Below are 72,089 nucleotides of genomic sequence, written 5' to 3'. Positions count from 1 at the left end.
CTCTTATTTGCTTGTTCAGGCTAAGGGGAGGTTGCTTCCAATTGGGCACCTGTTCCTTCTTGGACCTGGACAGCATCTTTTTTCCTTTTGTTATATAGTTTATTTATTGCAGATATCTACTAGACAGGTTTACTCTTCCTTGTGGATGATGATTTTGTCCTGTTAGGTATTCCTGATACCATGCATCCATATAAATGCTCGTATAGTACTTTGGTGTAGATTTGGACATTGGTGCTAGTTCCTACCGTGGGGGGGGGGGTGAAACTGTTTATACCATCCCTCAAGAAGTTGTAATCAGCTTTGGAAAAGTTTTTTTGTTTGACCCTAGCTAGAGGGGGGACAGGGGAGATGGTAACTTTGAAAGTGACTGCTTTGTGGTCAGATCTTACCAGGGAGGATGATGATAGCGTAGGGGTGCTGCAGTAGTTATTCATGTTGGTTAATACCAAGTCCAAGATATTATCACCTCTTGTGGGGGTATCGACTAGCTGTTCCAAGATATTTGCATTGATAAAATCGATGAACCTCTGGGCATTTGTGTTATGGCATGAGTATTTTTTCCAATCTATGGCTGGGTAATTAAAGTCACCCAGGATCAGGGTAAAGAGTTGAATCTTGATTTGAAGAGGTCCAGATAGGTGGAGTGGGAAACTTGAGTCAAATTTGGGGGACTGTAGCTAGCTATAATTTGAATAGGAGTCTTGTCAATGGTTAACTGCACCTGGAGTGTCTCCTGAGTGTCATATTATTTGACCAGCCTGGAGGTGTGTGTTTCTTTAATATATATTGAAACTCCACCTCCTTTGGCTTTGCTGGCCACATTTTGGGGTATGAATGTATGATAGGATGAGTAGCCAGGTAAGGTTGGGATGCTCTCCACAGCTTTGAACGAGGTTTCTGTGACTGCACAAATGTCAGCATCTTCCAGAGTTAAGAATGCTTGCAATGAGTGCAGTTTCATGTTAAGACTCCAAGTATTTCACAGCATGACCTTTAATTTGTGTTTTGTTAAGATTTTTATGTTGGTAGTATCGACCTCATGACTTTTCCTAAAAAAGGCACTATGGGAGAGGCAAGGATCTTTGCCAAAAGCCTGAAGCTCAAGTGAAACTGATGCAGCAAAGCATAGTGGTCTGTTAGTCATATCTTCCCAGGCTGTCAGGCACTGGATCCCCCTGGAATGACACCAGAAACTAAGCCAATTGTTAAAGTCAATCATTTTCTCTTTGTAATGAGGCATCATTCTGGGTGACAGTAGAATGCTACTTAAGGCTAGGGACATACCCACCTGGGTCACATATTCAGAGAACTCAATTGTGTCTCTCTTCATATAGTCCAGGGAGGTACATCTCAAGTCGTTCACACCAACATGGACTATGACAGAGTCATAACAGTACATATTGTTGAGAGACTTGAGCGCAAGTATGATATGGTGGATTCTGGCACCTGGCAAACAACTAATCGTGACTTTGTCCTTATCCAGCCTGGTGAGAGGCACATCTGTGTGTCTCACAATGGAGTCTCCTATCACTAATATGTTGGGTTTATGGTTAGGCATCAGTTAGCTAATGATATTCTCAGAGTAAGAGATCAGCATTCTACTTTGTGTATGTTTTGTTAGATATGTCAGTGACATTCAACACTGTAATCCTTAGCATCACTATTGAACATTTGCACTCATATCACTGCCTGTCATCTACACTCATTGATTGTTTTTTCTTTGTACAAGTCAGGATATATCCAAAGGATAGCCTATGGTATTAAACTGTCCTGCACACTGGATTGTGGAGTTCTTTAAGTTTTGACCTCAGTTTCATGATCTCCCTAACAGATATTATCCATGGGAGAGTTTTATTGTATTGCAATCATGTTGACAACATAAAACTCTACCTCCCCTTCTTCAGGAACATATCCATATATCCAGTCTTTCAAGCTGAATCCTTCTCCTACAGTGATGCCGGGAGCAGCTGTTACCATCCATGGATTTTATTAGACAAGTAGGGAACACTGCATGCATGTTTATAAACAATTTAGATTTGTTAATCCAACAACATACCTTTCAACTGTACAGATGTCTACAGAATTTCCAGCTTTTGGACTCATATTTAAGTCTGTTTTTCATAACATTTTGTGATTTTCTGGAAAATTAGTGGTAAATCATTAAAGACTGGAGTTAGAAAATAATGACTGGCATTTGAGTTTCAGACTTCATATCCTTCATAAAAATTCATGCTAAAGCAAAACCTATTATTCTATCAACTTTCTAAGTTTGTATTTTGTAAGTGCAAAATTTAAAATGTGTCCCTATTTTTGTGCCCTTGTCCCACTTTTATTTATGGCTTTGTCCAGATTCCATGCTCTAAGACGTTCATAGATATGTCCAGCTACCATATGTCTTTTAGATATGGTTGGATACTAATGAACTCAGATAGGAGATGCATACTCCACACAAAATGCACCCCAGCCAATAATCAAACCAGAGAACCTCTTGCTGTAAGGATACAATGCTACTCATTGTGGTATTGTGCCCCTCTAGGAACATAAGTCACACATTGATTCCTTAGCAGATTACCTGCAAGCTATCTCTTACTATTTTTCTTTCTAATCACTTGAAATTCATCATGTCCAAAAAGAGGGCTTGTCTGTATGTGCGACTAGTCCCCTGCTTTATTGCCTACATTATTTGTTATTGGTGATGTCATTAAGTAGGAGTTTGTGTCTGAGTTATGTAAGCTTTTTTTTTTTTTTTTTTAATAGTTTTTAAAATTTTGGTATTATTTTTCTTATCCCTCCGTTATTTAGGCCCTGCTTACATAAAGGAGTTAAATTTCCCCATGCTGCCACCCTTGAGTCTTGCACTCTGCCAGAATACGACTGCTAACAATTCTTAGGGCATAGCTTGAAATGCCCTGTGCTCTGTTCTGTGTATATAAGTCCATAAACCTTTAAAACAAAAAAAAACTCAATGGACTAAAGAGTTTTCAACTCAACAGCATTTAAAATATCTCTTAGAGCCTTTCTTTATGGCCTAGATGTCAATCCTGACACAATGACTTACTTGTCACTGTTGTATAAAATGTTTATTGTCTGATTTATTATTGTTATTGTAGTCTCATATTTTATTGATTTGCTCATTCATTGTTAAATGACTTGCTTAATCTAGTATAGGGTTACAGGCAACCTGGGGTCGCTTCTGGCACACAGTGGGCCCAAAGCATAAAAGCTAATACTGATTAGGTTGTCAAATCACAAAAAATGCACACAGTCAATTATTCACTCACTCCTGATCTGCACACCTGCAAGGAATTTACAGGATTGCCAGAGCACTTACAGCATATACTTGGGATGTGGTCAGAAAATGGATCACCCAGGAAAAAAATGCCATGAACACAGAGAGGATATACAGTCATTAGAAAGACGGTACCCTAACTGAGAAACAGATTGAACAATTAAGGGCTGTGAGCAGCAGCATAAACTGCTGCATCGCTCTGCTGCCCCTTGCTTTAATTCAATGTTCAGTGCCAATGCTTAATTTATAGGCGCTATATTAAAATTGAGGATGTGTTGGAGCTGATTCATTTGTACAGAAAAAGGTATAGGCTAGTTCTCCACCTCCAGCATAAATTATTTTCAGGAGAACAAGTATTCCTGCTATGTATTTCTCTAGGACAAATGTTGGCTCTGCCTACCTCAGTTTGTAACCTCCCAGCTGAAATGCAATAGTATTTATATAGAGTGACCATTCCCCTACATTCTGTATAAACCATGGGTAAGGATATAAAAGGCTATTCTACCCCATCTGCCCAGCATTTTTATGAATGTGAACATGTTACATCTTTTGATGGCTTGTTCTTATGCTCCCTTTTAGGTCACATTTGTAGAGCATCTACTTGTTTACTTTTAAACAGTAAATGAGTCAATTCTATTGTATTTTTTTTCCACTGTATGTTGGTGGGTCAGTCAGCAGTGAAACAAGTCCAAAATTATAGGTGGATATTATAATTATACTTGTAACTTTGAATGATATAGTGTTATCTTTGCACTGTTACTAAATTGTGACAGTAATTTGTGAATCTGATGAGCTGAAAAATGACTCTGTCCTGATTGTTTGAATTCAATGGACAGTTAGGTGCCTGAAGCATGGTAAACACCCACTGTCAGGTTTGGGACATACATTTGAAAAGAGAAAGTACATTGTTAGAAGATTCTTTGGTGGCCTTATGGTGAGGATACTATAACTGGCTTCAGTTATGAGTGGACAAAAGCAAATACACTGAGGATTCCGTTCACAAAAAAAAAACCTGCCAAAAAATACCTTTTTAAAGCTCTCATATTTTATTCCATGCACCAGACCACAGAAAAATTATTACACTTAAAGCAAAATGCAATTTCCTCACAGCAGAGTTATATTTTAGACACCTGATGGTTGGGGGAGGAAGTGGCTAACCGTTAGCAAACACTGCAATTTGTCTTACACTCTAATTTATTTTTTACATAATAAAAACAAATTAATCCCTGCTTATACTAGCTACCAGGATGATATTACAATTCTGACACAAGAAATATTTACATCAGGTTAATATAAAAGTAAATAGACATTGTAGAAAAAAAAAACATTTAATCATAGCTTTTCTAAGCAAAATAATATATTCTAGGATGTAGATTACTGGGGAATATCGAAACTTCCAAAACTAATGAGGATCCACTTGTGGCAATAGCTGCTCCATAGGGTCATAGGTTTGTACTAGGATAATAACTACAAGTAGCCACGCAACCCATATGTGTTCCACAAGTTATTGTAGCTTGGATTTCATACATAGGAGGTATATTAGTTGGGTCATGATCTAATGACTGCCTCTATCCATTAGAGACACAGGCACCAGACCAGGACTTACAATTTCCCATCCAATGGTCCAAGTTCCACTTAAATAGGGTTAGGGAAGGATTCTGCTTCACATAAATGGGGTGACTATTCTAGAGAGTTGGAATTCTCCAACATACATATCTGTCTCACCAACATCTCCTATTTATGTCTCAAGCAAAGTTTAGGTCCTTAGATCTAGTAGTTCTGGTGCTGTTCATTTTGCAGATATGCAAAACGTCCATCAGAGTAAGATCCAAGGGCACCTCGTATGCCTGACATAGATCGCCCATCAGTAATCTTTAAGAAACAGATTATAGAGATAAGGCTTTAAGGCAATCCACATAGTACTTTGTGTTTAGGCCCTGTATTTCTTTGTAAGAAATTTCTGTGGACATTCCAGTTGTTGCACAGATCTGTTTAGGTACATACCGAAGGGAGCATTTTGCTCTATTATGATGTTGTTGCCCTGGGTGGCAACATTTCCAAAAGGTACAAATTACATATTTCTTGGGATTGAATTTTAAACCATGGACTTGACACTAGTCATTTGTCTGTGTTAGACCCTCTTCTAAGATGTAAGTGTCTTTGGGGAATTCTTTAACTGCCTGCAATTGAAATCTTCTCTGAACTTGGTTAGACAGAGGCTTTTCCCATTTAACTTTGACTTCTGGGAAGTAGATGGCAAAGAGGACTGGGCTGAGTATGGAGCCCTGTGGGACGTCACTGGTGACCAACCTCTTTGTGAAGGTGGTGTCACCAATCCCAACTTCCTGGATCTTATCTGTGAGCCACCTCTATATCGAGCATGTTATATAGGGGTTTATGTCTAATTTCATGCATCTGTTAATAATGCCCTTGTGGGGTATTGTATTAAATGTCTTAGTCAGATCAAGGTAGGTGGCATGCACCTTGTTACCTTCATGCATTTTCTTGGTGACCTTTTCAAAGAAGTCCATCAGGTTTAGTAGTTGTGATGAGCCCTTGATGAAACTAAATTGGGTTGAATCTAGGGTCTGAAGGTTCCCTATGTCTTTGTTGATTATCTCCATGATAATGTTTTACATAGCTTTGCATATACAACTAGTCAAACTAATGAGCCTGTAGTTTCAGGGATCAGATGATGGTCCACCCTTATATAGAGGGATGATTGCTGCAGTCCTCCATCCCATGTTAAATAGTAATTCCAGTGGCCCAGGTTGGTCATAGTTCAGGCTACTCAGGAAACATCTCAGGATATTATCGGGGCTCATTGAGGTGTTTTTCTTGGCCTTAGAGAGTACAGCCAAGACCTCTTCCCTATTTAAAGTTGGTGGGGTTATGACTGATGGAATTTCTTGGAGGGAGCTGGTTGAGTGTGAAGACAAGAGGGTAAAGTCAGAGCTGAATTTGTCAATCAGCAGATTTGCTGCAGCACATGGCTCTGTGAATCATCATCATCATCATCATCATCATTATCAGCCCCCTTTTTCCCATTTTTCTACATGGGGGTCGGGGTATCATGTTAACTGTCACCAACTCTCTCGATTCTGTGCCACACTCCTGCCTTCTTCAACACTCATGCCTGACTGTCACAGATCTTCTTTCACACAATCAGTCTACCTCTTTGCTGAATGTCCTTGTTTCTACCTTCTTCCAGTCTGCCACGAATCTTCCTCACCAGATTGTCTTCTGCTTTTCTACACATGTGCCCAAACCATCATAATCTGTTCTCTTTAATCTTTTCTGGAATTGGAGCTACTTTGGCTACTGCTCTTATGTCCTGATTTCTTCACCTGTCCCATTGTGTGCATCCTATGAACTTTCTCAGGCACTACATTTTCATCACCTCTAGCTTCTTCAACTGTTCTGCCTTTACTGCCCAGGTTTCTGTACCATACAGTAGTACTGGTCACACCACTGTCTTGTACACCTTACTTTTCAGCTTCTTTGGCATTCTTCTGTCTTAGACTACATCTGATACTCTATGCCAGTTGGCTGCAGTCCCTCAGATTCTAGCTTTGACGTCTTCATTCAGACTACCCTTCTCCTCAACTACCTCTCCCAGATACCTGAAACTGTTTACCTGTTCCACTATCTTCTCTTCTATCTCTGTTCTCAGCTTCTTCTGTTTTCCCCAATTTGCTGCCATTACCACTGTCTTATCTGTGCTTAGTTTCATCCCATGTGCCTTCAGATTTGCATTCCATTCTCCTAACCTTTTCTGAAGTTCTAGCTCAGAGTCTACCTGCACTGCCACATCATCTGCATAGACCATCTTTGTTGATATCTCCCCTCCAACCTGTTTGCTAATGTAGTCCATCACCACTATGAACAGCAGCAGGCTCAGAGCTGAACCCTGATGTACACTCACTCCCACTGGGAACCCCACTGTTCATACTTGAGTCATTGGGTCCCTGTACATAGCCTGCACTAATTCTACTAATGTTTTTGGGACTTCAAATTACTGCCCAGATCAGCTTTCTTGGGACCATATCACATGCTTTCTCCAAGTCTAGGAATGCCCATTTGGACTCTCTCCTCATCTCTAGCTTCTTCACAAGTATCTGTCTCAATGCAAACATCAGGTCAATTGTGCTGCATCCTGATCTGAATCCAAACTGCTCATCTCCCATCTTACATTCTACTGCTCTGTGTATCCATTTATCAATCACCCACTCCAGAACGTTCATGCAATGTGATAGGAGTTTGATGCCTCTGTACTGCCCACAGTTGTGGATGTCCCCTTTGTTCTTGTACACTGGCATGAGTATGCTTATTCTCCAGTTATCTGGGATACGCCTTTCTCTCCACACTGCTATTAGTACCCTCAGGAGCCATTTCTCCCCTATCTCACCCAGCATTTTTATCATATCTGCTGTAACCTCATCTGAGCCTGCTGCTTTCCCTGACTTCATCTTCCTTCGTGCTGTTCTTACTTCTTCTAGGGTGGGCTCGTCTTCGTCTCTCATCATAGGCTGTTGCTGGGGCAGTACAGCTTCTATGGGGTTTTCTTCATTCAGAAGCTGCTGGAAATACTTCTTCCATCTGTTTTGATGCCCTCTGGACTGCTAAGCAGGTTGTTGCTGCCATCCCTTATGAAGGGTGTCTGACTATCTTCTTTATCTTTCTGTCTTTGCCTTGCAACCTGATATTGTTTCTTTGTGCCCCTTACTGAGTCACTTTCCAGAAGTTGGTACAGTGCCTCTGATGCTCTATTCTTTGCTATTGCAACTTCTTTCTTAGATTCTTTGTTAGCCAACCAATATTCCTTCCTAGCCTGGTCAGTCTTTTCTATCCCCCACTTCTTCCTGCACTCCTCCTTTCTTTTGATGACTTCCTGGACTTCTGCATTCCACCACCAGCTTTCCTTATGTACCTTATTTCCATACTTGGCTCGGCCACATATCTTTTCTGTAGTTCTCACACATGCTGTTTTTAGGTGCTGCCACTCTTCTTCAACTCTACCTATTTCCTCCTCTTCTTGGGGTGCTAGAACCCTGAGTAATTCCTTGAACTGTTGTACTTTCTCTCCAGTCAAATTTCAGGTCTTCAGCCTGGTCTCTGTTGACCTTAGAGCCTTCTCTGACCACTGCTTGCAGCTGATTGTGGCAACTAGTGATTTATACTATTTGCCGACTGTTTCACTGGGGATGACTTTGAAATCATGGATTCTACCCCAGTGCCTTTTCCTTACTAGGAGGAAGTTTACCTGAGTTGCATGTTGACTACTCTTGTATGTGATCTTGTGACTGTCTCTCTTTCTGAACCATGTGTTGGCTAATATCAAGCCATTTGCCAGACAGAAGTCTAGAATTGCTTCTCCTTCTTTATTCCTGTTGCCCCATCCATGTGTTTACCTAGGCAGTCCTCATATTCTGTTTTGTCTGTCCCAATATGTGCATTCAAGTCACCCATTATCAACACCAATTAATGTTCTCCTGCTTTATCTAGTAGGTCCTGCAACTGCTGTCTGAATCCTCTGTGAATGTGGCACCATTAATTACCAGAGCTGCACACTGTTGTGTGATGCCTTTGAGGTTTCTGACACAGCTGAAGAAGGCCTTATGGTTGCCTTTAACCAGAGAGGGTATCTTGGCCTCAAAAATGTTTTTTTTCATCTGAATAGGCCTTAGTTTTCTGTTTAGTTTGATCAGAGAGTTTTTGTATTTTTTGGGAGTTACACATCCTAATTTTAGATAGGAATGTTTCCCTTTGTTATATAACCTGTTTAATTTAGGATTCTATCAGAGTGGTTTGTTTTTGGAGTCTGACATGGATTTATTTATTGAAGGAGGAGACATCTCTATGCAGCCATTGACATGACTGTATAGAGTTTCTTTGAACAATTCCGTATAGGATGCTGTGTTTTCTGGGTTTACAGGATTGTTGAACTTTGACAAGCTATCACTTATTAAATTTTTTATACATTTTTTCATCACTGGATAAAAATCTTTATACATTGTTTCATTATTGAATGAATTATGTAATACAATTTTATATTTCTGAAATGTTTTAAGGTGTGTTTAACTGTAAGTTTTATAAGAAAATGACATTTGGTTTTGTGGTAATGTGATGCTATTTATGCTGTAAATTTAGAATGGATAGTGTAGTATGTTATTTTTAATGAAGTCATTACTAATAATGTGGATGAAGGCATGAATTTTTAACTTTGATGCCACTAAAGTGACATTACTGTTGTGTTACATCAATAAAGATCTGTTGTCATGCACTGAACTATACCTTCTTCAGTGTGTTGTATTCCTTACATGGTACACATGATTCATGATTACTTGTAGAAGAACAGAAGCCTCTATGCAGCCATTCCTATGATTGTATTGAGTTTCTTTAAACAATTCTGCATAGGATGCTGTGTTTTCTGGGTTTGGAGGATTGTTGAATTTTGACAAGCTATCACTTAATACATGTTTTGTACAGTTTTTCATCATTGGACAAAAATCTTTATACATTTTTCATTATTGGATAAATTGTTGAATACGATTTTATATTGTTGGAATGTTTTATGCCTATATTTAGCTTTAAGTTTTATAAAGAAATAGTGTTTGGTTTTGTAGTAATGTATTGCTATTGACACTAAAAATTTAGAATGGATAGTATAGTATATTTTTCTGATGAAGTCATTACTAATAGTGTGGACGGAAGTTAGACTTTTTAATTTGGTGATGCTAAAGGGACATTACATCAGTAAGGATCTGCTGGTGTAGATTGAACTATACCTACTAAAGTGTGTTGTACTCCTTACAGGGTACATAGGGTTTGTGGTTACTTGTAGAAGGACCAGAAGCCTCTATGCAGCCACTGACATGGTGGTCGAGAGTTTCTTTGAACAATTTTGTTCATGATGCTGTGTTTTCTGGGTTTGGAGTATTGTTAAATTCTGACAAGCTATCACTTAATAAAATGTAGGTGCCTTGGAGTAGTTTCTAACTGTCAGCGAGTTTATTGGGGTTAGCAAATTGATTTTTATTTCAAAGGATACAGATTTGTGGTCAGACCTTATGACGAAGGTGGTGACACTGACAGGGTAGGGGGAGAGGTTAGAATTCTCCCATATTTGTGAATACCAGGTCCAATATGTTGGAACCTCTAGTGGACCTATATATTAACCAGTCAAGATGTTGGTGTTTACAAAGTCCAGAAATCTCTGCACCTGCAATTCTGTGACTATATAAGATTTGCAGTCTATAGAGGGATAATTAAAGTCCCCCATGAGTAAGGTGTTAGGGTGGATGATGAGTATCTCCAGTAGTTCTAAGTATGAGCTATGAGTTTCATGGACACATATGGTGACTTGCAGCTTGCTAGGATATGGTATGGGGTTTTGTCTATAGAGGACTGCACTTGGAGAAACTCCAGTACATCATTATGTTTAAATAACCTAGAGGTATGCTTATTGTTGATGTAGATGGATACTCTTCCAAATTTAGTCCTGGTCTATATAGCTACTGGTTTGGCATTGCTTAAAAAAGGCTCTGTGGGAAGGATAAAGTTTTATTCAATGTCTGAAACCTTGAAGAATAGGTGCAGACTATCCTTGGCAAAGCAATGTGGTCTGTTAACCATGTCGTCTAATGCTGAGAAATATTAGATTCCCCTAGAATGACACCAGAAACTCAGCCAATCGTTAAAGTCAATCATCTTCTGTTCATATTGTGGCATCATCATTGGTGAAGGTAAAATGCTGTTCAGTGCTAGACTCTTACAAGCTTGAGACACATAGTCCAAAAGACCTATAATGTCTCTCGTAACGTAATCTAGAAAGGTGCATCTCAGGTCATTTACAACTACATGGACTATTATTGAACCATACTGGTAGCTTTGGTGCAATGACTTGAGTGAGTGCATAACTTGGTGGACCTTAGTTCCAGGTAGGCAACTAACCATAATATTCTCCTTGATCAGCCTAGTTAGAGAAATATCAGTATGTTGTACAATGACTAGAGTCTTGGGAAGTGTGTTTGCTTTGCTTATGGATTTGTATTTGGGGCACCATTGAGTAAGGCTGTATGTGAGATGTTAGGTGTTGCTGTTATTGAGTGTTTTTGGGTTCACTGAGGACAGTCTTTGCAGTTGGAAAGTCTAGGAGGTCTTTAGGTTTAAGAAGAGTGCATTTAAGTGCCTCAGCATACATTGGTCTATGTGTATGTTGTGTACAATGTGTGATGGGTGTAGTGTGTGTAGTAATGACAGCTTGTGTTATTTTATGTGTTTATGCTAGAGTTTAGTTTTTAGTGATATTGTGTATATACACCTCTCACATACTGAATCTGTTACTTTAGGGATTAGGTAGTTGCCAGTAAACATGAGACAATTGCTACATTATCTCAAGATACTCTTATCCACAATGTTAGCTGCAAAGAAGTTAACAAACTGCATACCCATGTAGTCTGATCCTTTAATTGGTGAGCTACAAGTGTGTGGCATATGGGAGTAAAAAGGCCACTTCTTCTTTTGGCTTTTTCCTGGTTAGGGGTTGCCACAGCGGATCACCTGTCCGCTCATGATTGGCAGTGGAGTTTTACGGTGTCGAGTTGCCAGCCCGGCACCCAATCTTCCACAGAAGGCGCACACACACACACACACACACACACACACACACACACACACACACACACACACACACACTCACACCTAGGGCCAATTTAGAGTGTCCAATCCACCTACAGCATGTCTTTGGGATGTGGGAGGAAACCAGATCACCCGGAGGAAACCCACGCAACCACAGGGAGGGCATGCAGACTCCACACAGAAGGGACCCCAGCTAAGGATCAAACCGGAGAACCTCTTGCTGTGAGGTGACAACGCTAACCGCTGCACCACCGTGGCCACCCAGGAGTAAAAAGGCTACAAAGAGTGATTATTTTGGGATAAAAGACTGAATTAGACTATGTGTTTATTTATTTATTTATTGGCATTTGATTAATGGGAAAGTCCAACTGGGTAGAAGCACATTTTCAGATGAGGCCCTGGGGGAAAAGCTTTAAATTATTATAAAAAAATTTAAGAACAATAATTTTATAATCTCCAAAAATAAAACAAAAACATCTACAGTCTAAATAATTACAACAGATTTGACATAATATAAAAACATTTGTTAAGAAGCAATACAAGTTATATAAAAATAATTTAATATTTAGAGACATTTTAGACAAGTTTATATGGAAAGTAAAGGTAACTTGGTCTAATACAAACAGGAATTGCAGTATTAAGTGAGGGAAAAACAGACTTATAGTATATTTAGAGAGAAGGTCAGGGAAGAGAATCTGATAGAAATAAAGAAGTAAGTGAAGAAGGGAGCGTAAGGAGGTATAAATAATTAAAAGGCACTTGTTCACATTTAAGGATATAGTTTATCCTGATTTTGAGCAAGAACAGAGCAAGATTTTAGCTAGAAAGTCTTTAAAAGTAGTTTTGAAAGATGGGAGGGAAGATATTGACCCGATGGATTGAGGTAAGAAGTTCCAGGCCTTAGCAACCTTCTATGAATACAAATCATGCTCAGCAGATTTGCTAAGTTTGTAGACAGACCAGAGTTTTGGTTACTGGATTGCAGTGACTGACTGGGAACATAGTTTTTTAGAATGTTTTTTAGTGTTGGACAGGCAGATGGATGCTTGATAATGTTATAGGTGGTAAGAAGTTGTGTGGACATCCAGCATAAACAGGTTATACAATAAGAGAAAGAAACTGCTGTCAAAAAACAAGAGGGAACAGTCACAGCAAAGGAAGAACTCCCTCCAAAGCATAAACAAGCAGCTTAGACTTGTAAAGTACTCTAAGCTAATTATGAAACTACACAATAAAGACAAATACCAGCAACTAGGCTAAACATATTATATTATTTTACCCTGGCCATGTCAGTTCGTCAGTATTATTTTATTTGTTTTAATTATGAAACTAAATTAGCATCCCTAGCTAATGTAAATCACAAAGCATTATTTAGCTACATACAAAATATAAAAAGGAAGGCCGGCTTTGTGTCAGATTAGTTGTGGATGGTACCACTTATACTGAACCTGATGACATTGCCAACCTGCTAGCAGACAGGTTTGTCGAAAACATCATCCCCCTTTCCCCACCAATCATACCCCATAACATACCTGTCACCAGTTCTCTGCCTAGTATCTCCAGAGAGCAGGTCATAGTTGCACTCTCCAAAGCCAAAAAATGCAGCCTCAATGTGACTGGGCAACATCCCAGGCTGCTTATTAAAAGATCTAAAACAGGAGTTAGAGGAACTGCTGAGCAGACGCTTCAGTCTCAGTCTAAGCACTGGCTTTTTCCCAGCTGAGTGAAAAACAGCAACCATAATTCTGTTACACAAACGGGATCCCTCAACTGACCCCATGAACTATAGACCCATAAGCCTAACCAGCCTTATCTGCAAGGCCATGGAGACAATCATCATGAATCTTATCAACAAGGATATAGGTAACCTTCAAACTCTTGACCCGACCCAGTTTGGCTTCGTTAAGGGTCACCAAGCCCCTGGATGGAGGAAAAACAGTTCATACTGCCTATCTCAACTTAGCTAAAGCATTTGACACAGTCTATCACTCAGATATCACTGAGAAACTCACCCTAGTGGGTATTGACTCTTACATAACTAGTTGGGTTGCCAACTGGCTCACAAACAGAACACACACAGTCAAAATATGGGATGCCAACTCTACTAGCAGACCAGTTACCAGTGGTGTTCCACAGGGATCTGTGCTAGGCCCCTTACTGTTTAGTACCTATTTTTCAGAAGTTCAAGCAAAAATAGATGGCCTATGGCTTATCAAGTTTGCTGATGACTGCAAACTAGGTGCAATTATTGAATCCCCCAAAGATGTCAGCATACAACAAAATGGGCTTACACAGACAAAAGATTGGTGTCAAAGCCACGGACTTAAACTAAATGCAAAAAAAATGCATTATCATTCCCTTCAGCAGAAGAGAAACCCCTGATAATTACAACATTAATAATAGCCCCCTGAGTTCAAACCCGGTGGTTAGAAGTTTAGGAACGCAAGTTGATAGCAGCCTTAATTTTGATCATCTGGTGTCCACAGTAGTAAGGAAGGCCTTCTACAATGCACACCTCATAAGCAAGGGTATAGCATCCAAAGCTAAGGAGGTCATAATTCCCCTGTACTCAGCTCTCATCAGCCCAATAATAGAGTACAATGCTCCCTTCTGTATGTACCTCACCAGACATCTTTAAACCCCCAGATCTCCTTGTGGCTGCTGTGTATCCCTGGCTTGTTATCCCACACTCCTGTAAGTGCGTATCTGTTTTTATTTATCAAGAAACTGTAGTTCTACTGTCCATACCTTAGAAATTGTATATCTATGCATCTACTGTTTCTTTTGTATCATAGCATATAGATTTTTTTTCATTTAATATGTATTTATAGTAATTGATTTTAAATTTTCTGTGTTTGTAGCGTAGCTTAAGAATTAATCCTATAGAATGTGTTCTTGCTAATTAACTTTTCCGAATCAGTCTCCAAATAGACAAATTTTTGCTTATTAGTACTGCTGTTTCAGAACGCGGTCAATTTGTATGTTTCCTTAGGAATTGGTGCCTTGCTATCCTGCAACACTTTACTGTCCTGAATATTTGTCGGTAGTTTAACAGTGAGGTTTATTGGGTAGATTATGGCTCCCATGCTATTTTAAGTTATATACCCTAATTTTCAGCTTCTGCATTAACCATTACTGTATACTTTACTTATTCTCCCAACCAGGGTTATTAAGCACCAGTAACGCGGCTCTGCTGCTACAGGGAGATAAAGCGGCTCTGCTTGCTTTATCAGGAACTGTGCTTTATAAAACTCAGTCCTGCATAGGTATTTCCCTGATGCCAACCTCCACCTCATAGAAGCTGTGTATGCAAACAGCTGTGTTGTACCCAAACAGGCTTAGCAGCTGTATAAGAGGGTAATGAGTGTAACAGTCCTCATTAGACCTGAATCCTGTATATGTTCCATGCCACTAACCTTCACCACGTTGTAGCAGAGCAAACAACTTTGTTATTCCCATTTACTCGTTCAAATACGTATCAGCCACAAAGCGGTGAACAAGAATAGCCTTCTGTTGACCTTCCTGCTTTTTGAGTATAACCACCCAAAGTTCTTACCTTTTCTAAGGTTGTGCCTACAAACACAAACTACTGCTGCTCTCCTATTTCTAAAAACAGCTCTATTTAATTAGTCTGTCTTTATCAGACAAACCATTTCTTAATACAACTGAACTGGGTAATGAAACGGAGGTGCTAGCTAGTTGTAGGTATGCACTTACGAATCTGAGCCCCTTTATTACTTTCTGATTTGGTGACTTCAGTTGTCTCTCTGCTGGGGTATGTTTTTACTCTGCTTTAACTATTAATACCAAATTCTTAAGAACTGACCGTAGCAAGCAAATGTGAATGTGATTCCTACTAAACAGACTGTATGACACAAATGTTGCTATTTGTGAATGTTAGTTTTTCTGAAGTGCCTTCCAACACTTAATTGTGAATGAGCCTACGAATAATTGATCTACTGCTGTGCTCAACTCATACAGAATTGTACTTCTAGGTCCTTTCTCTATCAGAAAAACCCATTGATAGCATAACTAAACAGGGTAAGCTGATGAAGACACCAGGTAGTTGTTTGTTTGCACACAGTGTTCGAGGCCCTTACTATTAATGGCAAGCTAAATGTCTCCCTGCCATTTGTACATCTTATTTTGCATTGCGCTAAGTAGCGACAAGAAAGTCATAGAAACGGACATTAGCCAACAAATGGGAAGGCATCCCTGTTTAACTGTTTGCCTGTACTTAAAGGTTTATTGTTTGAAAATGTTCATTTTATATTTTTAAACTGATGGAAATGGTTACATATCGTATTACTCACTAGAATTTATTGATACTACCTTAGTTCCTGCTAAACAGTCTATCTATACATAAAGGTTTAGTTTTGAAAATGTTAATTTGTATTTTTAATTTGATGGAAATGGATACATATCGTATTACTTACTAGTAATTACTGTTTTATGAAAATGGACCTTACCAGCAAATGTGAATTTAATGCACATTGGGTAGTATCTTATCTTTGAGTAATTATATACAGCCTCAACTTCACAGCAAGATAGAGTAATTAGAAACTGACACTGATACATTACTTGTGCCTAATTTCTGAAGGGTCTTGTATTTGAAGCATTTTGAGCTAACTTGTGTAATGTTGTTCTGCTGCTTAACCTGTTAATTGTATGTTACTCACACCTGCTGCTTAACCATCACACCTCTTATTTTTGTTCCTTTTTATAATCACAAAACTCTCTCTCCTTGTATTTTCTCCAGCACTCCAGCCTTCTCTACCTATTTTTGTTTTGCTCACCGGCCCTGCCTTCCTGGACATTCCAAGACAAGTCAAAAGACACCAATCTCACCTTGTTTTGCCACATTTCCTAACAGAAAAAAGGTCACAACTTCTCTCAGAAGAGATCTCAAAGGCAAAGGAATTAAAGAAAGTATGTTATATGAAGATACACCTTTCATTTTATAAGTGATACTGCTGTACTTATTTACTAGGAGCTAGTGTAGGATCCTGACCAGAATAGCCAGCAGCCATACCCTTCTTACTGAAAACCCCCTCCATACCTGCCTTATCACTGCCGCCTATTTCCCTATTTTTGAGCCTTTTTTTCTGCCCTACACCCTTCTACCTCCCTTAATCGCTCCACTCTCTACTGTTACAGGATTTGACCACTAGATGGCAGTCTTCAACCACCATTAATCTCCTTTCCCTCTCTCCTTCTCACTCACTTTTAAATAATATCTATTCCTACTGTTATTCTTTAACTGCTTGTTAACAGTTCTACCTACCTTTGACTATCACTCAAATCCTTTCCCTAATAATCACCCCCTAAGCATCCCTCTAACAACCCTGCTTACCTTCATCCATACTTTCCTTCACTATACTGATTGTTTTTTTCACTGCCCTGCTGCCTTCTTTCCTTGGGTCTACCCGCTCCATTCACCCTGCGGGCTCACTCCGCTCCCCTACCCTACCCCCAAATTCCACCTACCCCCACTAACTCTAGATTTATACCCACATAGCCACTCCTACTTCCTCTCCAACTACTAAATTCCACCCCTTCCTCTTCCTATGCCCTCCCCCATCACATCATCCATTCACCACATATCTCCCTTCCTCCTTACTCAACACCATATATTGCTTATCAAAGCCTCAACATGCTTGCAAAATATTCATCCTTCTCAATTCAACTATTACTTCTTCTGAACCTAACCTACATTTACTACCTTACCCAGCCCAACCCCATAACTCACATTCCACTCTTACACACAATCTGCTCACTCCATACATCACACTCCTACTCATGCATCTCAATATCTCCTGCACTATATCTCATCAACTACATTTTCATTACAAACTAATCTCTCCTTATAAAACCTCAACACCTACTCTACCCTCCATATTCCTCACAAATCTTTTAACATACATCACTCAAACAAAACAATCCAAACACCTCTACTACATAATGCAACTTCTAACATCCGTACTCTTATCTGGAGATATACACCTTAAACCAGGCCCAAACACCTGCTCCTCAACATCTAAATCCATCCTACTAGCATCTCTTAATGCACAAAGCTTAGCTAACAAAATTCCAAACCTACATGCCTGGCTACTCCACAACAAACCAGACATCTTAGCCATATCTGAAACCTGGTTAAAACCTCATATAAAAGATGCAAAAATAGTACCACCTAATTACTCCATCATCAGAACAGAGAGAGCCCAAAAAAGGGTGGTGAAGTAGCTCTACTCTACTCATCCTCCCTATGCATTACTCCCTATAATAAAGCCATTCCCCAGTTCGCCAAAACAGAATTAATACTAGCTCAATTTCAGTTAAACAAACACAAACATATATGCATATCCTCTATTTACATTCCCCCTGGAGACACCATCTCAGTACTTGAAGATATCCTCTCCTGGCTTTCTACCAATATCTCTAATGAAACTATTATCATGGGAGACACCAACATTAATTGGTCCTTCATTCAGTCCCCTGCGCATTCCCTTAACATCAACCTGTATAACTACTCTCAGTTCATCAACTCCATGACTAGGCCCTCTAAAGACTTCACTAGTGGCAGCATCCTAGACTGGATCCTAGTCTCTCACCCCCACTACTACCCTGATAGTGGAACTCTTCCTGACTCTCTCAGCGACCACCTTCCCATCTTCGCTAGACGTCTTCCTTCCCCCTTACAAGTTACTCATAATTACAACAGTACCCGATGCCTAAGAAACTTCAACCCAAAAGCCTTCTCTGACTCCCTAAAATCACTTAACTGGTTCCCCCTAAAACTCTACCCCTGGAAAATGCAATCACACACTTTAATGCTACTTTCCTAAATCTTCTAGATACTCTTGCTCCCTTAAAAACCAAAAGAATAAAAAACAAAACCACCCCCTGGCTAACAAAACACACACTAACTACCATGTGACTTAGAGACAAAGCCTGGGCACATTACCAAAGGAACAAATCTACCTTTACCCTCAATGAGTACAAAACTCTTCGTAACTTAGTTAAAAAGCTTATCACAGCAGACCATCAAAATTACTTCTCCTTATTTCAAAGCAACCATAAAGCCAACCCACAAAAGTTCTGGAAAGGTATAACTACCCTCTTAAAACCTGGTACAGCTGAAAACCCAATCCCTTGCCCAAATGTACAAGACATTGATCTTGCCACCCAATTCAACTCTTTTTTCATAAACTCTATTTCCAAACTAACCTCTTCCTTCTCTAATAACAATCCACCTCCTACTTCCACTTCTCCTCTCCCATCACCCCCTCCATCTTCATTCTCTCATTCCCCATCCTCTCAACCCCCTCCATTCTCCATTAAACCTATCCCTACTTCTACCATAAAAAACTCCTGCAGAAGCTAAAACCATGCACCAATGCCCCTGATAACATTCCCTCATACTTCCTCAGCATAGCTGCCGAAGCCATTGCCCTCCCAATCAGTATCCTAATCAACTGCTCTATCCAAAAAGGTCTTGTTCCACAACTCTGGAAAATGGCTTTCATCATTCCCCTGCACAAATGCACAAAGGAGGCAACAATACTAATATTACCAACGTCCGGCCCATCGCCATCCTCTCTCCCATTTCAAAAATCCTAGAGAAATGTATCCATCTTCAACTCATTCCCTATCTCTTAGACAACAACCTATTACCTCCTACCCAACATGGATTCAGACCCAATCATAGCACTATGACTGCCCTCCTATCCTTCCTTGAAACTGTGAATAAAGTTAGAGATTCTGGCTTCACTGTATCTACCATCCTACTCGATCTCTCTAAGATCTTTGACTCTATCTCTCATAACCTACTCCTTATTAAACTATCTAACCTAAACCTATCACCTTCATCTCTCAATTGGTTCACCAGCTATCTCTCCAACAGGCAACAAGCTGTCAAGTGGAAAAAAGCCACCTCCTCCTTCCTCAACACCCCCACAGGTGTCCCACTGGGTTCTATATTGGGCCTCCTCCTCTTCAATATATTCATTAATGATTTTTTCCGCTCAATCCCTTATGCTAAAATTATTCAATATGCAGATGATTCTACAATCATCTGCACTGCCTCATCCATCCCAACTCTCTTAAAGCTGACTCAAGATGCCTTCTCTACCATAGAACAGTGGATGAAAGACAACCATCTAGCACTCAATGCAGCTAAAACAAAACATATGATATTTACCCCCTCTAATACCAATACTTTTGATAGAAAATGATTCCCCATCACCAGCCAAAATAATACACCTCTTGAACTGGTATCTGAAACCAAACTACTAGGAGTCCAAATTGATGACAAGCTTAAATTCAATTCCCATGTACTACTAAACAAAAAAAAAAAACACCAAAAACCTGGCATGCTCTACCGACACAATCAATACCTCACTTCAGCTACTAAGCTCACTCTTTCTACTACATTTCTCTTACCTTCCCTTCTTTATGGTGCCCCTCTTTTAACAAACCTGCAATCATCTCTCAAAACAAAACTGTCCTCTTGTTATAATAAAATAGCCAGATTTGCCACTAGCAACAAATCTTCAACCCATCACTGTGCACCTCTCCACAAACTAAACTGGCTAGAGCTTCCCAACTACCTCTCCTATACTCAGCTCACCTATGCACACAAGCTCATTTTCCAGCCATCCCTCTGTCCCTCCCTCTCCACTACCTTTAAAATGCACCACACACAAAGACTACTCAGATCTACCAATCAATACCTAATAGAAGTTTACAGACCCCTTCGTCCCCCAGGACAAAACTTCCTGTCCTTTTCCCTAGCATGCCTATGGAACTCCCTCCCTCCATTCGTACCATCACTAGCCTCCCATCCTTTAAAAAATCACAACACTCACATCTAACATCCACATGGGAATGCTCCTGCTCCTACCCCTCATAACCTATTCCCCACTTCCTACAGTCTTCCATCTCTTAAATTCCAGATAGCAAATTCATATTTGCATCTAGTAAACAACTTCTTATTTGCATCTAGCAAATTCTAAGCCGACTGCATCTAACTACTTATTTTTAATCCTACTAGAGCAATGTTCTCCTTCTAAAAAAAAAAAAAAAAATTATTTTTGATTGTAACCTCAGTAATTTTTGTTCTGTCTTATAACCAGAAATTGTTAAAATGTAAATCACTGTAATCTTTGTGTAATCTATGTTTGGAGCTTTTCTTCCCAGGACTCCATTGAAAATGGGTTCTTTTGGCCCAGTGGACTATCCTGGTTAACCAACTGTAAATAAATAAATAAATAAAATAAAAGACATCTGCAGCAACTGAAGAGACCTCAGAGGTTTCTCACCAAGAAAATTCAGGGCCTAAAACACATGACCTACATGAACAGACTGAAGGCCCTATCACTTTACTCAGTATCGTATAGACTGCTTAGAGGTGACTTGTGCCTGGCCTTCAGAGCAGTCTCAGACCCTGCCTTGATGAAGCTGCTGCACATCTGCAAATTCAATGGGACAAGATTCACTCACTCTGGGGATCTTAAGATAGTGTGTGATATTAGCAGGACATGCTGGAGAGACAGATGTCTCCCAGAGGTTGACAGTCCTCTGGAACAAACTCCCAATTCATGAAAAACAGAGCTTCTTAATGATCCTATTTAAGCATAATCTGGACAATTGGATGGGAAAACATAATTTTGCACTGGGAGCTTCACCTATATCCCTCTTAGAAGGGGCTGCCAGTGCTGATCTTAGATTTGCCCGCAAACATACACTATATATCTGGATCCATAACGGAATAAGGGTATAACATGGCTAGGCTTGTAGAGGACTTATAGCCTATGACCACCTATGATCCTATGATGACACAGTTCTCACCAATTTAAGCTTTATACAGTGGTAGATTCTAAAAGGGGTATTTGCTGCAAATTTAGCAACTTTGTTATAGCATTATTCGAGGTTTAATTGTTGTGAAGTCTGTAGATTAGTGAGTATGGCAGCAGCATAAAGAAGAGTTAAAAGGAGATAAGTAGTGACAAGTGTAGTTTTAGTTGCATCAGTGAGAAAGTTTTTGGCTCTGTAAAACATCCGTAGTTTTTGATGAGTTTTTCTTATGCAATTCTATATATGCAGGTCAACTGTAAGATAATTGTGTGTGTGTGTGTGTGTGTGTGTGTGTGTGTGTGTGTGTGTGTGTGTGTGTGTGTGTGTGTATACACACACACACACACACACACACACACACACACACACACATATATATATATATATATATATATGTGTGTGTGTGTGTGTGTGTGTGTGTGTGTGTGTGTGTGTGTGTGTGTGTGTGTGTGTGTGTGCATATCTATATCTATATCTATATATCTATATAATTAAGTAAATGATAAATGTGAATCGATTGAAATGTGGTGATAAATTCCAAATCTATGGTCTTTGTTCTATGAATACTTTTTTACCATATCTAAAATCTATCAATCTTCTTATTAAAATGCTGTTTTATTTCTTTATGTAAGTTTGCTTTTGCTGTTTTTTGCATGCGTAATCTACTTATTTCATATTTGTTTACTCTTGCTTTTAGTAATTAGTATGTCCATTAAGTTGATAAACTATAAATATGTTGATATTTAAATATGCCTTTGACCTATGTCATAGATGAACACTGTTTTTGTATTATTCCATAATTAGGAATAAATGAATAAATAAAGAAGTAAAATACCAGATGGGCTCTACCAACTGGTATTTTCTGGCTCGTAAAGTCATTTGTCCTGCATACCCCCAACCCAATACTGGAGGACTGAAGGGTCCAGTTTAGGGAAGCAGGCCAATTGTTCACTGATTACTGCAAGTTATAAGATGGTACAAAAACCTCAGGATGTTGCACATACTGAGTGAGCGCTGAGGGTATGCCTCGCCTTACCTCAAAGTCCTAAATAAATGCCAAGGTCTGGTTTGGGCCAGACCACTTATTAGTCATGTGTGTACAAGTTACGTTGGGTGGAGTGACTAAACTCTTGACATACTTCAGAGAGGCTCAAGCCTGGACCTAATCTCTGTGTGCTGATCCTTGTGGTGATGATGCAGCTTATTCTCCTGCTCGCTTCTGTGTGGAGAGTCATCAGCCACCACCAGCATCTTTGCAACATTGACCAAAATCATTCTTGCCTTTAGCATCAAGTACCAGAATTTAACCTATGACACTTTGTGATAGTTTCCAGTATCCTAATGTCAGGATCTTTCCCAAAACAATACACTGTTGCATGCCTTGCTGGACATTTCAGGCCATGCAGACACCTATTAATCAGCTTAGGTAAATGAGTACAGCACATAACAAGTGGCAGCCAAGACTGAGATCTAAACTGTGAGAATGGAAAAAAGAACTGCTAGGATTTTGGGGCAATCTTGTTATACAACTTGCATGTTACATAAGGAATGCATTAGACAACTGCATAGACATCCTACAGTATGAGACGTTACTGAAAAAAGTATAGATTCTGTCTGCCAAAGCAAGATCTAGGAACCAAAAAAAGGAGTCTTCTATATTACATAATTCTGTTATCATCATAACACTGAGCAGTGTGTCTTCATCTCAAACTAACCTTTGTCTTTCTCTTCTTCCATTTAAAGCTTCTAAACTACATATAACAGAATTCTTGAGTATACTCCTAATGTAGATATCATTCAGAAAAATAAGTGAAATGTGATCATGAGATGGCAGGCTGATAATCTGGTCCATACACTGCCAGGGTGTAAAGTTCAAGTTATGAACTATTTCTGCTTTCAGCTCTACTTCCCCTGTAAATAAATGTTTGAAAACCCATCATCCATAGTCTTGTCCCCTAGAATGGATTTGTTTTGTTGTTTCTTGATCATCATTATTATGCCCATCATGTATTTATGTATGTCATGAAGTGTATATGTGTGTTTGTGTGTGTGTGTGTGTGTATGTGTGTGTGTGTGTGTGTGTGTGTGTGTGTGTGTGTGTGTGTGTGTGTGTGTGTGTGTGTGTGTGTGTCTGTGTGTGGTTCTCCTTTATAAATGCTGAAATTTCAAATTTTATTATCTCGAAACTATAAAGGCAAATGACTCACAATCCTGAAACCAAAAGCATGAAACACACAGTCACGAACATACATACATCATATACCACACAACACACACACCATTCTCCCCACAATACACAAAATATACAACCCTACACTGCATGCAAGCAGGGGGGCTGCACCCCCCAAACCCCCCATGCGGGGGCTGCACCCCCACACCCCCCTACTTATATATTCCAACTCTGAGATCACACACAGAAAAAAAAAACAAACTCACACCCAGACATTCTACAGTCCCTCTCACACACACACACACACACACACACACACACACACACACACACACACACACACACACACACACACACACACACACACACACACACACACACACACACACACACACACACACACACACACACACACACACACATCACATATACACAAACACCAACACATCCAACACTCACACTCATACTAACACTTCTCTACCCTAACCCACACGTACAACTTACAAAAACACTCACATACACTCACTCACGTTAAATTCCAAACATCATCCCAGCCAAACACTTCACGTAACATAGCATAAGTGCATAAGCTCAGATTCAAGATATTCAAATTTGCGCTTATGCACTTTCGCTATTTTGAAATTTTGCCTTTATGGTCTTGGGATACTGAAATTTGAGATTTCAGTATTTCGAGATTATAAAGGAGAATCGTATATATATATATATATATATATATATATATATATATGTATATATATGTATTTATGTATGTGTATATATATATATATATATATGTATATCTATATATATATATATATATATGTATATATATATATATATATATATATATGTATATGTATATATATATATATATATATATATATATATATATATATATATATATATATATATATATATATAGTTCCCTTCAAAGGATCGAATTACTGAAAGCTCGAAATTCACAACCTCAAAGCCAGAATCTCGAGTTTTCAGTAACTCAAAATTCTACAGGAGAACACAACCTAAAAACATTTTTCTTATGTTTTTGCAGGGGGAAAGCCCCCCTGCACCCCCCCACACCCACTACTTAAATATGCCAACTCCGAGATCGCACTTCAGCGAAGAAAAGGGAATTCTCCCATTCCACGCTATACGCATAAGCGCACAACAGGAGAACGTCCACTCCTCCGCTGAAGTCTGGTCACACAACTCGCATATTATACCAGAAACGATGCAGGGAGACCTAGCTCTCTACATACATTTTTTTTTTTACTTTTACAGCTTCCCTTTACAATTTTGAGTTACTGAAAACTCGAGATTCTGGGCTCGAGCTTGTGAATTTAGAGCTTTCAGTAATTCGATCTTGTAAAGGGGAGCTATCTATAAATATATATATATATATATATATATATATATATATATATATATATATATATATGGTTCTAGGTTACTACATCGACAACCCAAATAACCGACAGCAAATAAACCGACACAAGAACGCCGACAACACACTAAATCGACAACTGAAATAGACGAAAATGTTAATACCGACAACCACATCATCGACATTCGCAATACAGCGTTCAGATCACTAACACTCCCATAGTGCACGTATTACACACGTGTTGCACCATAACAACTACATTACATCACTATTACAAACAGTAGTGTAAAACATTATTCAAACAGAAATTCCCTGCATTTTGGCAGTATGTTGCAAACAAATGATACAGTAAACCACGATTAAACAGCAACAACTGCACGTTTTCAGCAGCCTTGCAACTGATCGCACAAAGTCTAAATTAGAATATTGCTCCATATTGTCAATAAGGTTCTCTAACCGCCAATAACTCCTGGACCGCTAATATCAACATTCGCTATTCCCGCATTAGTAACAACAACGTCCGCCATAGTTTCTTCGGTGCATTGCACTACGAACATTAACTACCTCGTCAATTTATAGCAGAATAGAGCAGTTACCTATGATTACGCTACCAAATTTAACTATTTCTCCTCCGGGATCTTCCACATATTGGCATGCTTGCTTACTTTCACATACTACAGACTACACGAACCGTATATACGTGTTATACTCAACTGACACTCTAACCTACTATATTATTACAAGTACTTCGACGTTCTCTGCTATCCAAATTCTTATTTGTCGATGAAGTCAGATTTCGGTATTTTTGTTCCACTCACATTTCTGTCGGTGTTTTCATCTGTCGATGTAGTAACCTAGAACCATATATATATATATATATATATATATATATATATATATATATATATATATAAATATATATATAGATATAGGCTGGGCTGCTGCATGTGCAATACTGACGTTTCACCCTCATACTGAAGAGTTCTTATGATTTTCTACAAATCAACTGAGAATAAGTTAAGCACTCCAGGTATAAAGGCTAATAGCAAATGAGGGAATACAAATTACTCTACAAAAGTAAAATATTTCCTTGTTCCCACAAACTGGTTAATGCCTAAGTCCTGAATTTTGTATCTAATGACTTATGTTTTTAAATACCAATGCTCAAAATGCGATTGAGTGCTTCAGTGCTAGAAATTCAGATATATGTGCAATAAATAACTGAACCATTCTTCACAAAGTTTGAATCAGTACAAAATGTCTCTGATGAGGACCACAGATGTTATCTGCAAAGGCTTGCTAAATTCTACAAGTATTTCAGTTTCTCTCAATAGTAGCTTAAACTGTGTCTTAAGACATTATTTTTAAACAAATACATTACTTTTTTGCAGTAAAGGACTTCAATCACTGATTTTTAATCTTCTTTCTTTCTTTCGGCTTTTCCCGGTTAGGGGTCGCCACAGCGGAACTCCGGTCCGCTAATGATTGGTAGTTGATTTTTACGTGGCGAGTTACCAACCCTGATGCACAACCTTCAATGAAGGTACGCCCATTCACACATGTCTCCACACAGAAGACGCTCTAGCTAAGAATCGAACCGGACAGCGTCTTACTGTGAGGCGACAATGCTAGAATAAAAGAATAACATTTATTCAGTTCAAATTTACATGTTGTGATATAAAGCATAAAAGAGCTGTCCTATGGTTATACTTTGTGTATAACATTAATAATATTGAGGGCATTAAACTTTAGTGTAAAAAAAATGTATAGCCTCTCAGTCATATGATATGTGACAAGTCTAAAAACTAAAATGTGGAATATGCAGAGACTAGGTTATATTACAATTACATAATATATATGACATTTTTCTCTGTTGTGCCCCCCATCTTTATTTTTTATTTATTTATATATTTTATTTACATTAGGTCTAGCATACTTGCTGTAACAAACCACCAGCATGGGAAGCTAGACTAAGCACTGGAGCTTGACCACCACAAGTGGCTGTGGCAGCACTACCACAGACTGCAGAAGCACCGAGTACTTTGGGTCACAACCTGGTAGCTTTGTTTCCACATCCCTTGCACTACCTGCTACACCTGTGTCAAGTACATCTGCCCTGAGGGCTTGTGGAGTGCTACCCACTTGGAGTAGTGTCAGTAGTGGTGGTGACTAGGTCACCTGATAAGAGCTGACAGGGCCGGTGGAGAAGATCATGGAGAGGTGCTTACATCAGCTGGATGTGAAGAATCCTGGGTCAACTAGCCAAATTACTTCCTCATCAGGCAGTGGTCCAGATGCCTGGAAAAGGAGACATTGCTGACAGTTCAGAGGGAGAGAGTTAAATTCCCACTATATTCATGCTGGATGGGGATACACCTCTCTCCAAACATGGTGTCTCCCAACTTCTTGTGTTCATCACCACCCTGCACTTCTCTTTTTAGAGATACAAGGATATGGTAAATGCAATAATATGCTACAGCATTTAGTTCAAGAAGCAGTTTAAAATATAAAAACATGGATGGAAAAATGGAATTATGTTTAGCACAGCTTTATGAATAAGATGTAGCCATAAAAAGAGAAATGTGCAGTTGCCTCACAAAAAAATATGCCTCATATATAGCTCTTCACTTTGCATATATTTGTGTATAACACACTTGATTTGGCCCAGTTGGCCAAACATAATTTTTACATTGTTGTCACACATCCTTTATGATGTGACTATCAAAGCGTCTCAACATGTTTGTACAAATACAGTCTTAGCTTGGGAAGAAGTGGATAGGTATTGTGCTCATCCACCACCATCCTGCACTTTTCTTAATGAGTCTCCCAATGCCCCACCCTCTTCTTGTTCTACATTTTCTTCACTGTCCCATCAACACTATTTCACACCTTTATTCTGGTGAAAAATGGATTCACGCACCACACATTTTACCACAAATGACCTATAAACCAAAATCTCTATTTCTAACCTGGGCTATTCCATCATGCTTGGCAGTGAGCAGCACTGATATCCATACTAATGAGTGTTTACCTTCAGCAGCATTCATATGGTACACCTTGTGCTAATGTGCTTAGCCTCACTACAATGGACCTTGCCAAGGCCTTTGATACCATCCCCTACTCTGGAATCATAGATAAACTTACTAAGCTTGGCATTAATCCCTACATCACTCGATGGGTTGCCAACTGGCTTACTGATGGAACCCACACTGTAAAAGTAGCTGACTCAAAATCCAGCTCCAGACACGTGACAAGCGGAGTACCTCAGGGTTCACTCCTGGGACTGCTCTTGTTTGGCATCTACTTCTCTGAAGTAGAGGCCAGCACTAAGGGACCCTGGCTAACAAAGTTTGCAGATGACTGCAAACTGGGAGCCATTATTGAATCCCCAAATGATGTGGATATTCTACAAAAGGGCCTTACAGAAACAGATGCTTGGTGCCAGAGCCATGGGCTCAAGTTCAATGTCAAGAAATGTATAGTTTAAACCTTTGGGAAAAACCATGTACCTATGAATTACCACATAAGTGGCAGTACACTAAACACTGAAAGTATGATAAAGGACTTAGGGACACAAGTGGACAGTGGTCTCACCTTTGATAACCACATAGCCACAACAGTCAGGAAATCTTCTATGTGGCACACCTCATCACTAAGGGCTTTTCATCCAGAAAAAAGGAGGTCATTGTCCCACTGTAATCATCCCTCATTAGACCCATTATAGAGTGCAATGCCCCATTTGGTATGTACCTCGCAAGACATCTGCAACAACTGGAAAGGCCACAAAAATACCTCACTAAAAGAATCACTGGCCTAAAGCAGATGCCCTATGCTGACTGTCTAAAAAAACTCCAGCTATACTCTGTTGCCTATCGCCTACTCAGAGGTGATCTCTGCTTAACATATAAGGCCATATCAAACCCAGTGCTGTTGGACATGCTACACTTAAAGAAATCCCAATCCCTTGGAGCAACATGCTCCAGGGAACTAAACCTGGTCATCACAATGAACAAAACATGCTGGAGGGATAGGTTCCTGACCCAAAGACTCCCCATACTCTGGAATAGACTGCCCATACATGTCAAGCTGAGCATCTCTTTGGCCCTCTTCAAAAGAAACTTTGACGATTGGATGGGAGATGGGAAATTCACCCCAGGGATCACATCAGTTACGCTGCTAGACAGAAGACCAGGGAAGTAAATATTCTGGTAAGAAATAGCCAGGTAATTGTTATGGCTAGGCTTTTATAGGCCCTAAGGTCGATAACCTAGTACAAACCTATGAACCTATGAGAACACAATACTGGTAACACTATGGGGAGACTGACTTTATTATATGCATAATATGTTCTAGGGTTTAATGTACTCCTTATGGGATGCTTCATTTATCACTAGTGTTATGAAGTCTGATCCACACATAGTCCATTCCTTCACACATTTGTCATGGTCCTTTCAACTGTAAGACTTCTGCTAGCTGAAGTGTGGCTTTCTGTGTGGTGTGCTCAGATGATGCACAGGTCTAAAGAATGTTGAATAAAATTGGCAGGTTTTCAAATCCAGCACTGTGTTACAAAGCTATAACAATTTTCTTTATTATAACATTTTACCTTTAGAAATAGTTGTTAAATATGTTAGTCTCCCCCCACCATCCTTCTTACTTAAAACTTTACCAGTATCCTACCCACTGCTTGCTTCTTATTTTTAACATTGTCCTGAAAACCTCATTTGTCAGTGTTACTCATGTCCAAAATTAGATTTACAAACCATATAAATGACCAGAAATGGCTTTGTTACAGAAATGTCTATTTCTTTACTCATTGTTTGCACAATGCTTGGCATTAAGCAAAAAAGCCCACTGCTACTTATCATCCTAAGTTGAAAAACTCAAAAATGATTACAAATGCACCAATACTTTGACATTTTTCCTGCAATTGAGCTTGGCAGTAGTGCACATTTCTGTCAGTAATTGTGAAGGACTGAACCTAATATCAGTGCCACTTATTAATTGTTTCTGGTTTATTGGCTTATTGTATTCAAGATATGAGGAATCCATTATAATGCAGTTTATATACTTTCACTGTTTTGTATGCATGACTTCTAATTCCCTTTCACACTGCACATACATCACTAAGACTTGTTAATGGCCCACATATAAGCACAAAACTTGCATAGACTGATCTGGACATAAACAATCAGGAATGCATGTGCACCTCTTCAATGTTTGACATCTGTAATGGTCACCAATCTCTTGACTAGTTCAGTACACCTTAATGTGACACACATATATGTCAGTCCCACACAACATTTTATATGAATGATGTGATTGTAATCAACAATATTTCTGTTGTCTGTCAGACCAAACTGCTCAGTCTCCCAAACATATTTCATGTAAATCACAAGTATTTGCTCTCTGATATTAAAGACTTTTCCTATAGTGTGAGCAGTTAATACATGTCACTGTAGAGAGTGTACTTAACTAGGCAGGTATTCAAATCTAGAAATATATAACTACTATGAAAGTGTCTAAATATAGTTACAGGAAGTATCAGCTTGTACAACAGATCTGATATGTACACATTGCCTTAGCGGCAACATTTGCACATTGAGTGGATTCCCTTAATTCTTGCACTTTCTTTTTGGTCAGACACATGCATTGCAACACAGTGATAAAGTCATCCTTTCAAATGTTTGCTGTCTCACACTTGTAATAAATCTTCTCTTGTGGAATGACCAGTTAGTACATAGCTCTTCCGAGACTGTACTCAGATAGGCATAAGTTCAAATGAAGCAATGTATATCTAGTATAGGTGTGTCTGAATATAGTGACAGGAAGGACTGGCTTATTACATAGATCAGCTATGTACACATCTTCTTTGTTAACATAACACAAGGAGAGGGTTCCCCTAACTCTTGCACCCCCCTAACATATACATTGCAACACAATTATGAAGTCATCCCTTCAAATATGTGCTGTCTGAAACCTACAATGAGACTTCTCTTGTGGTGTGAGTAGTTAATACAAAGCTGTAGAGAGAGTGTGCTTAGAAAGCCAGATATTTAAATCCAGAAATGTCTAACTACTGTGAGTGTGTCTGCATTTAGTAACAAGGAAGGACTGGCTTATCCAACAGATCTGGTGTGTACATTTCAACTTAGTGGCAACTTTTACACAGGGAGATGGTTCCCCAACTCTTGCACTCCTTTTTAGGTTATCCATATGCATTGCAACACAAAGCTAAAGTCATCATTTCAGATGTGTGCTGTTTACACTTGTAACAAGTCTTATCCTGTGGTATGAGTGGTTAATACATAGCTCTATAGAGAATGGATTCATGTAGGTGTTCAAATCTAGCAATGCTTAACTACTGTGTCTGTAACAGAAGAATTATGGGCAGGAATGGCTTAATGAACAGACATGATGTAAATAATTCTACCCAGGGATAACACAAGGCTACAGGAGTTTTATCCCTACAAACCCCTCTTTAGCCAGCCATATTGACTAAAATATGCTGTTGAAGTTATTCCTTTAAGTGTGTGTGTTGTTTACACTTGCAATAAGATGTCTCCTGTGGTATGAGCAATTGATACATGACTCTGTAGAGTGTGGCCTTAGAGAGGCAGGTGCTCAAATCCAGCAATGTTTACTATGGCTGTGTAACAGAAGAAGAATAGAAAGGAATGTCTTAATCAACAGATTGTATGTGGTTATTTCAAACTAGGGGTAAAACTTACAAGGCTACAGGAGATCTAGCCTTACAGCACCCTTTTTGGTGAGCCATATTGACTCAAACACACTGCTGATGTTATACCTTCAAGTGTGTTCTTTGTGACACCACTACCATGACTTCTTCTGTAGCATCAGCAGTTAATACATAATTTTGTAGAATATTGACATAGATAGGCTGTGTTTAAATCTGGCCATGTATAAATAATCAATGTGTGTAGAAAAACAATGAGAGAAAGGACTGCCTTACTCAACAAATGTGTTATGGATAACTTATATTTACATGACTGCAGGATTTTGAGCACTCAAACAACATTTTAAGGTAGCCATAACCACTCAAACATATTGTTGAAGTCATCATTTCAAGTGTACAATTTCTGACAACTTGGATATGTTTTTATCTGTGGCATCAGGTGTTAATATATAATTCTACAGAATATGGTCTCAGGTAGGCATGTGACTGAGTCTGGCAAGGTATAACTACTGAGTTCATAAGAAAATTCTAACAGGCAGGATTGGCTTCTCCAAAATATTTAATGTTTGCAGTTTCAATTAGTGGAAACATTTACAATAGGAGAGAGAAGGCCTAGTTATGTAATCCCATCTATGGAAGCCATATGCATGCGAGCACAATGATCAAGTTATCCCTTCAACTTTCTGTTTATTAACAACTATGGTATGACATTTTCTGCAGCATCAAAGGTTTATGCACTCTTCTAGAGATTGTTGACTTAGACAGGCAGGGGTTCAAATCTGGCAAAATGCTAAACAATGTGATACTGTCAGAAATTAGCGACAGGCAGGATTAGCTTATTCGACATATATGATGTGGACATTTACATGGCTACATGATTATAATCCATCATACCCCCCTTTTAGGAAAGAAGTATCCAATTAAACATGCGGTTTAAATTATCCTTTCTACTGTGTGCTTTCTGATATCTGTGATATCACTTATTCTGTGGTATCAGTGGTTAATACATCAATTTAGATTATTTGGACTTGGACAGTTGTTCACATCTGGGAATACATAAGAAAATAATAATAAACATGAATGTGTTACAGTATAAATGTGATATATGGCATTCAACTTAGGGGTAACATTACCACAGGGTAAGGATCCTCTATTTTTTCCTTTGAAAATGACTCCATAAATATTAAAACTATTTGCACAAGATAACCATTTCTGATGTTTGCTTTATAACTACTGTGCTATGAAATCTTCTGTGGTGATAACAGTTATTGCACAGCCTACAGAATTTATACTTAGGTAGCCATATTATTGAATCCTACAGAGTCTAAGTAGTATCACATATACCACCAAATGTTAGCAGGCATGACTGCTATACTCCACAGAGGTTATGTGTACAATTCACTTATTGCTGACATTTACACATGTAGAAGGCTATGATCCCCTGAGTGTTGTACTCTCTTTTGAGAGAAACCATAGGTACTTCAACTTCATATTCAAGATGACACTTCAACAATCCAGTAGTGACTGACTTTTATTATTTTGTTCAGAATAGAATAGTAACAAGCAAGAATGGCTGATGCTGGAATTCATTAGCCAATGCGTCATATCTGATATCTTATTTTTTGGATGGCTTGCTAATCTTAATCCCATGATAGCTGTACTTCCTTATGAAAATGCACAGTTAATGCTGTAGGTATTGCATTTTTGTTGCATGATAAAACCCCATAAGTTATCATGATGGGGTGTATTTATTGCTGTTTCTCATTTTGTGGCAAAAATCTGTTGAGAATTTCCCTCCAACATCATGGATCTACTGGCTCATTTTGTGGCAAAAATCTGTTGAGAATTTCCCTCCAACATCATGGATCTGCTGGCAGTCACCCATTGGAGGTTGGGGATGATGCATGGAGTACTACTGACAGTGTTTTAAGCTTCTCTAAAATTTGTAAGTCTTCTCTAGTAGTTGCCACTGACAACCTGATGTGATGTTGCAATTGTCAATGAGGTATGTTGAGTGTTATGATCCAGGTATTATGATTTGCTGTACAATGCTCAGTTTAGTAGATGTTTTCCAAAATGTTGTTAAAAATCCTTCAGATGTGTAGCTAATGTGACATATATAATAAGGAAATGTTATGGTCTTATTAGGTATATCCTCCATTGTTTCACAAGTGGAGACAGACAGGTATTATTAAAGGGTCTATATTAGAATGCTGAAACCTCACTTACGTGAATCCCGAAAGGCTGACACATACACAGTGAACCGCAAGAATACCACACATCCTTAAGTGTGAAATTCAAAATATTGAATTGTCATAGTTGGCCAACTCCACTGCTCGCTACGTACTACCTACCCAAACAAAATAAATATGAATGTATTACTATATATGCACTTACCTTAACCCGCACCCTAACCCTAAGGTCAGTAACTATTGCACATTTACGTTAGGGAGTTATACCAGATAAGGGAATCACCTACTGATGTTTTACCTCACTAAACATGTTGTGGACAACTATGGTGATTTGGTATTTTGAATTTCATGCTTAAGGACATTCGGTGTTCATGTGGTTCGCTGTTAATGTGTCGGCCTTTCAAGATTCGCATAAGTGAGGTTTTGTCATTCTATCATTCTAATATAGACCCATTATTAAATATTTATTTAATAACTACAAGACCTATTACTGAATATGGAAGAATCGCTATATTTTATGAATGTTTTCAACTGATGAAGACAGAAACCATTTAGAAAACATTTACTAGACAGATAGATGGCTGTTATGTTTTACCTTACAAAGAAAGATCAGAACACTTGTCTTTGTATTCTCTGATATATCGATTTTTTGAAGGTGATAAGATTATGACATACAAGTGTCTTAAGAATAATTTTTGGCTGCTCCTTTGGATATTAACTTTGTTGAACATGATACTGGTGTTAAGATAGATTTAAGTTTACCCATTATTAATTTAAGGTTAAAGACCTCTTTTTTTCAGAATAGGGCAGGCAGGATTTGGAATTTATTACATAGACAAGTAAATGATGCAGATTATTTACCTATATTTAAATGAGAGTTAGACAACTGAGTTTCTAAATTTCTATATTCTTCAGTGATGTCTATAAGGCAAGCTTTAAATTGGCCAACATAGGCCCTAAGTGTGTTAGTTAACTCACTGAAACATTGAAAATGTGCATTTTGTCATTACTGAGTTAACTGTACATGTATGGTAGCAGAATAATGCACATATATTACCATTCGTACATAGGTACACATGCTTTTAACTGCCATCACAAAATACATTGAAATAGTGAATGTATGCAGCAGTTATCCTTACACAATAACTAAATAATCCACGCATGTTGTGGTATAAAACGCGGTAAACGCGCGTTAGCGCGATTTAGCACGATTTAGCGCGGAGCTGCCACTGTTGCACACTAGGGCAGCGCTGGTTAGGCAGGTTTAAACTATTCGGGCTACCTAAAGTCCACTCTTCAAATTTTCCCTTAAAACTACCTTCCTCGAACTATACTACTGATCTAATCAGCGTATCCTATAACTAAAAAGATCATCTCCACTTGACTCCAAGTAGACTATTCTCTATCTGTTAAACCTAGCACTTGCTCCTACAGTACTTATTACCTTGATACGGCACTCTTGTCATAGATAGTACCCCAAAAAAGTAACCCCCCATTTCTCGGTCACCCACGTCCCCCTGAATCTTTTTTAAAGTTTTTGTCTATCCTTCTAGCATGTCGAGGGATCAGATGCTAGTATCCTCTCCTGCCCAGCTGGTGAACCTGGGAATACTGAGGCAATGTTACAATTGCCTCATGTACACAGACAACCCTCTCCTCCTCCCACAAAACACAAATACATGCGAGAGATGCAACTATACGGCCAAACTGGAGGCTGAGCTCTCTCAACACAGGACTGGCAAGACCAGTCAGGAGGAGAAGGTTACCACACACACTATAGACCCAGTCTCACATAGCACCATTACAACCTCAAATCATACACATAAACACACAAAGACATACTTGGAGACTCTGATCAAAAATCTACCAAAACAGCAGAGGCCACCAAAGCAGACACCCAAACAACCACCACCTCAGAACACAACACCTGCAACACATAGACCTCACAGTCAGAGTGTCAAACAGTCACAGCCCTTAAGGCCAAACACAATGCCAGACACACTAGTCATTGGTGACTCCATAGTCAGACACACTGATGTCCCGCTCACCAGACTGAGTAAGGAGAAGGTCACAGTAAGCTGCCTGTCGGGCGCTAGAATCTGCCACATAACGCAAGCACTCAGGTCTCTCAACAGCAAGTACAAATATGACTCAGTCATTGTCCACGCTGGTGTAAACGACCTGAGACGTACCTCCTTGGACTACATGAAAAGAGACATTGAGGAGCTCTCTGATTATGTAGCCCAGGCAGGTATGACCCTGACCTTGAGCAGTATCCTACCTTCACCAAGAGTGATGCCACAATACAGAGATAAGATGATCAGCTTTAACAATTGGCTTAAACACTGGTGTCATTCAAAGGGGATCCAGTATCTGTCTGCCTGGGATGACATGCTGGACAAGCCACGCTGCTTCGCAAGGGACGGCTTGCACCTGTCACCCTGGGATTCCGGATATTGGCAAAGGCTCTTGCCACCCCCATAGTGCCTTTTTTAGGCAAGGCTCAAATTCTAAACCTACCACCCTAGAACACAAAAAAGGAAATAAACTAAGGGTAATGCTGCTCAATGCCAGAAGTCTAAATCTCAAAATGCACGCACTTTTAGAAGCGACGCTACACCAGTCTACCTTGTGTATGTTTCTTACAGCGTCACTAGTCCAGCTAGCACATTAGCACTCGCATAGTGTTTTATTTAATTCTGTAGCTGTCCTACTAGTAGTATCTCACGTGCAGTTGGGAGGCACATAGTTCATAACTTATCTGCCTATACCTCCAACCTACCTGACTCCTCCTGCATTTTGTTTTGTTTATCACTCTACTGTTATAGTTACTGCCTACTGAACAATGTTTGTTTTTAAGGTGTGTGTTTAGATGTTCTGGTTGTTTCTTTTTTTGGCGACAATATATCTATATAAGCTGCCTCCTACACAAAGTCATACTGTGAAGTGCATGTTAAATGCTCAGGTTGTGTCCTGCATATATGTGTAGTACTTGTCTGTTTTAATCACTTTAAACAGTAGTAAGTGATTAGTGTATGTTTTATTCCGTCACTAACAGACTTCTTCCTTCCTTCCTGTCCTCCAGCTCTCTTGCCCTGAATCTCCCCCTGTGTTTTTGCCTGGGTGGATACTGGACCCAACCAAAGCTGTACTCCCTACTGCCTTAGCAATACATACCCTGGGCTGCTACAACTGCCTTTGAGGATAACGCTCCCGAGAGGCTCTCCAACAGAACTCAAGAAAGTATGTGTTACTACTAAGCCTGAAGGCCTTTGTAATCCTACTAGCCGAAGTCACTTTCTCCCTGTCTGGAGTGCCAGCAGCCTGACCCCCCCCCCACCTCTACTCCTTGCCCTCTATTCCTCACTTTTCTTCCCAGCACTGTTGGTCCCTTCTCCCCTTATCTGCTTAGCCCTACTTGTTCCCTGATGCATAGATAGCTTCTATCCATTAGGGGATATCCCTACCCCTTGATATTAGACTTTTCTGTTCTTGACTCTCTCTCTTTCTGACTCTCACTTCTCACATCTTAGTCCCTCACTCCTTCCCCTGATACTCTTAGTCCACTTCCAAACCACATCTAGGCCCTCTCCACTTACCCTTCTATTACTTACCCTTCTTGAACACTGCTCTACTGATAGTTTTTCGTTCCTCTACTGATCTACTGGGCTCAACCTGCTCCGTTCGCCCTTCGGGCTCACTCCGCTCCCCTACCCTGCCCCCAAATCCCACCCGCCCCCAGCACCTCTACCTTTATTCCTCCATAAACCACACCCTCTGCTACTCTACTCCAATCACTGGCACACAGCTAGACACACCCTCCTGTTTTCCCGCCAAAATCAGCCCTCCAATACACCTCATACAAACACTAATCATCATCTTTCCTGACCATACCACTCCTTTCTCCCACAACCACACCCCCCCATACTGACTATACTCCTCCACATACTTCCTACAACATAGGGAATCTACCTACTCCTCAATACTTACATATCCTCTATACACCAACTAGCTCTACTCACAACTATTATCTTATCTCCTTCCTATCATGTTTCCAAAACTCTGTCTCATCTCCCTTTCTCTCTTCTTCCTTTTCTCTTCATTCTACTGCAACCACCTCTCCCAACCCACTTTATTCCTACATTCCCAACACTTTCATATAACCAAATATCAGGACACACCTCTCCCACAATCGTACTCGATTATTTCCCCCTATCTGTACCCTTCTAACATTCTCTTTCTTTTCCAATACAAACCTCTCTCCTACAATACACTCCCCATCTCTATAACTACTTGCAAATCCCTCCAATACACAACAGAAGACAAACTCCTTACTTTACTATCTGCTCATACAAACAGCTTCATACAACAGTGTATTAATACTCTCATTTCTGGCGATATCCACCCAAACCCTGGTCCATCCCCTATAACAACCACAAATAAATCCCTATTATTTACTTCCTTAAATTCCCAAAGTATAGTAAATAAAGTCCCAAACCTCCACGCATGGCTCATACACAATAAACCTGATATCCTGTCTATTTCTGAAACCTGGTTAAAACCTCATATAAATGACTCTGAGATTATTCCCCCAAACTACTCCATCATCAGGAAAGACAGACCTCTCAAAAAGGGAGGTGGAGTAGCCCTCATATATTCATCCTCCCTAGCAGTCACTCCCTATAATAAACCTACTCCACACTTTAACAATGCTGAACTTCTCCTTACTCTACTACAAATCAACGATCACAAACACATTTGTTTAGCATCCCTTTATATACCCCCAGGTGATAATATCTCCACTCTTGAACTTATCCTCTCCTGGATCTCTAGTAACATTAGTAATGAAACCATAATCCTAGGAGATGTAAACATCAATTGGACCTGTATACAATCTCCAACAAACTCCATAAATATTAACCTATACAACTTCTCTCAACTAATCAATTCAGTAACTCGCCCCGCAAAAAACCTCTCCAGTGGAAGTATACTGGATTGGATCCTTGTCTCCCATCCTCACTATTTCTCCAACAGTGGCACCCTTCCAGACTCTCTTAGTGATCACCTACCCATTTTCACTAACCGACTACCCACTATCCTTCAACAAACCCACAACTATATAACTATCCGAGACCACAAAAATTCAACCCAACTATCTTCATAAATTCCTTACAAACAATTAATTGGAATTGTCTAAAAACATTACCCCTAGACATGGCAGTGTCACACTTTAATACAACATTCTTGCAATTACTCGACTCTCAAGCTCCCCTATGGACTAAGAGAATAAAAACAAAGTCAGCCCCCTGGCTATCCAAACATACTCTTGCCATTATGAGACAAAGAGATAAAGTCTGGGCACGCTACCAAAAAATTAAGACAAATCTGCTCCTTAACGAATATAAAATGCTTCGAAATAAAGTAAAGAAACTCATCACTTCTGATAGACAAAGCTATTTTTCTACACTCCAAAACCAAAATAAAAACAACCCTCAAAAATTCTGGAAAGGGATCTCTAGTCTCCTTCACCCTAGTAGTCCAGATACTCCCACCCCAGACCCGAAAGCCTCGGAACTAGACCTGGCCACCCAATTTAACTCATTTTTTATTGACTCTATTGCCAAACTGACCTCTTCTTTCTCCAACTCCACCATACCCTCAAGCATCCCATCACCCCCCCACTCACTCATTATCCTTCCCAAATTCCACTCCCCCCACTCACACTCTATCCTTCCAAAATTCCACTCCCTGCATCCCTTCCTCTAACTCCTCCACCTCTTGTGCTACCCAACCTTTACCCCAAACACCTCCACTCTCCAACTCTCCCTCTCCCAACCCCACTCCCCTCTCTTTTTCTCCCGTACCAACATCTACTATAAAGAAACTCCTTCTCAAACTGAAACCTGGTACCAACGCCCCTGATAACATACCTTCCTACTTTCTCAGTATAGCTGCTGAAACACTTGCATATCCCATTAGCATCCTAATCAACCACTCCCTAAAAGAATGCACAGTTCCCCAAATCTGGAAACAGGCTTATATTATTCCACTCCACAAAGGGGGCAACAACAACAATGTCACTAACTTTCGTCCCATAGCCATCCTGTCCCTATTTCAAAATCCTAGAAAAATGTGTTCAACTTCAACTTCTTCCTCATCTCCTAGACAACCACCTTATATCTCCCACACAACATGGCTTCAGACCCAACCACAGCACAATGACTGCCCTCCTTTCCTTCCTAGAAACAGTAAATAGAGCTCGTGATTCTGGCTTAATTGTTTCTACATTGCTGCTAGACCTCTCCAAAGCATTCGATACCATCTCACATAGCCTACTCATTACTAAGCTCTCTGAACTTAACCTTTCTTCTTCCTCCTTGAATTGGTTCTCTAGTTACCTATCTAACCGAAATCAAGCAGTAAAATGGAAAAAAAAACTACCTCCTCATTTCTTAGTACCCCCACAGGTGTTCCACAAGGCTCCATTCTCGGTCCTGTTCTCTTCAACATATTTATAAATGACTTTCACAAATCACTCCCTTTCTCAAACATCATCCAATATGCAGATGATTCAACAATCATCTGCTCAGCCACCTCCATCACTACACTTCAAAAACTAACTCAGGATGCTTTCTCCACAACAGAGCAATGGATGTTAAAAAAACATCTTGCTCTTAATGCCTCCAAGACCAAACTTATGATCTTTATTCCCTCTAAAGCTACTTCTCTCAATATGAATACATTTTCAATCATTAGCCAAAATAACTCACCCCTAGAATTGGTGTCAGACACCAAACTACTAGGGGTACAAATTGACAACCAACTTAAATTTACCTCTCACCTACAAAAAAACATCAAAAAGACCCATCAAAAACTTGGTATGCTTTATAGACAAAATGCATACCTCACCTCTGCCACTAGAACAACTCTCGCTACATCTTTCCTTATCCCCTCCCTTCTCTATGGCGCCCCACTCCTAACTAACATTAAATCCTCTCTCAAAAAACAACTTTCCTCTTGCTACAATAAAATTGCAAAATTCGCCACTAGCCACAAGTCTTCTACCCACCACTGTGTTTCCCTCCAGAAACTAAAATGGCTAGAGCTTCCTAATCAACTAACTTACACACAAGTAACTCTAGCCCACAAGCTTATCCTTAATCCCTCCCTCTGTCCTTCCCTATCTTCTGCTTTTAATATGCACCTACCCAATAGAGTATTAAGATCAAACAATCAAAACCTACTCAAAGTACATAAACCTACACATCCTCCAGGCAAAAACCTTCTATCCTTCAACCTAGCTCGCCTCTGGAACTCCCTTCCCCCACTCATCCGCACCACCTCTAATCACACTGCTTTCAAAAAATCCCTTCATACACACCTGACATCACATTGGGAATGCTCCTGCTCCCACCCTACATAACCACTCTTCACCTACTCCAGGCTCTGCTCACATCTTTAATCAACCAGACAAGTCCATATAAATAATTGACTCCATATCCCTCCTCTTCCCCCACTTCTCCAAGTCATTGTACCTCCTCTTCCTTTCTAGTAACCTGTTCTCTTAATCTACTCTGCATAAACGGATAAGCTCATGTTAAATAGTTAATTCATTTTCCTGCAATGTATTTTAAATGCACACTTGCTGTACTACTTGATATTGCTTTATCTTTAACTGTTGTACCTATTGTTAAACTTTGTATCTAAGAATGTATGTTCAAAATTACAAAGATATATTTTTTGGAGCTTTTCTCCCCAGGACTCCATTGAAAACGGGTTCATTATGGCCCAATGGACTATCCTGGTAAACCAACTACACTAAATAAATAAATAAAATAAGTATCTTTTAAAATCCCAAATAATCCATTTGAACGGCTGAATGAACGGCAACATGAAATACGGCATCAAAGTGACTGATGGAAATCACCAGACTTTGTGGCATTTATGTGCTACTATTTTTTTTTTTGGTTTGTTTTTTGTGTGACGTTTTGGTATTATGTACAAAATGTTATAGGACAATCTTAACTTAGCCACTACTTTGCCAATCTGCTGTTTTGTCCATCTTTTGAGTTTAATTCATTCCTCTAGATATGCTTTCATGTAGAGATTGTAAATGGTGAATGAAAAACACAAGATTAAGTGGTCAAATATGTATGTAGAGTAGTTTGATTATTTGCCATTTATGTGATGGCATTGAGCTTCAAAAAATAAAATGGCAGAAGATAAACGTATCATTGTAATGGGTGATTATGTGCTAATGGAAAACGATAATTATCATGGTTCATGGAATAAGCCATCACATATGCTTTTTTTTAAAAGAAGTGTAGCTATAAGGAACCAATGTTGCTTCCTTTCTTGTTGGGATATTGACGGGTATAGGGGAAATTTGGTTACAAAGGGACAACTAGCAGGCTGGCATGCAAATAAAAATGGAATAAATTATATGAGCTTTGTAGGGGTAGATGCAGAACATAAAGTAGATAATCAGGATATAAGTAAGAAAGGAGGTGCCCATTGTTTTGTTTTCCTTTGCCTAGAAGGAGATAAAGAAATTATATTTGCTAGTGCATGCATATAATACAGTATGCAAGTGGTTGCAAGCAATATGGAATGTTTCTAAAAGGGAAATAAATTTAAATTTGCCCTGTTGAAATAGTAGAGATGCTCTTACAAAAACTGAATGATGTAGTAGAAGATATGTTAAAAATTGGGATGGAATGGAACAGAAATTTGTATATATTTGTATACATGTTGGTTTATCTGGTTCATATTTCCTATCATAGCAATACATATATTGGCTAATGTATCACCAGATAAACTAGCTGACAGTAAGTGTTGAAGTATAGTGGTTGTTTTAGCTTACCATAGACACACATATTTACATTCTTAAAACAAATATAATGGTATGGACTATGAAAGAACTTTTACACATCTCAAGGGATACATGTTGATGGCAGGTTAAACTACACAGCAGAATTGTTAATATGTAGGTGCCTTGTACCAATCTTACCCACTTAAGTTCAAGCAATATGATGTCACAACTGTGTATGACATATGTCACAGAATCATTTGTAAATAAGTACAAGTAAGCTCCAACAGGAGAGCACTCACTACTAATATAACATGCAATTATATAAGAAGAATAGCTAAGCACAAAGTTTTTTTTAAAATTCCTCAACTGACCACCCAGCCTTACCCCCTTTACTGCTCTGTCAACTTACTCATTCCCAGGCAACAGCCCTATTGTCTATCTGGACCACTTGTTACTTATGGTAAGAATTGATTTAGCCTGGACTAAGAGCCATCATCTCTGCAATACAGATTGGGGATTTTTGTTTTAAGCCCTAGGATCACCTGCATATACTTGTACTGGGCTGTCATAATGAGCATACTCACCTCCACTTGTTGTTGCCAAAAGGCTCTGCTCCCCTTGTATGCAGCACCTACATGTAATCTGCATTTTCTACTTGGGGGGATGTTTCCTTTTGGTTCTTGTGCATACTTGGACATGCTACTCAAGAGGTCACATGGCACACGTGGCAAATGTTTCATGTTGGTGCTTGTGCATACTTGACAGGACTGTTTTTTTAAATTCCACTCCATTTATTTAGTTGTGATAGCAGGAAGTATTTTTAGAGATAATTAAGGAAAATGTGGTTTATTTATGGTAAATAGCAGCTCGGTATACTAATGAAGGGGTCAGTGGGGGGAATGTTTCATTTTGGTTCTTGTGCATACTTGGAAGGGCTGCTGAAGGGGTTGTCGATGGAAATGTTGCTTTCTGGTGCTTATGCGTAGTAGGACAGATTGCAGAAGGGGTCACTGGGGAGGTGTTTCATTTTTGTGCTTGTGCATATTCAGACAACATCAGATAAAGAAGTTATGTACTCACTATAATGTTCCATCTGTGTTGTCCATTTTTTTTCATCCTTCATCAACTACCTACCCTCTGAACCCCCTGATTTTTTTATTCCTGTGTGTATATATGTATATACACACCCCTGTTAAAATGCCAGGTTTTTGTGATATAAAAAAATGAGACCACAATAAATGATTTCAAATTTTTTTTTTACCTTTAATGTGACTTATAACCTGTACAATTCAACTGAGAAACACAATCTGTTAGGGGAAAATATAAAAAACAAAAAAACTTACGATAAGCTGGTTGCATAATTGTGCACAGACGTAAACTAATACTTTGTTGAAGCACCTTTTTATTTAATTACAGCATTTGGTCTTCTTGGGTAGGAGTCTATCAGCACAGCACATATTGACGACAATATTTGTCCTCTCTTCCTTGCAAAAGCGCTCCAAATCAGTCAGATTGTGAGGGCATGTCTTGTGCACAGCCCTCTTCAGGTCACCCCACAGGTTATCTATTGGATTTAGGTCTGGGCTCTGGCTGGGCCATTTCAAAACTTTAATTTTCTTCTGGTGAAGCCATTCTTTTATTGATTTGGATGTATGCTTGGGGTAATTGTCATGTTGAAAGGTGAAATTCCTCTTCATGTTCAGGTTTTTAGCAGACACCTGAAGGGTTTGGGCCAAAAGTGACTGGTATTTGGACTTCCACAATGGAGTGATGACAACTATGCATGATAAATTGGTAACATGCAGCTAGTGAGAGTGAGTGGAAAACAGCCATGACTAAGTAGGACCAGTATGGTAAGTAAAACTCTGTAGTTATATTTTATGAACACCGTGGTCACTACTTACAATACAGGAAAAGAACTGCTAGGGAACTTGTACACATGCTGCGTAATACTTCATTTTCAGATTGTAAAAGAACTATCTGTATGCTGTGCGCAGGTACAAATAACCGTTTTTAGCATGGATTTTGTTATGTAAATTATGATGTTTTTCTTAGTTTGGCAAATAACTGCGACAGGGAGCTGGTGATCATACTTAGTAAGAACAACTGTTTGAGGTGAGTGCTACCACATACTAATTTTTTCCCTCCTTTTATCAGTCATGTGTAGAATTTAGATTTCAGGAAGGGCTAAGTAATACAGAAGTGTTATAAAACTTTTACAGCACTACTCCTGGCTTTTTCTGACAGATAGTAATGACTCATTGCTCAAAAGGTTATGTGGAGCAATTATCACCTTGGTAAGAGCATGCAGAATCTTGTAGTCAAGACATGCAGGTGATTATCACATTATTTGTGCAGTTACAGTACAACACTGAGTCATTAGAACTTGTCAGGTAAAATCATCGGCAGCTCGCACTGTTATTCACATTACTAAAAGTCATTATCACATTGCAAGTACAGGTGTGGGGCACTCCGTATGTTTATGAGTGCTACAGATATTTTTCATATTGAGTTGTAAATGTCTGGAACTTATCATCTTGCTGACAGTTTTGAAGACAGTATTAGTAGTTACAGGATGGGAAAAGAACTGTGTCTGTATGCTGGACAAATGTACAGATATCACATTTTGTTTAGGACTTCGGTTATGAGAATTATGATATTGTTTCATATTTGAACGACTGTGTAAGGGAACATGTCAGCATGCTAAGTAGTAACTCATTTTAAAGACAGTATTAGTACTTAGATATAAAAAGAACTGTATCTGTATGCCATACACATATCCAGTTATCAGTTTGTTTGAGACCATGGTTATGAGAATTATGATATTTTTTCATATTTAGCTAAATAACTTTATCAGGGAATAAGTCATCAGGGTAAGTAATACTTCATTTTGAAGGCAGTATTAGTAGTTACAGGATGGAAAAAGAACAGTTTGTATGCTGGACAAATGTACAGATATTTTTTTTAGGAGTTAGGTTATGAAAATTATGATTTTTTTTCATAATTTGGTAAATAACTTTGCTAGGGAGCAAGTAATTGTGCCAAGTGATACCTCATTTTGAAGACAGTGTTAGTCTTCACAACATGATAAAAGAACTATGCCTGTATGCTGTAAACATATACAGATATCACAGTTTGTTTAGGACTTAGGTTATGAAAATTATGATTTTTTTTTCATATTTTGGTAAATAACTTTACAAGATAGCATGTCAATATCCTAAGTAATACCTCATTTTGAAGACAGTATAACTCCTTCCACCATGGTAAAAGAACTGTGTCTGCATGCTGTACACATGCACAGATATCACAGTCTGTTTAGTCTTGTAGGATTATGAAAATTATACATTTGAAATATTGTTCATTATTATGCCCATTTCTTTGCAAGGGAGTATGGTGACGACACAAATGATACATCATTTTGAAGCTGACATTGAGCCATACAACTTGTACATTGATATGTAGTCTCTGTCTGTTACAGTTGATGAGATATTATGCTTTGTTTATTTATCAATTATGAGAAATATAATATTAATCATATTTCTGTGAATATCTACGTAATGGAGCATTACACAGTAATGGTTAAGGTATAAATTTAAAGCTGATATTCATGCAAATAAATTAATTACAAATTGTATGGGTCTGCGTTGTACATTCACTAAGATATTGTGATTTGTTGCAGCACAAAGGTAAAAAATATGCACATCAGCATTCTTTGGCAAATATTTAATAATGACTTTCATATACACGATTAACATTTACACTGTTGGAAAGGTCAATGTCTGCTGAACAACGTTCACATTTACATTTTTAGTCTAGCTGTTATGGTTAAAGTGTTATGAACATTTGTTTTCTGTATGGTATTACAAATGGATTATCTGAAAATAAACTCAGGCTGCACTGTTGTTCCTATGGTGGAAGTAAGCAGGCTGCAATTTCTGAGCTGCTCCAGAGTGAATGAGGTAAGGGTTAGGGTCAGGGGTAGGTAAGGGGATAAACATAGTTTTTTTTAGTCTGTTTCTGTGCATGTTTGTGCATCTTGTTAGTGTACGTTTTTGCATCTTGTTTAATGGCAATGTTATGGGAATGTTTTTTATTAAGTTAAGGTGTGCAGTTAGGGTTACAGGAAGCAATAGGGTTTGGGTTAGCACACACCTATGACAAGTGATTCCAATGAAAGCACCAAAATTCCTAAACTGCCAAGCATACTCTTACAATTAAATCTTGGTTCCATACATACATGATGTATAATTGTAAGCAAAATAGTGATGAAAATCCACAACATAGGTGTAAAATCAAACTCCTGTACTTGACACACAGCCTCAGTTCTAAAGACATAAATACTTGATAGAACAAAGCAACATAAAATATAAAATGGTCACTATTGTAAGTTACCATATTGTAGCTTAAGATTTAATAAGACAGCTGTCAGAAATTCCTTGATAGAGTAATAGGACCTGTTATCCAAGATACATCTAAACTGTTTCTCATGCTGCTGAAGTCCACCCCCCCCTACTGTAGTTCTCATTTCATTGATGCAATCCTGTTTGTGAATTAATATGCGCAAAATGCTGCTAAAATCCACAAAATGCCTGCCAAGTAGACACATTACCTGGCAGTTGCCAGGCCAACTGAGTTTTTTTTTTTTATTCAAGGAAGGTAGAGATCATTCAAAGAGAATATATTCCATGTGGTTACAGTGTAATGTTGGTCAAAACCAAGCACAGACACCATTCCCAAGGTCTTCCTAGTACATAAACCTCATCAAAGTCATGGAATACTACAGCATACCCAACAGGAGATTCTGATTTTAGTTGCTGAACTCCAGCAGTTACATCATCTTCCAGCAGAAATGTCAAAGGCAACAATTTCTTAATAGCAGTTGCACCTGTACAAAAGAACTATATAAGCACAATAACCCTAAATGTTGTAGTTTTTCTCCAGATATTCTTTGAAAAATGTAAGAAACAAACCTTACTCTGTGCACTTGAAATATTTTTAACAACAATCTTCAAAGCAGCTGGTTGAAGGTCATATAAGACAAATCTCATAGTCATGGATAAGTCCTGTGAATTGAATAAATCAAATATACATTACCAAAAGAAGTTATAAGCTTTATATGCCTTATGAGACATTAAAGCATAAACTAGTGGCACAGTTGTAGTTGGTCTGCAAAGGGTTACAGATCCATGAATACTGTACAACTGCCTGCACACTGTACATTTACAAATAAAACTTCTATCCATTAGCCATATAGTAACAGATGGCAAGTCCTGTAAAATTTGTTGTGTACTTATAACTAATTACTAGCTAATTATAGTCAGCCCTGCTGGAGAATTGTCTTTTACAAATACTCTCCTGATTTCAGTCTCTAATGAGATACATTCAGGGTCTCCAGATTCAGGACATCAGCATTTGTTCTACTGCATAGTTTCTGTCTAAGCTGATTCAAATGCTGAATAATTGCTTTTCTGAATGGAAAAGTCACAGTGGAATCCATGGATGTAGACAGTATGATAACATCCATTTATGATAGGTCCCTAAACATGGCTGCAAGGAGACATAAATTAGTAGACTCCTTGCACACCTCCATGGACATTGCATCAAGTGTGTGATGATAAGCAGTGGGCTTTTTCTCAGTCTTTCGCCATTTACTGCTGGTGAAGTGATTGTACAATTCCTGCACTTTTGCAAGAATTTGAATTTACAAGCCCACTAGTTGGTATATTACACAACATTTTCCATTACATACAAATAATCTTGAATGGGTAGCACTGGTCTCCTTTTTTATGAATCAACAGTCTAATAAATCTCCTCTAGAACACTGGGAGAAAGATGAGTTCACCTCTTCTGTCATTACTTGTACATGAAAATGCTAGAAGTTCCTCTTCATACCTGGTTCTTTATATAACCCCTCCCCAATATGCTTCTATAAACTAAAATTAAGTATCCTACTACATGACATGTAAACAAACTTCACCCTTACTTCTTTATATCACCCCTCTCTGATATGCTTCCACAAGCTATATGTCACCAAATTTATTTTAACACAACATTGGTGCACATCTGTAGATCTGTTTGTGGACATAATGCATTGGAAATTATGTGCCAAATACCTATTCATGTGTTTCTGAATATTGATATTATGATATTTCGCAAACCTGACAATTCAAGAACTTATACTTTTCTTATTTCTGAAATACCTCACCCAATGTTTACAGAAATGCATGTTCATTAGAGCTCTCTCTCTCTCTCTCTCTCTCTCTCTCTTTCTCTCTAGATATCTACCTATCTATCTATAAAGATAGATATAGATAGATATACATGCAAAAAAAAGGGGGGTAGGAGTGATTGAAAGAGAAAGAGAAACCAGACAGATTCAACTCAAACTGCCTAGATTTTCCTTCTAAGGGCTCAAGTACTGAATACCCATAAATACCTAGTCAGGTACATTGCAGTGTGCTGTTGCTAGTTATTCAACAGAAATCTAGTAGACTGTGTGGTAATGAACACTGTGTCAAATTTCTCTCATTTTCAGCTTTATAATTAAAGGCTGACTATGCTAAGCGTAAACATGGTATGGTGTAGGCTAACATCACTGCTGTTTTGTCCTCTTAAATATGGAATCAGCAATCCAGGATGTCTATAAGCTGCATCTTTGCTAGTGACAATGTAGTATTCAAAGATTGTGGACACATTTGTGTGCAGAGGATACTCCATTTACAATTTATCCTTGAAACTCCTGATTACAAACACCTAATATTTTTCACTCATGATTCAGAAAGGACTATAGCCAGCTGGAAAGCCTTAAGTCGGACATTTTCCAGTTGGTGGTAGTCCATTCCAATGCAGAGACAGCACTTCTCGATAATTGTATGTAGTCTGTAGAATTGCTCCAGTGAGTTGATGCCTGAGCTGCATGCTGTTCAAGCATTCTGGGCGAGTTGCCTATGCTAATTTACTGTGTGCTGTATCATGGAAATAAATGCCTGTGGTAATCACTCAGCTGTGCAAGTTAGCATAGCCTGCTAAGTTAATTAACATTGCCAAATATTTTCACTCACACTTTCATTGAGTGAGATTATAGTAGAGGTAAGTGCCAGTGAGTTTAACAGACAGATGTTGGTGTATCATGTGTGCGTGTGTTTATGTGTCTGGCAGTTTGTGTAAATGTATGCAGAGGGATGAGTGGTCTCATGTGACAACATTTAGATGTGTGTGTGTTTGAGACTGTATTTGTATCTGGTGTCAGCCCGGGCATTTAGTTATGGCATAGGTAGGGTAGGTTTGCGTGTCTGTATGTTTGACTGAATGGGTGAGTGTTTGGTTAGATGGCCTGGCTTTGTGAGTGTGTGTGTGTGTGTGTGTGTGTGTGTGTGTGTGTGTGTGTGTGTGTGTGTGTGTGTGTGTGTGTGTGTGTGTGTGTGTGTGTGTATGTATCTGTTTGCATGACTGAAATGATGAGCAAAAAAAAAAAGGTCTCTCATGATCTGACTAGCACACTCCTAACCTCATAAGCCAACCAGTTTCTGTTTCTGCATCCAAGGTAAGGAGTAAAATAAAAAAAGTAAGTCTTCTGCTTTTAAAACTGTAATAAGTGGCTTTCTGCATTTGAAACAAAAGGCTTGCTCCAGCTTACATCACTGCATTCCTGACCAAAAAAAATCGTAATCATCACCCCCCCCCATTTTCCCATTTTCTATGTGAGGTTGGGGTGTTGAGTCTACTATCACCATCTCTCTCAATTCACTGCCACTATCCTACCTTCTTTAACAGTCATGCCTGACTGTCGCAGGTATTCTTAAACACAAACCATCCATATATATGCTGGCTACCCTTGTTTCCCCCTGTCTTCTTCCTGTCTGTCTCAAATCATCTTCACCAGATTGTATTCTTCTTCTTTTCTGCACCTGCACCATAATCTGTTCTCTTTGCCTTTCTCTGCAAATGGAACTACTTTGACTTCTGCTCTTATATCCTCATTTCTTTCTGCTGTCCTACAGTGTGCATCCTAACACCTGCCTCAGACACTTCTTCTCCATCACTTCTACCTTCCCCAACTGCTCTGCCTTTACTGCCCAGATTTCAGTACATACAGAAGTACTAGTCTCACCACTGTTTTCTGCACCTTATTTTTCAGCTTTTTGGCATTGTTCTGTCATGCACTACCATGTCACTCTGTGCCAGATGGCTATGATCCTTCTGTTTCTAACTTTGACCTTATCATTCATACTTCACTTCTCCTGAACCAACCATCTAAGATACTTGAAGTTGTTAATGTGTTTGACTATTTTCCCTTCTGTCTCAATTCTCAGCTTTTTGGATTTCCTCCATTTGCTGGCATTACGGCTGGCTTAGCTATACTAATTTTCATCTCGTGTGCCTTCAGTTCTGCATTCCATTCCCCTATCCTTTGCTGAAGTTCTTGCACAGAATCTGCCTGTAATGCCACATTGTCTGCATACAGCAGCTTTGTAGACATGTCCCCACTGACCTGTTTGCTAATGTAATCCATCACCGATATGTACAGCAGTAAGCTCAGAGCTGAACCCTGATGTACTCCCTTGCCCACTGGATACTCTTTTGAGAGCCCACACACTGTTTATACTTGTGTCACTGGGTCCTTGTACATACCATGCACTAATCCATTCAATGTTTCTGGGATTTTGAGCCACCATAGGACTACCCAAATCAACTTTCTTGGGACTTTGCCATATGCTTTCCCTAAGTCTCAGAATTCCTATTTGGACTCTTTCTTCATCTCTAGCTTCTTCTCAACTATTTTTATCACTGCAAACATCAGGCCAGTTGTGCTGCATCCTGATGTGAATCCAAACTACTCACTATCATCTTACTTTCTATTACTCTGCATATTAGCCACCCTCTCCAGAACTTTCATGCATTGTGAAAGGAGAGGATACCTCTGTACTACCCACAGTTGTGGATGTACCCCTTTGTTCTTGTACACTGACACTAGTGTGATGCCCCTGCACTGGCTCAGTAATCAAGGAGCCTCAATCCTTACCACTGGCAACAGCTATGGGATGTACACACTGGGAAGATGACAAGTACACACACACAGTAAAGTGCAATTTCCCTTAAGAGCACACAGAGATCACAGTCAGTCTGGGGCTGGTTTCTCCTTCTTTCTCAGATATCCAGTAAGACTCCCCACTGTCATATCTATAAGGTTGAGATCTCAGCTGATTGGTCAAGCCAAAACCTCCAGCACCCTCTCTGCCCAACCAGTGCTTTGTGTCACTGCCCAAGTAGCTCTCACACACCAACTTTGAGATTTGATTTATATACAAACACACACGCACCTGGGAAAGGCTGGCACAGGTTTACTAGCTATGCTCCCTTCTGCCCAGACTATAAGATAGTTATTACTGCCACCAACCACTCTTATCTGCTACTATAAGGCCCTTACATAGGGTGTCCAATCCTACTGTCTAATGTTATTATAAATCCAAATGGTAGTCTGACCAAGCAAGGCTATTGGAGTGGCTGTACAGTGTCACCAAATAGATATGCAAGTACCCTAAGAGCTTAAATATGTCTCACAAATATCAGCCACAAAGATTTAAATATATTTAATAATAAATAATAAAAGAACATGACGATACTCAATAAATCAACACAGTAACTTCAGAGTTCAAAATCACAAGAAATATTTTAAAACAACATTGCAGGGCAGTCTCAAATGAATACGAAAAACATCTAAACTAATCTTTACTATATTCCTGTCTATATCTAAAAAAGATACTATGCCCTAAATCTTACTTACAATGCAAGGCAAGTGCAGATGATGATGCTGAGTGGATGTTCTAGCTAGGTCCAAGACAAATTGCAAAAAGCACAGTCTCTCTCTCCGAGAGAGCTCCCAAATTAATATCAAACATTACTGCTGGGTCAGCTTGGATGACATCATTCTTTGTCATCTGACTTCAGTTTCCAGGCTAAACAGAAACTAACAGAATTTAACATCTCTGTGTGAGAAATACATATTTCTCAGATATTTGCGAATCTTGGAAGTTGTAAAACAATAAAACACCTTTCATTTTAAACCTAGTAATTACTTCTCTTTCAAGACAATACAAAAACTTATAGCTCTAGACATGGCATCTGCTACACTGAAACGTTTATAGCACAATCATAAAGCATCTTAATTTCAACTTATTTTCATGGTTTTGTAAGTTAACTCTGTATGTTCTAGCTTCTACTGTTAAAACATACATTTGCACAGGTATATAGTTTATATGCATTTCTGTTCCAAGTCAGCAGGGCATGCTGTGGTTGTATTTTAGCTCAGTGCATAACATACAGTTCTGTATAAATCATATCAATATTCACAAATGACATAGAATTATTTACCAAATTCCAGATAGCTGGGCTGGCAATATTTCCCTATATCACAACTAGTATGATTTTTCTCCAGTCATCTGGGATGCACTTTTCTCTCCATAACCTCAGGAGCAATTTCTCCCCTATTTCACCCAACGTCTTGATCTTATCTGCTGTGATCTCATCTCAGCCTTCTGCTTTCTGACTTTATTTTCCTTAATGCTATTCTTACTTCTTCTAGGGTGGGCTTCTCTTCATCTTCATCATAGGCTGTGTCTAAGGCAGTACCGATTCTGTGGGGTTTTCTTCATTCAGATGTTGCTGAAAATACTCCTTCCATCTGGCTTTGGTTTCCTGTGGACTGGTGAGCAGGTTTTTGCTGGCATTTCTTATGAAAGATGTCCTACTATCTTCTTTATCTTTCTGTCTTTTTCTTCAACTTGATAAGAGTTTCTTTTTACCATTTACTGCGTCACTTTCCAGAAGCTGGTTGAGTTCATCTGATACCTTGCTGTTTAACTCTTCTCTTAACTTCTTTGCTAGCCAACCAGTATACCTTCTTAATCTGATTCCACTTTTCTAGCTCTCATTTTTTCTGCACTTCTTTCTTTTGATGATGTCCTAGATTTCTGCAGTCCACAACCAGCTTTACATGTGTGCCTTGCTTCCACATGTATGACTCAACCATATATCTGTTCTATTGTCCTTACTTATGCTGTTTTGAAGCAATAACAAAAAAATATACAGGCACAAGTAAAGGGTTAAAAAGGTCCTGAAAACTCCTTTTATTATCAAAGTAAACACACATAAATGCTGCCAAAATCTATGCATTTTCATCTCTTTAACACAAAAGACTTTGTCAGATGAACATAAAGGGTCATTCTCAACTCCTTTTATATTACACCATTAATTACTAAACAATCAATAAATCACCCAGTTAACTGTTTGCAAAACCTCACAATGTAAAATGCATTAAAATATGTCAAATAACACTTGTAATTGTTTGTTATTGGCTGTGGTTTGGCACATTCCTTGTGTTTAGACTGTTTTGAAGCAATGCCATTCTTCTTCAACTCCACCTATTTACTCTTCTTCCTGAGGTGACAGAGCCCTTAATCTGTCTACAGTTAACTTCCAGATCTTCAGCCTAGTCTCTGTTGACTTTGGAGCCTTTTCTGACCCTGCCTGCAGCTACTTGTGGCAACCAGTGCTTTATGGTGTGGGCTGACTGTTTCACTGGGGATGAGTTTGCAATCACTAGTTCTACTCCAGTGCTCTTTCTTTACTAGGAGAAAGTGTACCTGTGTTGTTTGCTGTCCGCTCTTGTATGTAATCTTGTGACTGTCTTTCTTGCTGAACCATGTGCTGGCCACCATCATGCCATTTGCCAGAGAGAAGTCTAGAATGGCCTCTTCTTCCTTATTCCTGTTGTCCGCGCATGTGGACCCAGACAGTTCTCATATCCAGTCCTGTCTGTCCCAATATATGCATTTAGGTCACCCATTATCAGCACCAATTCATGTTAGCTGACTTTATCTAGTAGGTACCTGTTGGAATGCATTCTTTTCCTCACTATCACAACCTGTTCTGGGGCATAGGCTGAGATTATGAATAGTGACCCTAAACGGGCACCTGATTGCTATGAGTCTGTCATTAATTCTGATGACATTCCTCTCTGTTTTCCAAAGTCTCTCCCTCCCCACAATTCCCACACAGTTTATAATCTGTCCTCCTCCTGACTATTAGACTGAATTCCAAGGCAATTGTCTTCCATCTTGTCTCCTGGATACAGAGGATGTCCAACCTTCTTCTTACCATCATGTCATCCACTTCCACGGTGTATCCTATCAGTGAACCTATACTGAGTGTAGCAATCCTTAGTTCATGTTTGGCACATTGATTGCTTTTACATCCTCTCCCTCACCACAACTCCCACACAGTTTCTAGTCTGTTCTCCTCCTGAGTATTAGACTGAATCCCAAGGCAATTGTCTTCCATCCTGTCTCCTGGCTACAGAGGATGTCCTGCCTTCTTCTTACCATCATGTCATCCACTTTCAAGCTGTATCCTGTCAGTGAACCTACATTGAGTGTAACAATCCTTAGTTCATGTTTGGCAGGTTGATTGGTTTTACATCCAGCTTTCACTCACCAAAACTAAGGTAACCCAAGCTGGGCAACTGTACACTGGCTGGATGGTAGATTTTGAACTGGGTCTGCTGGCCTTTATAGTGGGAACACACTACCCAATAGTGGAACATACACACCTCCCACCTTTAGCATGGGTGCCTGTCATAGGTCAGAGGAGGCCAAGCCTGTAACCCACTTATCACTGGTAAATAACCATGCCCATTTGTCGATGTTAGTCAACATGACACAATCATCAAGATGCTGTTGTTACACCATCAACTGGCTAACCCTGACACAGTTCAAAGTCTGTGATTTGTGACCTCCTATCTAGATGATACTGCACATCACAGTTAATGCCCTAAGCAATTTATCTGTGTAACTGTTCTTCCCATAGGGCACCTTCTTGAGTGTGTACTGCACACAACTTTGTTATTCTTTGAGATGGAACACTCAACATGCTCTTTTTTTGTGTATGAGTTGGGAGGAACACCACAGAGACACAGGACTTGCAAACTCCATTCAGGCATTGTTCAGAGGTAAGTATTGAACCTTGTACCTTGTGCATGGGAAGTAAATATCTTAGCCATTATGCCAATATGTCTCATTCCTGACCAAAAAGCAGTACCAACATTTATTTCTATTGCAGCACTTAGAAATGCCACTACATAAATGAGTACCTGTACTACAATACAACCAATCAGCATCTTTCTGTCACACAGCCTCCAATACCTTGTGCCTGGAGTGGCTGTCCCCTCACCACACCCAACCAAAATTTGAGAGGCACTAGAAAATACAGCGTTGCACGCTGCATGCTTGTGCTTTGCTTGAGTTGGTGTTATGAATGTTATTTTCTTTCTATTTAAGCTGTACTTCCAGTAAAGTATCTTATAACTTGTATGTGTATACTTAGAGAGAGATAGAGAGAGAGCAAGAGTCTTTAAGAAAATTTTAACAGCATAGGACTCTTTTAGTCTTAAATGCATTTATTGATAATTTTGACCATATTCTGACTTATATTCCATGCCAAAGTATATACTTACTACATAATGGTAAAGATTTTAATAATTTTTGAATGTTGGAAATGTTATGCAAAATTTCATTTTAAAATATTAAAATCTGTATGTAATTTCAATCAATGGCCTATTTACCTGTTAAGTATAATGCATATCGCAGGAATCAAAAACACATTTTGCAAATACTCAATATTTTGTTTTGGATGTATCATTTGCAGTGGAGGTGAATTTGCATCCATTTTAATGAAAATAGCATTGCATTATTTCCATTATGGTATATGCATTCTGTTTTTGCACAGATTTGCATTTTGTCAAAAGTAGAGAGACAAGCAGAACTGGATAGCATTTCTTAGGAGACATGCATAAAAAGTGTTAAAGTACTATAGCCAAACATCAGTCATCAAAGCTTTTTATCTGCTATTGTCTTTCTGTGCCTTTTCTCTTTTTCTAGAATCATTGTGAAAAGAACATAGAATACAGATAGAGAGCAAATAAACTAATCATAGTACACAAAAATAGAAAGATAAGCTACAAAGTGTTTTGTAAGATGAAGCAAAAAGAATAGGCAGAAGTAATGACTCACTTGTTTTCCCTTATTCTTTCATAAATAATGATGGTTTGTTGCATAGCAACTTCAAATACAAATCCCATTTTTAACCAAAAAATTCTCATATTCTCCAACCAGAAGACAAAAACCTGCTTATGAAAAGTGAATAGATTGCAATTAGTTGCCTATTTTTGTAACTATAACATCATTGCAACATCATTATCTAGGTATGGACCTGATTAGTTAAAAGCAATGTTGTTTTTAAATTTATCACTTTCATAGTGTTTGTGAATCAACTGCTGGTGGAATCATTAAGTACAAAAGGATGGGGAATGAATGGATAATGTAAAACCTGCAGTATATAATGCTGCTGCAAACAAAACATGCCTGACTTTAGTTTATTACTATTTGATACTTTGATAGCAGTGGCTTAATAAGCTACTAGTGAAACACTAGAATGAAAAAAAAGGCAGGATAAAAACTATCTTCACTTTGCCTGTGTTTATGAGTGCAACATATTTTGGATGTAGCTATAAATTTCTCTAAGAGCAATAAATATACTCCTGTACTAAAATCCTCAATTAGCATTTTATTTTCGTGAAAAAAAATCATGTGCAAAGGATCACTTACTACATTTTTTCTGTAGTCATGCTCTTGTCATTTAAAGAGTATTTTCTCATTCTAAAATATGGACATTTTGCACTAGATCCTTTAGTGAATCTGTATGTATTATGATTAATAAACTTATGTTTATTTTTATTTTATTTATTTAACATTTGTTGACCGGGAATGTCCGACTAGGTTCCACAGAGCCTGTTTTCAGCGGAGGCCCAGGGAGAAACGCTCCAGATGCATGTCTTTGGAATGTGGGAGGAAACCGGAGTACCCGGAGAAAACCCATGCGAACACAGGGAGAACATGCAAACTCCACACAGAAGGCACCCCAGCCGAGAATCGAACCGGAGAACCTCTTGCTGTGAGGTGACAACGTTAACCGCTGCACCACTGTGCCGCCCATATTTTAACTATATGCTGAGAGCAGCTGTTCAAATATAACCTGATTCCATATCATCTGTTGTGTCCTTGAAGAAAAATCATCCAGACTCAGTGAAACTAAATGCTTTTGTCTCACTTTTATTAGAGACTTCTTCAGAATACATATCCACATCGCTGCACAAAGCTTTAAATAACTGTATAAAACATGCGATCTAAGTCATGTGACCATGAAATCATGTAACTAAACACTTAAAGGTACATACCAAATAAAATTTACAAACACATAAAAGTGGATACCAAACTAAAAGTTGTTTTTAATAGTTTTATAACCCTTATTTTTAAAGCACAGATAATAGAAATATTATAATTTAAACCCAGAGATCTCCCAGAGTTTAATCTCTATTACAACAACAACTCCCTGTATTCAATCATATTTTCTCAGATAAAAATCTAATACAATGAATCCCAGCCGGGACTTAAATATAAATTACACTTGCAGTGATTTCATACAGGAAAAGCAGTCAGAGAGTTCAGCAGGGGGAATTAAACTAGTTTAGTGTAAACCTCATCCATTTTAGGTAGCAGTCAGTAAGCATCTATTATTGTTTCCATATAATCAGAGAAATTCAAATTTCAGCCAGGAAGCCATGATGGCTAACAGATCAGGCCATTCTTTAATACCACCTCTCAAACATGGCCAGCTTAATATTAACACCATTGTAATTCACGACTTGGATCCTGACACCCTGTGATCTCAACATCATAACAACACTAGCTGAACTGTTTGTATCTGCATCTTGATGATGACAGAAAATGGTCATGGCTTGGAATTTACATCCCAAACTTTGATAATTGTTGTATTCAGGAGGTACTGTAGGGCAAGCCTTGTTGTCATTATTTTAAAATGAGACTAATGCAGTCTTGGAACAGCATACGAGTGTGGCTAGAATATTTCAGTTTTAGGACTATATTGATATATTTAGCCAATTATCCTAGCACACACTTAGGGCTGTACACACTGAAATAGGAACCTTCTTCCAAATGGCAATATTACTTGACTGATGGCTGAACCTTCTAATGTTGAGGCTGAAGGTGAGGGTAATGCAGAATACATTTCCCATAAAACGAAAACCCAGTGGTAATTCTGATCGCATGTGTCTCACCCTTTTTTAATTTCTCCAAGTTTTTTGACTTTCTAATACCATGATGAGAATAGACCCCGTTCCTAAGTCAAAGTTTGATTAAAGTTCCTGAACTTAGTATTGTTTCAATCTTTGATGTTATATTGGTAACATATCTAAGTATGATTGTAAATTCTTTTTTATAAGACCCATTGTTCCTACTATTATTGGAAATGTCTGGATATCCTTTTTCCACATTGCCCTCATTTCTGCCTGCAAATCTTGTTATTTTATGACTTTTTGTCTTTCTGTACATAACACACTGTGGTCATTGGGTGTAGCAATTTCAATGATCAATGTTTCTTTTTGTCTTCTTTACATGGACTACTACATCTGTTTTTCTCGCATCTATTTGAACTGTTAGTAATGGGTGATCCCATGTGATATAAACTTCATTATTTCTTATACTGCTTTGCGGTTCATGTTTCCAGTGTTTTTCAGCTACATCAATATTATAATGTTTGCACAATCCCCAATGCAACAGTCTTGCCACATTATTATGCCTTTTATAATACAGTCCTTCTGCTATTAGTATATCACAACCAGAAGCAAGATGTGTAAATGTTTCCAATCTGTTTTACAAAGCCTATATTTGTCTGTTTCCCCCACATGTTCAATGGACTTTTGTAAACCAACGTGTACATAGTCCACAGTCTTGGGCTGCCAATATTAACCTTTCATCTTTTGTTTAAATTCATAGGTTCATAGGTAGGTACTAGGCTATCGGCCCAAGGGCCTACGTAAGCCTAGCCAACAAGGTTCCCTGGCTTACGTCACCCAAGAAAGTTATTTTTTTCTTGAAGAGTGCTAATGAAGAACTTTGCTTGACATAGATGGATAGCCTGTTCCAGAGTATGGGAAGTCTCTGGGACAGGAATCTATCTCTCCAGCATGTCCTGTTTATTGTGGTGACAAGGTTTAGGTCCCTAGATCATGTAGCTCGGAGGGATTGGGACTTCTTTAGGTATAGCATGTCCAACAGCTTTGGGTTTGACATAGCTTTATATGTTAGGCAGAGATCACCTCAGAGTAGGTGACATGCTATGAAGTAAAGCTGGAGTTTTTTTGAGACTATCAGTGTAGGGCATTTGTTTGAGATCAGTAATCCTCCTTGTGAGGTACATCTGTGGCCATTCCAGCTGTTGCAGATGTCTTGTGAGGTACATTCCAAAAGGGGCACTGTACTCTTATAATGGGTCTAATGAGTGTCAAGTAGAGGGGAACAATGACCTCTTTTTTCCTGGATGAGAACCCTTTTATGATGAGGTGTGCTATGTAGAAGGACTTCCTGACTACTGTGGCGATGTGACTATCAAAGGAGAGACTACTGTCCAACTGGGTCCTAAGGTCTCTTATCACACATTCGGTGTTAAGTAGATTGCTGCCCATGTGGTAGTTCATGGGTACAGAGTTTTTACCAAAGGGGACGACACTGCACATTTTGGCATTGAGCTTGAGGTCATGGCTCTGACACCAGGCATCTGTCTCAGCGAGGCCCTTCTGTAGGATGTTCACATCATTTGGGGACTTGACTATGGCTCCTAGTTTGCAGTCATCTGCAAACCTCATTAGCCAGAGGCCTTCTGTGTTAGCCTGTACTTCAGAGAAGTAGATACCAAACAGGAGAGGTCCCAGGACTGAACCCTTTGGTACTCCACTTGTCACTGGTTTGAGGTCAGATTTGGAGTATGCATCTTTTACAGTGTGGGTTCTGTCAGTGAACCATTTGGCAACCCATCTTGTGATGTAGGGATTTATACCTAGTTTAGTGAGTTTAGCTATAATTTCAGAATGGGGGATGGTGTCGAAAGCCTTGGTGAGGTCAAGATAGGCTGTGTGAACCACCTTATCCTCATCTACGGCTTTGGTGACTCCCTCAAAAAAGTCGATCATGTTCAGGAGGCATTATCTTTCTTTCACGAACCCGAACTGGGTCAGATCCAGAGTTTGGAGGCTACCAATGTCTTTGATTATGAGTTCTATAGCCTTGCAGACCAGGTTCATCAGGCTAATAGGGCGATAGTTCCCGGGATCAGTGGTGGCTCCCCCTTTGTGGAGTGGGATAACTGTTGCTGTGCACCATTCAGTGGGCACAAAGCCTGATGCAAGGTTATTATTGATCATGGTGCTTAGGTGGGGAGCCAGTTCGTTCTGAAGTTCGTGTAAAATGCAGCCTGGGATGTTGCCCAGTCCCATGGATGCTGTGTTTTTGGCTTTAGAGAGTGCAGCTTTTACCTGTGTAGTTGTGATTACAAGGACTCTGCCTTCTTCCTGTATAGATATGGGCCCTCTAGGGGGTGAGGGAGGGTAAAGTTAGCACTCGACGTATCTGCCAGGATGTTGGCAATATCAGTTGGTTCTGTAATTTTTGTGCCATTGTGCTGTAACTCAGAGCAGATCTGGGTGTTGCCATCGAGAATCTTGACATAGCTATAGAATGCTTTGTGGTTGTCCTTAGAATTAGTGGCAATTTTGTTTTCATAGCTAGCTTTGGTGGATCTTATAAGGGACCTCAGCCTCTTACTGAGGCTGACCAGGGAGCTCCTCCACTCATGGGATTTTACTCTCTTTTGCAACAGTTTCTTCCTTCTGTTGTACAGTTTGTTTATGGCAGGGGACCACCAGATTGGCTTCCTTTTTTTGGAGGATAGCGTCTTGGTTCTGTTTGGGATAGCACGATCCATGCACTCGTGTAAGTGCTTATAGAGTGCATTTGTGTAGGATTCAGCAGTTGTAACTGTATTGTCCATTTGCATGGGTGTCATGAAGTTCACCACTTCTGTCTTATGAAGCATGAAGTTGGCTTTGGAGAAATTTCTTACCATGGTTTCATTAATGGGGGTGGGGGCGGGATGTGGATATCAAGGGTGATTAGCTTATGGTCGGATCGGACCAATGAGGAGTTGACTTCAGGTGTGGAACACCAGTCACTCATGTTGATAATGACTAGGTCTAGGATATTGTTGCTCCTGGTGAGGGTGTGGATAAGTTGATCCAGGGCATTGGAGTTTATGAATTCCAGAAAGCATTGAGCTAAGGAGTTGGTACATGAGTAGTTTTCCCAGTTAATGGTGGGGTAGCTGAAGTCACCCATTATTAGGGTGTTTGGTTGAACCCTAATATTTTCCAGTACATCAAGAAAAATGGAGTAGGGATCCTGGGGCATGGTGGGGGATCTGTAGCAAGCTATAATTTGGACTGCAGTTTTGCCCAGAGTTAGTTGCACTTGGATAACATCGGATGCATTATGCTGAGCAACTAGCCTGGAGGTGTGGATATCCTTAATCAATACAGACACACCTCCGCCTTTGGTGTTTCGGTCCAGGTTACATGGCCGAAATGTGTGGCATGAGTTATAGCCTGGTGCTGCAGGGGTGCTCTCTGGAGCCTTGAACCAGGTTTCAGTCACTGCACAGATATTGATGTTCTCCATTTTAAGGAGTGCCTCGAGTGAGTCCATTTTGAGATTTAGACTTCTATCATTGAGTAGCATTACCCTCAGTTTTTGCGTGCCTTTTCCTGTTATCGTGGTGAATTTGTCATTTGAACCTTGCCTAAAAAAGGCACTAAAGGGGTGGCAAGAGCCTTAGCCAGTACCCAGAATCCCAGGGGTGACAGGTGCAGGCCATCTCTGGCAAAGCATCATGGTCTATCGAACATGTCATCCCAAGCAGATAGATACTGGATCTCCTTAGAATGACACCAGAAGCTTAGCCAATTGTTGAAGTCAATAATTCTGTCCTTGTACTGCGGTTTCATTCTGGGTGATGGCAGAATGCTACTCAGGGCTAGGGTCATACCTGCCTAGGCTACAAGATCTGAGAGCTCTTCCATGTCTCTTTTCATGTAGCCCAGGGAGGTACATCTCAGGTCGTTCACACCAACATGGACAATGACAGAGTCATATTTGTACTTGTTGTGGAGTGACCTCAGTGCGTCGGTTATGTGGCTGATCCTGGCACCCAACAGGCAGCTGACAGTAACTTTCTCCTTGTTTAGCCTGGTGAGTTGGACATCAGTGTGCCTGACTATAGAGTTACCTATAACTAGTGTGTTGGGTACGTTGTTTTGCCTTATTGGCTGTGGTTGAGTGGCACACTGATTCTGTGGGCTAAGTGTCATTTGGGTTGTGTTGGGGGATGGAGGTTGTTTACATTTCTGCTTTGGAGGTCTCTGTTGCTTAGACAGATTATTATTGAGAGCCTCCGCAAATGTTTTTGTGTTACTATATGTGGATTTTGGTGGTGTAGATTTAGTGAGACTATGGGATGAGTGTGGTGTGGTGCAAATGTTTACCTTCTCCTCATGATTGTCAGGTTCATTCTTGGTTGGAGAGAGATTTACCTCCAGTTTGGCTAGATAAGTGCATCTCTCAAAGGTTGTAGTGTTGGGTGGTAGGAGGAGAGGCTTGTCTGTGTACATGAGGCAATTTCTACATTTCCCCAAGATGCCCAGATTCATCAGATAGACAGGAGAGAACACTGGGAGTTGACCCTTGGACATGCCTGAATAAAAAACTATTTTCCTCTAGACAAGTGAGGAAAGTGAGTACAAGAGCTGTTTTTCTTTAAGCAAGTGAGAAAAGTAAGTACAAAAACTGTTTTTTTCTAGGTAATGAGGAAGGTTGAGTGCTGTAGTAATTAGTAGGTTATTTAGTGCTTACAAGTTCTGAACAAGTGCTGATCACGAATAAGCAAATTCAAGTGCTAAAACTAAGAATCTGTATCTGCACTAGACGAGTTACAGGATTTATTGACCTCTTCTTCCCCATTTCTGTGTTTGATCCTGATCAACACGGGGTTGTTCCAAGAGTTTTCTCAGCTTGCAACTATGTTTATGTATTTTCCACATTTCTTGCCTTCTCATTTGATCCTTCAACTTATATTCCTCCTTTTGTTTTTTGACATTCATTTACTGCTTGATTTTTATCTACTTCTGGTTTGATTTCCATTCCTGTTTGACACTGATATGCTTCTGATAAACTAAGCAGGGAAGTTATCTTAGATTTATTCTCCTCATGTTTTAAAACTTTTACTACATTTGGGTCTTGTGAAGTCAGCAGATATGTATGCAGTCCTATGATTGCAGATGTATACATCAATTTCAAGGAAATCCATACCGCCTTCCAAATGGGGAGTATATAATCATGGTATTCACTGATTTTTATTAGTCATTTGGTAAGCATGAGGCATCTTATTGCTTTCCTGCCCAACCAATCTAACACCTTTGGGGACAGTCAATTACTCCAAAACTGTAAGTCAGGACAGGAGGAGCAAACTGGTTTATAACTTGGACTTTGCTCCTCGATGTCAGTGCTGTTATCAGTATTAATTTTAGTCTTCCAGAATATTCTTACTAAGTTATATTCTCATTTGTTCATGTTTTGCTGTTGATCCTTCATCAGTTCCCAAATATTTATTTATTCTTTCTTGCTGAAGTTCTTTTATATCACATTCCTGTCCCAAACTCAAGACCAAATGGCATTCTTATACCATCTGAAAAAGTTTTGACCACTTAGAAGATGATAAGTCTTTACACTTCATTGTTTTCTGGAAGCCAAATTGTAACCATGACCTCATCTGTTGAACAGACAGCCTAATGGGGTAAGGGCAAGACAAAAGAGCAGCGGTGACAGAGTCACCCTGAACTATCCCCCATTGCATTTTTATCCCTGGAATAATAATTTGTCCTTTATTATGGGTTAACTGCAAAGTAGTTTGCACTGTTTCATAGTCACTCTAATGTACTTGACCAGTACAGGGTGTATCTTATATATTTTAAACACTCTTTTATCCATGAATGTGGGATACTGTCAAATGCTTTTTTGTAGTGAATCCATGCCATACTTAGGGTCTTCCCCTTTTAACAGTTTTCCATTATGACTTTAACAATAAATGATCCTTTGTTCCATATGACTATCTTTTGTTACCCTTTTGTTCTATTGCCATGATTAAGTTTTCTTATAAATGACTATAAGCTCTGCCGGCATCAGTTCCAGTGTATAGTTTATATATCGTCGAAAGGCAAGTTATTGGTCTATACTTTTTCAGATAGCTTGCAAGTTCACTCTTAAGTAGGGCTATTGTTTTTCCTGTTGTTAACCAGGTTGGTATTTGTTCAGGGTATGCATATAAATAGTTCTTACTCATGGCTAAATCTTCATGTAATGATGTTAATATTTTTAGCCAGAAGTTTGGTCCTGCATATACACCTAGTGTTTTTCAATTAGGTGCTTTTCTTAACTTTGTTTCAGTTTCTCTAGCCATTAGTTCATCCCATGTCATATCCTGCAGATTTGAACTTTTTATTCTTTCTTTTACTCCTTTTATCCATTTGGTATCTTTGTTATGTTCCATAGGATCTTCATAGATATTTCTGCAAAATGTATCTATTTCTTCTTTTTTTGGTGGTGTTTCAGTTCCTTTTGCCTTCTTTCCCAGTTCTCTATAAATCTTTTTTGGGACATCAATAACTTGTTTATTTTGTACTTTTCCTGTACATTTACCAGAATACCTTCTAAGTTATTTTGCCTGTGCTGATATTTTTAGTTTACTATTTGCGATAGACATGATAAAAGCAATGTGCAGTATCCGAACAGATTGGGATCTATTAGGCACTATCTTTCTAACTATTTTTGTTGATCTGTTCCCTCATATACTCTTCTAACAGAGACAATTCTTGTCTTAACTGCTCTGTAGTTTTCTCTATTCAATACTTCCACGATGGCATTTGATTTCTCCCCTTCTTTCCCTCACTGCTCTGTGCTTTTGTAGTAAAACATTATCTGGTCATAGGATCATAGGAAGTTACTAGGCTATTGTCCCTGTGCCCCTTACAAGCCTAGCCAATAATTTAGCCCATGTTCCAAGAAGTTAGCACCTGATACCCCTGTCCGGCAGAGACACAGGTGGAATCCCAGGGGTGTATTTTCTGTTACCCATCCAGTTATTCAGGTTGTGCTTAAAAAGGGCTAATGAGGTACTCTACTTGACGTGGCATGACAGTCTATTGCACAGAAGGGGGCATCTCTGGAACACAAATATGTCCTGCCAACAAGTTGTATTGATGTCACAGACCAGATTGAGATCATGTGTGTGGGATACTTGAGTGGAGCTTGACTTGTGGATATACGGCAGTCCCATCAAAGTGGGGTCTGAGATTGCTTTGTATGCCAGACAATGGTCACCTCTGAGGAGTCTGTAAGAGACTGAGTAGAGGGAAAGGGCCTTTAGCCTATCTATGTAGGGTAGATGTTTCAGGCCCTGGATGTTCCTGGGAAGGAACCTCTGTGGTCTCTCCAGCTGCTACATGTTCTTTGTGAGGTACATGCTGAAAAGGGCATTGTACTCAATAATGGATTTTATATGTGAAGAATACAGGGATGTTATGACCACCTTGTCCCTGGATGAGATATCCTTATTGATGAGGTAGGACATGTAGAAAGCTTTCCATAGAATGGAGGCAATATGGTGGTCAAAAGTCAGTTTGCTATCAACCTGAGTGCCCAAGTCCCTCACGACTGATTGCATGCTTAGGACCTTGTTATTAATGTGATAATTTGTGGGGATGTCACTCTCCTTAAAGAGGATGATGATGCATTTTTTTTGGCATTCAGTTTGAGTCCATGTTTCTTGCACCAGTCATATGTTTGGGTGAGACCCTCTTGGAGGATGTCCACATCATTAGGGGAGTGGTTGACAGCACCCAGCTTGCAGTCATCTGCAAACTTGGTCAGCCATGGCCCACTGGTTTTGGCCTGCACCTCAGAAAAGTATATCCCAAACAACAGAGGCCCCAGTACTGATCCCTGGGGTACACTATTCATTATGGGTCGACTGCTTGAGGTGTCTTCCCCTATTTTGACTAGGTGGGTTATATCACTGAGTCAGTTTGCTACCCATCTGGTAACATATGGATTGAAGCCTAGTTGAGTGAGTTTATCTATTATACCCGAGTGAGGAAGAGTATCAAAAGCTTTAGCCAGGTCAAGGTAGGTGGTGTGCACCGTCTTCCCCTCATCCATGGCTTTGGTGACTGTCTCAAAGAAGTTGACCAAATTTAACAGGCATGACCTCTCCTTGATGAAACCAAACTCTGTGGGATCAAGTGTTTGGAGGTTGCCAATGTCCTTGCTAATAAGATTGATAATAATCCACTCCATGGCCTTACAGATCAGGCTATTTAGGCTTATACGTCTATAATTTTCTGGATTGGTGGATGCTCCACTTTTATGCAAGGGGATGACAGTGGCTCTTCTCCACTCGGCTGGAACAAAGCCAGTACTGAGGCTTTGGTTGAATAGGGTGACTAACGGTGCTGCAGTTTCCTGTCTGAGTTCATGTATGATGCAGACTGGGATGTTATCTGGTCCAATAGAAGCTGTATTTTATGCCTTTAAGAGGTCAGTGATTGCTCCCTAGAGATAAGGGGAGAAGGCAGGTGCTGGGAATGTCCTAATTTTCTGAGGGTCTATATTAGAACATCAAAGTATTACTACTTCGAATGTCCTAATATTGAACCCTTTGCATCGAACGGTGAAAATAGCAAATCTGCAGAATATCGAATACTTTCCTAGGGAAAGTATTCAGTGGGCTGATTCTGCAGCTTCACTATTTCCTCGACTATGGAAAGAAGGTTACGGACCGGGTTAAGGTAAGTATGTGAATGAAGGTGAGTGTGCAATAGGGACCTTAGGGTTAGGGAGCAGGTAAGGTGAGTGTGCGATAGGGAGGTTAGGGTTAGGGAGCAGGTAAGGTGAGTGTGCGATAGGGACTTAAGGGCTAGGGAGCGGGTAAGGTGAGTGTGCAATAGGGACTTTAGGGTTAGGGTGAGGTGAGTGTGCGATAGGGGCTTTAGGGTTAGGGAGCGGGTAAGGTGAGTGTGAGGTAGTTACGAACTTTAGGGTTAGGGTTGGGTTAAGGTAAGTGGATAGCTAGTAGTGAATGTATGGTTTAGTGTAGGGTTTTGTGAAGTGTATGTGTGTGGATTATGTATTTTGGTGTGCTTGTGTTGTGTGTATGTTTGTTGGAACAGCAATTTTTTTCCCTGGGAAAAAATTCACTGTTCTGATTGTTCGATGTTATGGTGTTTCGAGTGAAATGGTTCAATATTACAACATTCAATGTAGTAATACTTCGATGTTCTGATATAGACCTATTTTCTGATGGGGGACAGAGGGGTGAAGTTTTCACTGAACCTGACTGCCAGAATGTTGGCTATATCTACAGCATTTGTATATGTGATGCTTTCGGCCATCAGTTCTGAGCAGATCTAGGTTCTTCTGTTGAGATTGAAGACATATGAAAATAAAGCCATGCATTGGTCTTTAGTAGATGTGGCCAGTTTGGACTCACAGTTTGCTATGGAAGATTTGACTAGTGCGTAGTGCTCTTATTTTCTTGTTCAGACTAATGAGAGATTGTTTCCAGTTAGGCACCTGCTCCTTCTTGGACCTAGACAGCAGTTTTTTTTTTTCCTTTTATTATAAAGTTTATTTATTGCAGATGTCCACCAGACAGGTTTACTCTTCCTTAAGGAGGAGGATGTTGTCCTGTTAGGTATTCCTGATTCCATGCAGCTATATAAGTGCTCGTAAAGTACTTTGGTGTAGGTTTGGACATATGCGCCAATTCCTATGGATGGAAGGGAGCTGTGAAGCTGTTTATACCTTCCCTCAGTAGGTTGTAATCACCTTTTGAGATTTTTTTTTTTGTTTGACCTTATCTACAGGGTGGTCGGGGGAGATGGTGACTTCAAAAGTGACAGCTTTGTTGTCAGATTTTACCAGGGAGGATGAAACTGTAGGGATACTGCAGTGGTTACTTATGTTGATTAATACCAAGTCCAAGACATTTTCACCTGTTGTGGGGATGTCAAACAGCTGGTCCAAGGCATTTGCATTGATGAAGTCAAGGAATCTGTGGACATTTGTGTTTTGGTATGAGTAGTTATTCCAGTCTATGGTTGGATAGTTAAAGTCGCCCATGATCAGGGTAAAGGGTTGAATCTTGATAGATTCGAAAAGGGCCAAATAGGTAGAGTGGACATCTTGAGTCAAAGTTGAGGGCCTGATGCTAGCTATGATTTGAATAGGGGTCATGTCAATGGTCAACTGCACCTGGAGTGTCTCCTGTGCATGATACTGTTTGACCAGCGTGGAGGTGTGTATGTCTTTTATATATATTGCAACTCCACCTCTTTTTACTTTGCTGGCCATTGTTTGGGGTCTGAATGTATGATAGGATGAGTAACCTGGTATGGCTGCGATGCTCTCTGCAGCTTTGAACCAGGTTTCTGTGACTGCACAAATGTCAGAATCTTCCAGGGTTAAGAATGCTTGCAATGAATGCAGTTTCGTGTTTAGACTCCCAGCATTTAGCAACATGACCTTTAATTTGCATTTTGATAAGCTTTTCATGTTGGTAGTTTTAACCTCATGGCATTGCCTAAAAAGGCACTATGGGGGAGGCAAGACTCTTTGCCAGGAGTCTAAAGCCCAAGGGAAACAGATGCCTGCCATCTCTGGCAAAGCATCGTGGTTTGTCAATCATGTCTTCCCAGGCTGTCAGGTACTTGATCCCCTTGGATTGACACCAGAAACTAAGCCAATTGTTAAAGTCAATCATTGTCTGTTTGTACTGAGGCATCATTCTGGGTGACGGTAGAATGCTGCTTAAGGCTAGAAACATACCTGCCTGGGACACATATTTAGTGAGCTCTTTCATGTCTCTCTTCATGTAGTCCAGGGAGGTATGTCTCAAGTCATTCACAGCAACTTGGACTATGACAGAGTCATAACAGTACCTGTTGTTGACAGACTTGAGTGCATGGGTGATATGGCGGATTCTGGCACCTGACAAACAACTAACCGTGACGTTCTTCTTATCCAGCCTAGTGAGAGGCAAATCTATGTATCTCACAATGGAGTGGAGTCTATTATGACTAATTTGTTGGGTTTATGTTTAGGCCTTAGTGGCTGTGAAACACAGATGTGTGGACTATGTGTGGTGTGTAGTGTGGTGGGCAGTGGAGTTCTTGTGTGTTTTTTGCCTCGGAGGTCTTGTTTGTTTGGGTATGTTTTTGTTGAGGATCTCCACAGTACTCACAGTATGAAAAAATACAGTTAAACAGTAATGAAATGCAGTAAAATACAATTAAACGGCAATTATTAATTTAGCTGCACAATATTATATCCTATTTACTTCTGCTATATCACATTAATCTATATGAACAGTCCTAATTACTGTGTTAATTTGCTTTTTTCAAACTTCTAATTTTCTGGGTTTTATTGACTTTCTGTAGTGTGTTTCTTTCATTGATCTTACTATGTCTGTCCATCTCTATTAAATCAAGCAACTCTTCTCTTGGATCATTTTCTCCTAAACTGAGGGCACAGTCTTTGTTCACTATTTCCTGCAGGCACTCTGTAGGAAGTTCCAGAGCATCTTCCTGTGCCACAATCTCTTCAGTTTCATCCTGTGTCATCCATTGTTCTTTCATATGGGAACTCACTGGCCTATCACTCCACAACATTGACTGCTTCAGAGTTGCCACCGTTTCTTGTTCCTTCCCTTGCTGTGCAACTCCAACTGAAGTTTTGTACTGGCTTTCTATGGAAAGCTCCAAAGTACCTTCATATGGTAACAACTGATCAGATATTTCCCACTCCACTGGTTTCTCCTTAGTCTGGGATCCATTGCTCTATCCTGCTGTGATACTATCAGGGTTATATTTTCTACACTAAATCCTTGACTTTGCAGGTAATCCATAACCTCAGTTTCTATTTCTTTAATTTCTCCATTACTTATTCTCGTTTCTACGTTTCCTCTTTGTTTCCTTATTTTTTGTATTGTAATATTTTCCATATCTGGATGCCTTTGCCTGTCTTTCTCTAGAAACATCTTTGGTGGTGCTCTTTATGTATTGATTAGTTTTACATTCTCTTTAGCATAAATATTGCACCACATTAAATCTCTTTTTCTTTCCCATGTCCATATTTCTTCTTTGGAAGTCTCCTGTTCCTCCTGTTTCTCCTTTCTTGGGGGACTCATTCTTCCAGCATGCTGTGATATAACCTGCATTAGACTTTCAACACTAAACCCTTCACTTCACAGGTATTCCATAACTTCCACTTCTATTTTTTAACTTCTTCTTCTTTAATAGTCTTCTGTTCTACATTCCCTCTTTGTGATCTTATTTGTTATATTGTGAACTTTTCCATATCTGGATGTCTTTGCCTGTATTTCTTTTTGAATATCTTTGGGGCTGTTTTTTGTATTAATTTATTTGGCCTTCTCCTTTGCATACATGTTGTACCATATCAGATCTCTGTTTCTTTCCCATGTCCATATTTCTTTTTTGTACTTTTTAAAAGTCTCTAGATTTTGTTCTTTATATTTTCGTACTTCCTCAGCAGCTTCTTTTTTTAATGGCCTAGGGTTTCTGGTCTATATGTTTTTCATAAATCTGTTGTATTAATGAGCACAAATATTTATCTGAAACTTCTAACAGGTTTTATTGTGCAAGTATTTTTCTTTCCTCTAATTTCTCTCTTATTTTTTTGTATATCTTCTCTCTGGAAATTTTGCTCTTTTTGCAGAATAGTAACAATGCATAATTTCTTTCTTATCCTCAATAGTCCACTCTATCACCGTTATGTTTTTTGGCTTATCAGTTTTTGTGACTTTTGTGGACTCCTACTTCCTTCTACACTGGGGGGGGGGATCCTCCCCCTGGGCCTGGTCTAGCACCATTGTAGGAATATTTCCATGTCTTGAGGATTCTACACTGTACTTTTTCCAGTCCTGGAACCAGTGTGTCTACCAGGATTGAGCACTTTTTCAT

This window comes from Protopterus annectens, chromosome 4.part0, assembly GCF_019279795.1.
Source record: "Protopterus annectens isolate FY-2018-M chromosome 4.part0, PAN1.0, whole genome shotgun sequence".
Lineage (NCBI taxonomy): Eukaryota > Metazoa > Chordata > Ceratodontiformes > Protopteridae > Protopterus > Protopterus annectens.
The sequence above is the reverse complement of the archived record's forward strand: the minus strand, read 5'-3'. Positions refer to the sequence as shown.